The 61,989-nt window shown below is 30.9% G+C and overlaps 1 protein-coding gene across 4 annotated transcripts; it reads right to left on the bottom strand.

Moving 5' to 3' along the window:
* Nucleotides 1-7,278: 7,278 nt before the first annotated feature.
* LOC134275924 (paired box protein Pax-6-like) lies at nucleotides 7,279-32,526 on the bottom strand. 4 transcript variants are annotated; one of them, XM_062758201.1, is made up of 12 exons: nucleotides 32,148-32,526; nucleotides 27,021-27,150; nucleotides 25,206-25,280; nucleotides 18,320-18,666; nucleotides 15,428-15,475; nucleotides 14,922-15,135; nucleotides 9,709-9,852; nucleotides 9,513-9,595; nucleotides 9,207-9,373; nucleotides 8,844-8,950; nucleotides 8,519-8,641; nucleotides 7,279-8,297 (listed from the first exon to the last, which is right to left on the bottom strand). In XM_062758201.1, exons 2-12 carry the CDS (start codon nucleotides 27,058-27,060, stop codon nucleotides 8,182-8,184), a joined length of 1,464 nt encoding a protein of 487 aa, XP_062614185.1. In that variant the 5' UTR covers nucleotides 27,061-27,150; nucleotides 32,148-32,526; the 3' UTR covers nucleotides 7,279-8,181. The 4 variants fall into 4 exon arrangements, with proteins under 4 accessions (XP_062614185.1, XP_062614184.1, XP_062614186.1 ...); XM_062758200.1 differs by lacking the exon at nucleotides 32,148-32,526 and having other exon boundaries at nucleotides 27,021-27,689; XM_062758203.1 differs by lacking the exon at nucleotides 32,148-32,526 and having other exon boundaries at nucleotides 8,193-8,297; nucleotides 8,490-8,641; nucleotides 27,021-27,688.
* Nucleotides 32,527-61,989: the final 29,463 nt, after the last annotated feature.

Raw genomic sequence — 61,989 nt, 5'->3', positions numbered from 1 at the left:
GGAACTCCATGAAAAAGCAAACATAGTCGGTATGAGAACTTGATTGACAAACGGAGATGGCTATGGCTTTAACCAGCCAAAGACATTACCAAAGTAGCACTTTGATGGACACCAGAGGGGAAGGGGAAAGCTGGTCGGTCAAAGAAAACCTAGCGACGAACTGTTGAAAGAGAAATGAGAGACCACAAGCTAACTGTTGGAGAAATGGAGAGAAATGCTCAAGATAGAGGGAAGTGGAGAAGTCTAGTCCTTGCCCTTTGTGCCACGGGAATAACAAGGACTAGGTAAGTAGGTAGGTAAAAGTGTAAGCAAGGTATGTTTTACAAGTTTTTTTTTCTAATAAAGTATGTTTTCAGATATTTTACCGAGTTTATGAAATCGATTCTGTTTCGTTTACATCTTGATTTTTTTTCCATGCAACCCTAAGCATTTTGAAACTGATACTGTTTCTCAATTTATCATCCGTGAGAGTTAGATTTAATTTCTTGTTTATTTATATAGGAATCCGCATTTTTAACCGAATATGGGATTTGTTATGTAAAAAGTTAAATTTCAATTGTACAAATGTAAGGTTAATTTATGAGGTCGGTTATACTTGCAATATTCACATCCAATGCGTGTTGTTTGCAGAAAAGAAAAGGAACATACAAAACCAAGAGAGGTTAAGCACTAGTATTAGTTTTGCATATTTACCGTGTAAATTATTACTGTAACAGCAATCTGTTTATTGGTCATGAAAAAAAAACTTATTAAATAAATTAACAAAGGAATCCAAGAATTTTAATACACAAGCATAAAACCACTAATAATGGAGAAAATAAGGTCCAACCCTATTTTAAAAAAGTTAAATAGCAATCAATTTTGACATGTTTAAACCATTTACTTTACTTTCCATTTATCAATTCCACAAACAAGGTTGGAGTGTCCCTGATATTATGGTATTGTAGTCTAGAACAAAAGACATGTTATGACAAGCGAGACCAAGCCCATGTCATAGGGTACCAGGGTAGTAGATTGAGTTATATGGTCAGTGAACTTTTGTTTATGCTTTCCTGGTCTCTGGTGGCATATTTCTCTAGTTCGTCACCCACCCAGGCAGAAGTAAGCCAATCCTACCAAGGACATCAACACAATAGTGGACTACTTTACCCTCGCAATGATACTTGTTAGAAGATCGAATTTCTACGTAGACTATTTTTGCCATTTTATGAGTGTCATTTTTGTAAACTTACTAGATTTACATAAGTTTTCTTCCTAGGATGGTTCGTATTTATAGAATTATGGTAGGTTCACACGCCATGACATGGACGGGTGACCTTTTGTAGGGGATTTATGTTTTTTTTGATAGTATTATCTTCCACAAAAGGATGATCAAGGCGATGGGTACGAAGATTTATCTCTGCTAGACAGAAGGATGAAAATCAGCATTGAACTTTAATGATTTTATCTACAGTCTCCTGAATTTAATTGGTGTTTTGCTTGACTTTTTGACATTCGTACATCCTACATACCCACAAATGAGAGCATATTTGTATAAAATATTTTTTGGTTGTTAATTTCATTTTTTATACAGAAATTAGCTTTTTAAAACATATATTTTAATAAATCTGCTTAATTATACAGGCATTAAACTTTAGAAAATAGATTTTAAAATATAGTATTTTTCGTTAAATATTATTTTGTACTCTTTATGAGAATGTTTTTGTCACATAACATGTATTTCCATGTTAAAAGCTTACTTGTTTGAGCAAACACATAACTTCAATATTTGATATAATATGTTTTCCGCAGACTATTTTGAAAAGCAAAAGCAGTACTTAATGGAATAGAAATATGTTTAAATTGATAATTATTTTTCTTTAATTATAGCTTGTTATTATAGATATTTTAAAATGTTTGGAATATTAAGAAAACTCGCTGAATTTTATGCATTTCTTTGTTGTTTTGTTTAGTGTACAATGTTTATCACGACAAACCCAAAACATCCTTGTTTCCTTCAAATTTTAGTTCATTTATAAGATTAATTGTGCACATTAAAAAGTCTAAGTTAGATATTTATTATTAATTAACAACGATTAGGGATTTTATATATAGAATTTGTTTACAACAAAGAAGACCAGACTGTGAAAAACATTAGCTTAAGAGAAAAACATGTACGAGGGGCGTTCAATAAATAGTGTCATCAGCTCGGTGACATACAAAATAGAAATCATATGACATTAAGCTTGACTTTCTCTAATCATTGAATCTTTAATGAATTTATAACAGTTTATGTGACCACTTTTCATCGCATAATTTCATTTTGGGAAGCTGGAAAACAAGGGCTACTCGAGACACTGCATTAAAAATGAATGGTCAAGAATCAGCAAACTAGAGCAAAATTGAACGCTTCATTAAAGGTTCTGTAAAACTTGTTAATTTACCAAATATATATTAACTGAAATATGTAAAATTTGCAGCAACTTATGTCTGTTTCATACACACACGAACAGGTAGATTTCAATTAACAAAAATTAAATAATGGGCATCAAAAATGGATACCGTTCTTGTCAACAAGGACATACAACAAACAGTTTATATGAGCGATAATTCAACAAATTATCACTGATTATGTTTTTTTGACTTTAAGATACATAGCAAATTTGATAGACATCATTTAGGGGATGTTCACACTGTTTTAAAGATACATTTCATGGTAAAAAAGTTAAATACTCAAAGGTCACCCTATATTTTTAAAAATGAGTAAAAACGAGGGCGTGTAGAAAATCTAAACAATTATTTAAAAAAAAAAACAAAAATTGTTCTAATCCTCGTTTTTCTGAAATTCAAAAAGATCATGAAACTTGAATCCATTTTGCGTTAACCCCTCAAAACAAATTTAGAATAAGATGTACTTGACAAAACTGCAAAGGCCCGAGAAGAGCAAAAATTTGCAAGGACACACAAATAGTTTTATACGCTATTTTCTTAAATATTATCGGTCTTTTTGTTCAAAGTCATATATAGGGAGACAGTTCAATTTCTGGAGGAGTCTAGTAAGCAAAATATTCGCCCAAAAATTGAAAGGTGTATTAGAGAAAGGAAACAGAATGAGGAATTCACTACATTAAATTTCTTCATGACAGCGTCCAAACCCACAGGCCATGAAGATTAAAGTTGTTTTGGGATGAACAGAAAGTTAATGTTTTGTCACATCAACAATATTCGCCAGATCTTTCAACCTTTGTCTTGCTTCATTTCCCAAACTTAGGAAAACACCTTTCAGAAAGAAGACAAGTACAGCAAATTATAGGATCTGCCATTTTCCAGTATGCGAAGGGTCATACTCAAAACTGTGTTCTAAAAACAATTAGAAATTGAATAAAAATGTTACGGACATGTGTTTTAATTAAAAGAGAATAATCTAGTTAAGTCGTGGAGACAAAATCATAGAAAAGCGTTTTTTGTTTCTTTCCGAGCCCCGATGACATTATTTATTGAACGCCCCTCGTATTCATTTCTTTTACTAGTTCTTATCGATGATGCATGATTCTTTAACTTAAACAAATAAATATTTAATTTAAAAAAAAGCAAATGATTTTCTGAAAAAATCTTTTTGGAATCATATGATAGAAAATATGAATTCATTTGAACATTATGTTTAACACAAAAGGACCAGAAGCAAGTTCTAGAAACTTACAATTCTTCTAGTTAATTGTCATTATAATAACATAGTATATTATATTAGCAAGTGACATAAATAAATTTAAATGTTTATTGAATCTTACAGATTCATTAATGAATTTATGAACTGCTGAAAAAATAAAGCCGTTCATAAAATAAGTCAAGGTTTTATTATCCCCTAGCAATATATATGTGTCTTTTAGAATCTTTTCTTCCAGTCTAAAAAGTTTGTCAAAAAGATTATTTCTTGCGTTTATAAAGAAAAAAATTGTTTTCCAGATTTTTTTAAATATTAAAAAATCCTTATTAATAACCCTTTTACAAGTAAATGTGCCATTTAAACTGAGGGTATAAAAATGAAATATATACAGGTATCATGAACAGCTCAAAGACATGAATTTTAACTAAGAAAAAATGTATGTTTATGGTATACGATAGTTTACAGTATGTGCTATTTCTTTGCATTTTAAAATGCATTTAGAAAATTTCTGTTGATATCTAATAGAAGAACATAATAAAATTTTTTAAATAGCTCCAAGAAAAATGATAACAATACATTGACTGACAGGTATTTTCAATACATTTCTTTCACCGATGAAAAAATGCATCCAGAAATTAAATTGACCATGGAAATCTGTTTCTCTTTGTTATTATACGTAATACTGAATATATTAGCAATTTTTCCTATAAAAAAAAATCAATTGGTAAAATGAATTACTTAATATTTATTATTGTATCAATTGAAATAAGTGATATTTTCTTCGAATTTCTAAAAAATAACTTTGAATTTTTTGAAGTCCATAAGAAAAAAAACTGACTTTACACAACAAAATTAAAATCTTTATAATCTGTTTTCAAGCCGTGCAAATTTTAAAGATGTTATCATCTTGACTTCTTAAATTCCAAAAGGTAAATAAACAGAAAGGTTAAGACAACAAAATAAAACTTTTAAAAAATTACATACAAAATGTATGTAAAAAAGATTATATATTTAATCACTCTAACTTACAACAACATTTGAAGATGAGCTTAAAAACGTGACATAATTAGAAATTATAAATCTTCTGTATGCTCAATTCATATAAATTTTAATGAAAATAGTGACTTTAGGTCCAATGGACAGGGTGCAGTATTGTTTTATATTTATTTTGGTTACATTATATAACTTGCAATGTTTATAATGCACATTTACACTATGATAAACAATTACTTATTTAATCAATGTTGATTAAAGGTGAAGATAACAAACATACAGTGATCGATCTAAAAAGTAAACATATAACACTACAATTTTGTAAAGAGGACATAAAAACGGACCCAAGAAAAACCCAGAGGTGGGATCAGGTGCCCATGATGAGTAAGCTTCTCTATTGAGTTGTCATTCCTGCCTAGAGCCCTATGGATTGATTAGGAAGACGGGACTTTTCGTGATAAATTCGGTGTAATAACAAAGGTCTAACAATTCGTGTAGAGCGAGTCAGCCAAAATATGACCCTATATTATAGGTTATATTTGCTAAAAAGGTGATTATAACGACCACATTAAATGACTTTTACAACGTAAGTTAAAACACTTAAAGTTGTCTTAAATGATTTTGAAAAAGTCTTTGTGAGAAAGAATTTTCAGTCTTCATAAAAGATATATGCTTTCAAAATTCTTTATTATCTTATTATCTAGCTATTACCGTGGTAGGGCTAAATCGTTTTGAAATTAATCAGAATTGCTTACATGCATGAAAATGGGTGTTGTGTTTTGTTTAGACTAAAATTTCCTTTGCAAAAATCAATTTTAAAAAGAGCATTTTTTGGGACTGAAGGATATTTATAATTTATTTTAAAGTGATTTATAAATTATTATTTGCTGTACTCATGGAATGAATATGGCAGAAATTTAAAAATGTTTATGTCAGAAGGGTTTTGAAAACATGCATATACACAAAAATCAAACTAGCTCTAGATCTGGACTTAAGATTTTATTACATGTAATTTTAATGATATATCTCTATAATGGATTGTATTAAATAAATTTTGTTGCGAAGAAGTGTGAAATTATTCATAAATCATTTGGTATTTTCATGTATTGAAAATTTACTTTTTATTCTTTCTTTATGTATGAAAACATTGCAACACCTAATTTACTAACCATTAAAAAAACTTTGACATAAATGTAATACTGATAACATTTTTTATGAATAATTGTGAATTTCATTGCTTAAATGATTTTCATGTAAAATCCCTTACGACCTGTTAGACAGTGTTCAGTGTAGATATGTCTTGCTGCAAGGAGTGGGTAAAAAACTGTAGAAAACTAATGCTTCAAAAGTCATATTTATTCAGTTGGTTAAAATAAAATGAAACAATTTTCCAACTAACATGTTTTTCAATGGTCCCCATTCCCATCTTTTCAACATTATCTGCTTTACCCAATGTTCTAAAAGAAATTATATATCACAAGAACAAGCATTGTTATTTAATGTCAGTGCTTAGTCGGGCATACATGCAAGTAGCGTATCATAATATACATTAATCATATATTTTGTCGGGTTATCGTATGCCCGACAATCTTTTGTCGGAGGGGTTGTTTGGTTTGCTGAAGTTTTATAACAGATACTAGTACACATCCATTACCAATCAGCATTACTTTTATTTAAATTTTAAATTTTTAAGTTTATCATTACTAAGGCCAAGATTTTATTCCTTCCGTATTATCTTATATCGTGCTTTTCCAACATACTCAATACCTATAATCTTTTCATGAGTTGGAAAAACATGCGAGATTTCACATTTTCCCAATGATAGCTTTCTTTTATTGTTTTTTTTCTCCATGAAAACGGGATTCCTCTAAAAATACAAAACAATGTCATACCTTATGAGAATTAATTCTAGTAAGTTCCATTTTCCATTAATTTTTTAGAAGATGTAACATTCTGAAATGACTAAACTTTGAATGCTTTTTGGAGGAATAGCTTTTGGTTGGGGTATTCAGTGCATGTTGCGTACCAAGTTGGTCATTGCGTCCATATTTCACAATAATTACACATCTTGGTTATTTAACCATGAGAGCGTGGTCTGATCAAAGTCATGCGTTTGGGTAAAAGCCTGATATTTAGAAATCTTGCTGAGGCGGTTCATGAATGATAAAAATTGCTTTCATTCTTTGGCAAAATTGCCTGCAAAATCCCCATGATAAATATTTAAAACGTACAATGTATATAATAAATTTAAAATTGGCAGTTAAAAGTTATAAAGGTCTTATTGCGATATTGAAGCATTGCATTATATTTTGCAATTTGACTACATTCTAGAGATTCTTCAAAGTTCAAGATGCCAATAACTTTCATCATTACGCATTGTTTTAAAAACAATTTCAGTGTACTGATCAAAATATGACTGGCTTTTAAAATTTATTGTTTTTCAAAAAATTTCAGCAAATGACGATCATGATTTATACGTTATTTTACTTTAACAAATTGACGAAACTGTTTTACGTCGTTGCAAAACTATATTTTGGCGTAATTTTAGCGAAGACAAGTTTTACTTTCAATAGATACAGTTATTATCATATGCTTGGATAAATTTAATAACTTTCGATAAGGAAAACAAAGAAACAAGTGAATACTTTTGGAAATAAACTTTATTGCTAATTAGAATAAATCCATTTGCCTGAAAGTATAATGCAACCTTTCTGTTGCAAATGAACACTAATATGCAAATAAGCGAGGTATGTCTTGGTATAAAACTTTTGTTTAACAAAGAATCTCAAACATATCTGAGTTTCACGTAACAAAATCTCTGTTTTGAACAGGAAACTAAAAAAAATCTATTTTATAAAGCTTTGCCTTTGCATCTTTCACACTGAAAGAAAATTAATCTTTTACAAATTTTCACAAATTGTTCGTTTTCACATTTGTCATATACACAAAGAAAGATACAAAACATATATTTGCGGTAGGTAATGCAAACAAAAAATCGGTAGCAATAATAATCTTTCTTTCTTCATTTCAATAAGTTAAACAAGAAGACAAAATGCATTTTATGACATTACTTAAAAATAAAAAAAAAGATCAAGAGAAAAAAATGAAGCCATACAACATTATTTTCTTTCATGAACAAGTACACATAATGGTTACATAAGGATATACATACATTTTACAAATATATAGAGCATTTGTAAAAAGAGGAGATAAATTAACCACGATTACGATATGAAGGAATGTCGGATGTGGTAACGATGTCTTTGTGCGGTAGCTGTGGATTTCAGAGGCTGCGACATTGAGCACTGACTAGTCACCTAACTATATGGGGATTTCCTGAGCACTAACTTTACTGGCAAACAAGAAAACATGGTGTTTCCTACTCTCCCAGATTGTTACTTCTACTGCTTCAAAAAGCAAGTAAGTTCAACCATTTCCTTTTGCAAATTCATCAAGCCATTTATCAGTATCACGTAAGAGCTTTTGCCATGTTGATTTGATCGTCAAGTTTAGACACCATATTTGATGAATCTCTAATCGTGACGTCATTGCAGTCCTCGCCAGTACTGTGACGCCATCGCACCCATGTGATGCGCGCTCATATCTGGTGGCCCCCCACCTGGTACTTGAATAGGAACCGACACACCTGGAGAAATCAGTCCTGGAAATTAATGAGATTTTTTTAATGAAAAATAAAAATTACCAACAGAAGGTAATGTCTTTCTTTTTCTTTTATTCCATTTTTTGCGAAAGTGAGGCAATGAATTGCTTCAAAATAAGTAAAACAAAAGAAAGCAAAGACATCTGATTAATAAGATAATGTTTAAACAATTTTACATGCAAAGACAATCACCTAGTAGGAGGAGAAATAGATCTGCTCACCAGTAGAGGCCGCTGATGCGTGGTTATTATGGGTCATGTGACCTTGCATGCCTGCTGCGGGGTTACAAGATGGACGGGAATAGTTGCTTAGTGATAATGGATCATAACTTCGAGGTGCGTATTCTGCAAAGAGCACAATAAAAAAAAAATCGTTGAGACAATCAAAGATTATCCGTGCAAAGTGAGACAACTCCTGAAATTTTATATACATGTATTGTACAAACGTTTTTCATAATGTGAATTGAAAATATTTTTGAGATCTAGCAGAAAAAGTATTTCATTTTATCGATTCAAGCAGAGATTGATACTTATTGAGCGCCCTTACCTGGGATCATACATGAGTATGAGGTTGCGTTGTTTGACTGTAAACATGCTGGGTTGGTTGGGATGTTATTGCTGGACAAAGAATAGGAAGGCATGGTCGGCATTGAGCTGCAAAAAAAAAACGTCAAACATTCATAATTAATTACAAATATAACACTAACTTTAAACAATAATTCTTTTAACTTGATGGGCGTCATTTTCATTTTATTCAGCTGAATTCGAAACATTTCACATGATACATGTATATATTCTTCACATTCACCTGTAAAAAGTTCCAATTTTCATCATTGAATTGCCTTTCCCTCACCCTGTCCTAAAAGTGTCCAGTAAGATTTTGAAATTTCGAAGCGTTCGATGTAATTACCTGTAAGAGTCGGCCATTGTTCCTATTTGTTGGTGGATTGTGGGATACATTCCGTTTGAGAAGCCTCCATTGATTGGCAGTCGGGTAGCTCCATTTGCTACATCCCTTCTCTGGTTCCGTAACTTCTCTTCTCGTCGCCATTTTGCTCTTCTATTTGAAAACCATACCTGTCAAAAAATAAAACAATTATCCCAGATGATGTTCTTTTTCAATAATAAAATTGTTTTTACATTGAACAGTATAAATTACTCTCCCATAAGTGATTTGGGCAATATTTTATCTATACAAAAATTTGGTTTGAATTACCTGTATACGTGCTTCTGGGAGATCAATTTTTTGTGACAGCCTTTCTCTTGCAAACACATCTGGATAATGAGTCCGCTCAAATTCTGAAATTTTTTGAAAGAATTTAACTAATAAAAAAAAAAAGAGTTGCAAAGAATATCTTTTTAAACTGTCTATTTATTCTTAGTACAAATATTTTATTGTCCTTTTTTCATACCTTTTTCTAGAGCTTCGATTTGTGCTGCTGAGAATGAAGTTCGGTTCCGCTGGAGTTTGCGCTTGAGACGCATTCTAAGTTGCTCGTCTGTTTCATTGTTTTGTCCTTCACTTTGGTTGCTTTCCGATCCCGAACCATCATTATCTGAAACGATTAAAAATTGAAAAATTGTCATTCATTTCAAAATGTTTATTCTGTCAATAGCTAACCTTTACAAGAAAAGTTCATTTGTAATCGGTTGTGTAATCTTAGATAGTAATCAAAAAATTAACTTTAAAGATTGAATTATAAGTTGTCGATTTTATTTTATTTTCAAACTTCTCTTTTATTTTCTCTACGTGCTCGATTCGTGGCTGCACTTGCACTATAGCTTTAACACGCAAGAAACAATGATCAACATGGGTGCTTGGGGGGGTAGCAACACATGTATCAACGTAATTTCAACTATCTGCTTTATCAGATAATAAACAGCTCTGCTTATTAAAGTATTTCAAAAATAATTTTAACAGTGTGTCATAATTAAGTCCATATTGTTCTTATCGCGAAATCTCGAACGTCACGATATGTTGGTAGTCGCATCTGCATTGTCATCTGTTCATGTCGGCCATATTATTTTTTTCATATTCACGTGACCTAACATGGGGCTTAAAGTGATCAAATTAATTACACGGCATTGTGCTTATTTGTTTTCCATTTGCAGTTACATAACCTGACAGCTCTTTCAGGGTAATTTAGACGTATTAACTCTAAATATGGATCGACAATTCATCATTGAATTTTGCATTTTTTTATGTCATTCAGGTTTCTTATTACAGTTTTATGTAGAACATTGTGCATTGTTACGGGGTTAAATGTGTAGGAGATCATTATCACTCTCTACCTGCCCGAGATCGATTTTCATATCGCCATAAAACCATTTATTTCATACACAACATGGGGATTTTTTGTGAGAATGATCTTTTCACTCTCAGGAACTCTCTTGCAAGGGAGATACGAAAGAAATCAAAATTATATTTTCATCTGAGGCTGAAAGGAAAACATTCCCTGTATAAGATCAAAGAGTATGACTCCCATTAATAATTTATAATTGACCATTGAGGTGATTCGAGGGTGCTAAATAAGTTTGATTGCGGTCCACTAATCTGTTCAACTTTGTAAAGAAACCACAATAGGTCATAGAATATTTTCTTTGACCCCCTAGGTTCTCGTGCAACTCCGGAAGTGGAAGTCCAACTGTGCAAGAGCATCATTTCGCTGCTTAAGTAGTTTCACATTCAATAAAAAAATATTTAGGCTATCGTTCCTGGAATGTCCTAGATTATATTGAAGTCCAAGTCGTAATGTGACTTGCGTTGACTTTTTCATCTATAGATAGTATGCTTGGTATTCGGTCTTGCATATTTTTAATTTAAAAAGTTGACATCCGGATATATTTCTGCATGACCGACACCACTCCTTTCTGTAAAGTTATATAATGCATGAGAATGGGGTCTATTCTTGTATATGATATCTATTTTCATATTATGACCAGATAAAGTTGGCTCTCTATTCTCATTTCTGAATAAAAATTCCTTTCATAGTGTAAATCTTGTAGAGTTGTTTTACGTTTTTGCACTGAATGTCCGATACGTAAAATTACAGTGAATCGACTCTCGTTCCACTCCCTAAATACAAGGCGCTCCGCGATGTTGGCTAGCAAATTGTACGACCCAAACAACTGCAACTAGTTTGCCTGGGAATCATCGCCCAAACAGAGAAAGTCGAGTCCGGATTTAAATTCCATGGCAAGCATCGACGCAACCACGTTTTGTTATTGACGAGCAATGGATAGCTATTATTATCCGTAATTATCCAGTTGTAGAATTTTATCAATATCAGAGAAATTGCAATGTTCATGAAATAACATCCACCATTCGCACACGCGAACAACTGTTCCTCTTTCTTTGTTCGTCGTGTTTTGAACAGTTTTGAGTTAAATTCTTCATGTCGCGTAATTACTAACACGTGACATCAATTCGAATCAAACACTCACTTGTTTAATCAACATTGTGTAATATTCTCTATTTTTTCTATTTATTATTTTTTTTTAGTGCATTGTAAAGGCAGATGTGGAATTCCTTAAACTGACCCGGCCTGATCCTGCGTTCTAACCCTTGATCTTCGGATACTGATATGAGGGTCATATCTGCTTTAATCATCACAGGTATATTGTTATTTTTAAATTGTAATAATAACGAGAATTCTTGGCCAATCTGTTGACTGGCGAGTCCCTTCGGGCGACCACTAGGAAACGAGTAGAGACGGACATTTCTTTGTTGACCGTGACGACGCAGACGATGACCGCAACAAGCGCGATCACGTGACACATTTCATCAGCCCGCTCTGGGAGATTTTTTGATTTTGATAAAATGTCTCGAGGGAACTTTTTCACCAAACATAACATATGTCACAATTTCGGCGCCTACACTTTACTTAAAAATGTTTAATTAGAATAAGTTGATTTTTGTGCTGATGAACAGTTTTAATCTTAAAGTTGATAAAATTGTTAGTAAAATAAAATGAAGATAGTAATTTTAGAAATATTCATACTTCGTACGACCATTGGTATAAAGATCTAATGAAACCAGTATGAAGTTTTCTTTTCTCCTTTCAAGATTTGTTGTTTTTTTTTTTTATCGGAATCGAAATTTCATTTTAATCTTGAAATTTAAAGCATGCCACAAAATTAAAATTATTTTTCGCTACTGTTATAATTCGAAACATTAACGAAAAATAGCGACCCTGTATTTCTGATGATAAACTTTACTTTTGTTATTGTTTTGATATTTTTCACGATAAATAATTATCTATAAAGAGTTGCATATTGTTCGAAATTTAGCGATTTGTGAAAGTAAATCGTAAGTACAAGGGAACTCATTCGGTCAAGATTTTATAACAACAAAGCAACACGGATGTCAAAAATCCCGTTTCATTCAGCACACTATCGCATTAGAGGGCTTAATCCCATAATCAAACAGCATAATCACATTTGTATTTTCGCGAAATATTTATCTGCTAATATTAATATCATTTTAGTAAATTATACTTTACACGTCGATCGCCTAATCGCTACACTTGACACCTAGTTTGTGTATTTGGCCGAAGTCTTTGATTCAAAATTATAATAAAATGCTTCATTTAGAAAAAATAAAAACATCTCGAAGGGAATTTGGGATCGACTTTGATACTCGGGGTGTAGGTATTAATGCGCAGCGTCTATCGCTACCAGAACACTGGCGCCTGGTGGAGCGAACTTTTTTCATTGAAGAACTAATATTTTATCGTCCGATTTAGAAACACAACATAAATATTATTCATACGCTAGAGGGACATGTCAGTGTTTTCATTGTAAATCACCCATATATTTGTACCCAGTTGCATGTTTTCATATAACACAAGCGCACGCTTATCTCACACATTTTTTACGTCGAACTGCTTTCTCTTTTAACAAAAATTTGACCAATCCCTAAAGATTGGAAAAAATCCCTATTTCTGACAGGAAAAAAAAGTAAAAAACATTGAATTTCTCAAAGATCTGCCTTTTTCTCATCAATTCCGTCAGAACTTTGTGGTATTTAAAATCTGGATATTTGTAAAGCATATTTATTTTTCATAGGATTAGCTTTAATCCTTGAATAAGCCACCAGACTGACTGACGACTAGGTTCTATTCGTCGCTCGTGTATGAAACCTCCCCCCTTAAATACAGGACGGACAAACCAAGAGAAGTATTTTTCCTCCCGCGGATTATAACCAATGCTTTTTTTCTTCTAACGGAAGAGTGAATGAGGTGACACGTATTGCAATAAAACTACCAACCTTAATCCCACGTGAACAGTCAATTAACTTTGCTACTCTTTTTAACACTTGAATGTGTAAGACTTTCTAATGACATATTTTCTACCTTTCATGTCGACAAGTAAACAAATCAAGTTTTTTCCAGTATTTTCAACGCATAATCAAACATTTGATAACCTTTGTTTTAAAGTAAAAATACTAAAATATAAAATTTACTTTAAAAAAAGATTTTCTTAATTAAAAAATGTACATATAACAGTGATGTAATTTTTTTTACAATAATAATAAATATATTCAATAAGGGAAAGATTTTAATTAATCGCTCTATCTCAAACATGAACGTCTTCTAACAAGACATTTCTCGTTAAAGCAAATCCACTCTTGATACTTTGTTTCGTATAAAAATAGGACGTCTTATAATCAATTACAAGTAATCACAACCAAGCAAGGTGATTATTGGTTCCATTTTTATCCGTTTTTAAAAATCTACAACATTTGTGATTCTTCCATTCACCGATTTCTATTATCCAATTACGGGTCTCTTGAAAAGACCCCGGATTGAATCCGCTAAAATAAAGCGGCGCGTTCAGTTCAGCAGTAGGGCTTCCACATTTGTACATTTTCTCCCTTTCTCCTCTATTCTTTGAAGTTGATTTACTCGCCGTTGCACTTTGATACATTAATATTAATTTATCCGCCTGGCCGCATCTATATTGTTGATTCGATGTGAACGGCTGTATGAATATGAAAAATGAAAAGCGGCATCGACAACGCGATTTTTAATCTAACGTAGGCTAATACAGACGCCTGTTATGATTTTTACACTATCCTCATTGATTTCGACACCTAACGTGTCCGCATGCTTTTACTATGATTGTGGAAAAATACATTTTTGCCTTGTTGGATATTTTTCTCACGTTTTACCATCAATACAATTTGCAATTTTTACAACATTACTATGGAAGCAGCACATTACTATGTGAAGTAATAAACAATTCCGCGTTTGCTGTCAGATTTTTTTTTTTCCTTTATAGAAAATATTTATTTTTACTTATGAAAAAAAAATTATACGGAAAATTTCTCGACAGTAGTTGATGTTCATTAAGTTATTCAGGTAACAGGAATGTCATTGTTTAATTTAACAAAAAAATATTTTGATATTCTGGTTAAATGGATTACACTTCACACGCTTTTAATCTTCTACATAATTAATTTCGTAATTATAACTTACTTGCGAAACATTCATTTTCTTTTAGACAGAAACCTATTAATATTTTTTAGAAAATTTTGTTAAACATGTCCTGTATTTCAAGGGGGAAATGCATTTTCTATAGTAGAAAACCCAAAGACTTAAAAAAAAAATGATTTAATGCTTACTTTTCTTATCCATCCCGAGGGGTGGGGCGGGTTGATGGGTTGTATAGGCGGAGGGAGGGAGACCTGGCACCCCCATGTTCGTGGCATACCAGGGGTTAGTTCGGGGCCAATTCTGACCGTTCAATAGGCCTAACTTGTCGTACATTGCACCCTGTCCCATGACTTTCTGATTCTCGCTGGCAAGATTTCGTAGCACACGGTTAATGGAAGAAACCTGCAAAATATTAATCACAAACTTTAAAAATAACTATAGATTTGCAATAAACTGTGAATTAAAAGTTACCAAAAAATGATCGTATATCTATTCAGCAGATTTTGAAAATGTCTGCCACACATGATAAATGAAGTATTGTATTGGTGCTATGCAAGTCCTAAAGTATATATTTTTAGTCTACAATTATAGGACTTTGAATATTAAAAAATTCAATTAATATATGTATTCCATTTTTATTTTATATTTTTTTTTTTTACCATTTGTTTGGTAGCTAAATAAATAGTAAAATCACCTGGTCTTCTTTTGCAAGATTTCGAAGCACCAGGTTGACGGAGGAAATCTGAAATACAGGAACAACATTTTCAGACACGGTTCACCTTAACCACTAACCCTCAATTTAAAATCAAATTTATTAAATAAATCAAGAATTTAAAATTACAGAATCTTTTAGAATTATAACTTTTTGAATTCCAGCCAATACATTTAATTATATGTGCTATTATTTCAAAGAGGTGAAAATTAATCAAAACCAAAAATAAATTCAGATTACTCGGTGCAGAGCAAGACAATGTGTTCCAGTATTTCAGTAGGAGGAAAAAAGTAGAGATATTTCAGAGATAAACATAAAACTGGAATTAAAATTCAAAGGACTTAAAATACCTGGAAAGAAAAATTATTGTTCTGTACGAATTGATGTCCAATTTGAATTCTTTAAAATTCAATACTTTGTGTACTTGAAAAGTGTATCGTGTAAATAATTACAGAATTTAAGATCGTTTTAAATCAAAAGATACTGTCTTTCTGATAGACAATACCAATGAATATCAAATGATTAGGATCTTGCATTTTACTTAGTATTTTATAAGTTATCATTTCAAACTTTTGTAATCATAGATTTTTAGTGTTATCATATTCAGCCAAACTTTTCATATAATTTTGGAGATCATATTGCAGAGAATGTATCTATATTTGTTTGCGCTGATTTTGCTTGTCCTGTTTGTTCAAATTTTTGTTGAAATTCAAAACCACAAACTTCAGGAAAAAAGGACACAAGTCCAGTTTCCATGGGAATGGGTTGCACATGCGCCCTATTATTGTTCTGTAATTAATCATTATCCCGGCAGGGGCACTCTATGAAATCTTATGAGATCATAACAGAACTCGTGTTTTCCGACGGTTCACGACCGATTTTTAGAGAACTTAGGACGGAAACACAAAATCAAAATGCAAATCAGATGACTCGCGCGATTACTGGTACGGTTTGTGCAACCATGCAGACGTGATTGGATTTGGGGGCCTAAAATCAAGACAGATGTGATAAAATTAATTATCGATAAAATTTGGGGACCCACTTAAATATATGTTTATTATATACAAGAAATCAATTTTCAAATTGGATCTTTTTTTTTTTTTTTGAAAAATTACTATAGTAATTCTACATGAATTTTCAAAAAAATGACACGGACTTTAAGACTTGCTTTATGTCGTTAAAGAAACGGTCTTATGTGATTTGTTATTTGGCTTTGTGGTTAGGGGTATTAAATCTCAATGTATCAAAATTAAAAAAAGTAACACTATACATTGCTAAATGTAACTCAATAAACTGTTTACTCAAGCTGTTGAACTCAATAAAAGGGAAAAATATCGATGTATGAAGTAGTCAATTTCTCCTTTTACTGGACATCATAATTCCAAGAGTAGGCAAACTAAGCAATTGTTAGGGGAATGTCTCAGTGTTTACTCAAAATATTTACAGTGTCATTAAACAAGACGTTGAGACCTCATCCCGACCGACGCAGAAGGGGGAACGAGATTCAATGCAGCTCTTGTAAAAACCCACTATTACCCGGGGGGTGCAAATGATGAAGGCATATGGTCATTACCGGGAATAAGGGTGGATACTCGACCTAAAGCACTTTCAACAAGGTATTGTCTGATGCTCAAAGACCGAGAGACGTTCCCAAGCTCGCTCAAGTGCTCGATGTCTCGCGAGACTTAAAAGAAGGCGGGCGGTGATTGGCGGAGACGAATTATCAGAAGCTTCTATACGAGATTTCTTTAGAAATTAAAGTTTTCTACTGAATATTAACAACTAAATGAATAGAATATTGGAAATATATGAAAATGTCAATTTTGTAGGAAAAAGATTAACATTATTCGGACCTAACGCTCGATTTGGTTTGGTACTTCAATCTTTACATTAAGGTGCCCAAAAATAGAGGATTTTGCTGGCACAGAAAAGAAAATGATGGCTCAAATTAATCAAGCGTCTTTTTTTTCAATATCCCGTCTTTCGCCTGCTTAATTAACAATTCAGTTTGATTAATTTTGGTTAAAAAATTCAACAACTTTTGTTATAAAATAAAATCTCTGTTTTCATTCAAGAACATTAGCACTTAAAGCTAAGTCCTCAAAGCATAGTCCAATACCAACTGCAAAGTTCAACACCCTGTTTTTATCCCATTTAGGACAAAACCTATGTATTTTTATCTCATCTTATAATTCTTGAATTTACTTACTCAAATGAATAAAATGATGCATATTTAACGTCTCTATTGTTAAAGTTATTAACGTTGCGGATTTTTTTCCTTAGCATTTTTAAAACTTTTAAAATATGGTATCGCTTGATAAATTGATTTTAAAATAGGATAATTTCCTTTGGATACAATATCCATTAATCCTCCCCTCTTCGGGAGGAAAAGCCAGCGATCAGGTTCGTCTCTTTGATATTTAGAAAACATCGAAAGCAACCAGATGGGCTTTAGAAAACAAATGTTTGCGAACAGACATCTATTTAGGTAAGCTGCGGGATGCGTTTTAAAACCCTTAACAAATCAAACACACCCGCGGATTCTCCCCACAACCCGCTAGAGAATAAAAACATGGTCTTTGTGATCGTTTCACTGATTTCCGAATCGTTTCATTGCAAGTTGAAAAGTATTTTAGAGGCAGGAGTTGGATATATTTTATATGAATCCAAGCGTTGGGCATTTTAAATCTAGGTTTAAATCCTAGATAGAACCAAATTTTCATTTTTTTAATTATAAAACTATATTTTTGTTATTGAAGAAAAGAAATATGCATGACAGTACATTATTAAAAGTGAATTCCCAGATTTCCAAGAAAATAAGGGAATCAGGGTGTTTGGTTGTGTTTCTTTCTGATTTTGTTTTCTGATACATACACTTGGAATATTATCCTGATTACAGCAGCCCTCTGACAAAAGTCGATCACGTATTTCCCAAGCAAATATAGAAGGGCACTCTCTTTTGTAGTGAGCGATTTTTCCAACCACTTCCGGTGTGGCGACCCGCGGTTTGCTTCCACCAATGGCACGTGGTCGAATGGAACCCGTCTCATAGTAACGTCCTAGAATTTTGCTCACACAACCGTTGGATACCTGCAGGATGCGAGAAATGTCACATGGTCTAGCACCACTATGGGCAAGTTCTACAATTCTTTGCCTCGTGGAATCGGGCAGGGGACGGCCATTTACAAAGACACCGCCTAACTGGTTGACTCCACTGTGTCCTACAAAACCCAAAATATTGCTTCAGAAAAAAAATCAAAGCATGGCAAGCCAAAGGAAATTAGTATATATTCTTCAATGTGATTTTCTAAAAATACTAGTTGAAACGTTGAAAAATAAAACTTCAGCTATTTTCCGCATGTAAAGGAAATTATACGGAATTGTTCCGAGAAAATCGATAATTTGACAATATTATATTAACTTCATAGTTCGTTCAAAGCTCCATTCGACACAGATAAAATCACGTGACAAAATAAACAGAGTGTTCACTGTTTAAGTATACTGAACTTTTGCCATTTTTCTTCATCATTGCATGACTACTCCGAATCATTCTGGTAATTACACAAGTTGTGTTTTGTTTCCATGTGCGATGCAAGATATTTGATACTGATATCAAGAAATATTTTTTAAAAATAAGCTTAATCTCAGCAACAAGTTCCAGTACGACAATTTATTTAAAGGCTCAATAAAGAAATCACTTTTAAATAATTTACTTTTTACAAAAAAAGATTATCTAAATATTTCTATATTTTTATAATAACAGCTCCTATAATATATTTTTAAAAAGATACTACTACAAATTTGATTTTGTTCTTAATTATGTGAACAAATTATTAATATTGCTTTCATATAATTAAATATTTCAATTAAAAATATCGACAATGTTCAATCTTATCAGATGCACTACCCTTTTCCTCGTAGGATAGCCAAGGATAGGTAATGATGTCATTTGTAACGCAATCTAGAAACAAAATACGAAACATATATATTTTTGACTTCTTGTGTTGTACTTTAATATTATTACTAAACAATAAACAATGCAACTGCACTTAAAAGTATATATACAGATTTAGCACACCCCTGAAGCTATCAGGTGCAGATCTGAATTTCCGGTGTATTTGATTCTTTGTAAGCAATTACCAAACATGCAACAATGACATATTAGAAAATTAAGGTGCCTGTCGATTTGTGAACAAAAATATGTTATAAGATTTACAAATGAAATACTTTAGAAGTCAAACAGATAATCAAGTTTAAATGTTGTTTATAACAAATATTTTTAAGTTGAAAAGGGTTGAGTTTGGGTATCTTCGTTCACCCAACAAAACAACTACAGTCAAACATTCAACCTCAAAGGTCACTAGGCATACATAATAAGGCATTGTACTAAACAACTACTGTTGTAAACAGATAATAAGATAATTGTCAAAGGTTTATCTTTTTAAAATTGTAATCCCTTCAAATTTATCCAGTTGTATTATAGTTCCTCATATAAGAAACCATGTGTAAATTATAGGGTTACGATTTTTACGAGATTTTTAAGATGAGGTCGCTAGGTTCTAAGCACGCCTTCCATCAATTTGGACGTAGTAAAACTCCAAAGATATGAAATAATTCAGCAGAAGGTAGAATATTTTACAATTGAAAAGAAATTTATAAAATGTTACATAAAACTACAACCGAAAATTGATAGTGTCATTTCGTGGATGATATTCTTTAATTTACCATGGTGAAAATACCCACCCTTCTAATTTAATGAATGACCACACGTGCAGATTTCACTTGACAAAAATACAATTTTATGTACATTTGTCAAGACAAAAAAAACCGAAAAATTATGAATTCATGTCTTAACTGTCAAAACTTTCACAGTTTACAAGCGTTTTATGGCGAAGTGCTTAGAACTAGAATAGTTTAGCTGTCAACAGTGATTGTGTATGAACGAGCAGATTTTAAATGTCTCCGAGATGCAACCCAAGTGTTCTTTGGATTTATGAGGCATGTTAAAACAATCCAAGTCATGTTGTGTCCCTTCTACAGTCTAACGAGCCCCTCTTCTCACACGTCGGCGCTTTATCACTGTTTATTTTCATAGCTAGGGTCACCTCGATGAATCTTGCTTGACTTAACGCAAATTAATGGCTTGGAAAAAATCTTATTTTTGTCTTCCCGATATCAAAGAAAATTGTCATTTTAGGTTTTCTAATTAAACACAATATTAATGGTTTCTTCATATGGTCATTTTAAAATGCATATATTTCAAGACTTATCAAAATGATTCATTTTCCTTATGCTTTTTAAGAAAATCACACGCTTCCCATTTCTCTAATTAATTACAAATTATCACACATTTTGCAGACCAAAGAAATTTTAAACTGCAGTTCCAAAGCATTTTTTTGTTTTTACAATTTTCAAATGCATCTCTTTTGACAAAATGACCCGGCCCTATGCGAGGAACCTTTAAGTTTAGTAGTAACTGTTCCTCCACCAGACGCATGGGTTTAGCAAGTGGGGGTCAAGAGCCTTTTTGGTAAGACATAAAATTTAAGGTCTTGGGCTTTTTATTAGTTTTTCCTTAATTTCTACTACAGTTTTGATATCATAAAAAAGAAGATCTCTTTCAAGACGAAACGTTAAGGGCAAATTAGTGCATATTATAAAACAAAAACTTGGGGACAAATTTAGTCCATGTTTTACGGGGAACTTTATTCCGTATTAAACAGATAAATACACTGAAGCTTGCATTTAGACTGCAAGTAAATTAAATTTCCAACCCACATAACGACTTCTAATTTAAACTGAAGCTTTGCTCTAATTTTTTTTTTTCAGAATGCAACGGAAGAAGGTTCAGTAAGTGAATCCCTAAATTTTCTGACTTCGATGTCAATCTTAGAATATTTCTCAGAACTTGACAAGTATATTACCCGTGTGTTCAATTTACATCAACGGTAATTAAGAGAATGGGAGAAATTTTCATAGCAAAATCAAAGAAAATCTTAAAGGAACATTATCGAGTCATTGCATTGACTCGGCGTAATTAAGCGATCGAAAATATGAAAAAGTCCGGAGATAATGGATAAATGTCGGAGAATTATGAATTCCAGATAAACAGACAGCTTGAGAGACGACATGCCACGCCGACGAGACCACCGTAGCGATGAAATGGACCAGCAGTGATAACCCCAGTAACCCCAGACCAAGGCCCGTCACCACGGCCATTACTAGATGACGTTGCCGCAGGGAATGATGGGATACGGCAAGACAGGGCCAAATAAATTGTTTCCGTTCAGCTGCGCAACTTGCCATCCTAAATCAGAGGGCAGCATGGTTTTATTTTGAACACTGCTGGTGTTGGGGCGTAAAACCGTTGACATGTTTGTTGCTTAAATTTATTCTCAGGTAACTAGAAAGGTGCGATTTTAGCGTTATATCATCACAGTATATGTTTTAGGTGGTGCAAAAAGGTTCAGATTTAATGGCGTTGAATATGTAATAAAATGTCTGTTTTTTCACACTGTATATGGGCTAAAATATAAAAAGAAGGGAAACGGCTTACCAAAAGGAAACCAGAGATTATATCCAGGTGCCTCTCTGTGAACTATATATTTATGGCCATGTGACAGGTCTAGCTTGCTTTTCATTTTTTCAAACTCTACGAACTTCATCTATGATTCTTTATTCTTTTATCAAATATTATCGTAACAATTTTAGAAAATATGCAATTATGTTCATGACAACGAACCAAAGGACTTTGAACAGCCACCAGAGGGAAAAAGACATTTTCATAGAACGTGTATGTTCACCTAGCTGGTGATTCAGAATAACTTTTTTTTCATGACTACCAACATAATTGATTCATATCACTAGTTCCAATGAGAAAAAATAAAGAACTTCGAACAAGGGAAGAAATTTTTGACAAATAACGTAATTGTTTTTCATAGCTTTGTTTCGAGAATGCCTCACACCGCACATGACATGTGAAAATCATAAGAAAGCTTACTAACTCCCTGTAGTTATCGAGTTTCAGTCTTTCTTTGTCCCTAGCATTCGTGCCCACATTTGCAGTGCAGTTACAATGCATACCAATCAAATGTAAATGGCACGCAAAACGCGTAATAGGGGTTAGTGGAACAATGCCATAGCCTACCTTAAAACTCGGTCATCTGTTTTGGTTATCTAAAGTAACCTATTTATTGTTTCATCAATTTAAATGGATTTTTATGCTATGTAATAAAGAATTCTTATGGCTGTTACTCAATTTCTTCTTCTCCCTTCAATAATCATTGCCAAACATTCCAAGGTCTTAAAATACTATAATTATGATTGACTTACGGCTAGCAATTCGAAACCATTTAGCAAAATGTGTTTGGATAACTCATTTTAAATGCAAAAATTGAACAATGAGTAGCACAGTTTGATGCAGAAATGTTCTAATACACGGGCATAGCTATGCGTTTTTATAAGAAGAAATCGGATAGCAGTAATCAAATCCACCCAGACCAGGAACTTCCATTGATATCCCCGTCTGTAACAAGTTTGCTGCAAGGGAAATTTAACGAAAGCTAATAAGCGTCTTACCGACAAGGTGTCATGCAATCTTCATCACTTCGATGCTTCTCTTTACTTATTTTTAATGGCCACCCCTATTTCAATCACGGCTAATTTACACCAGATTTATAATATTTCTTTGCTAAGTGTGTTTATATTTCTTTAAAAAACTGTTGTCATTCTTGCAAAAAGAGTAAGATAATACAGGCCATTAGACTTTTGAAAATCATTTAAAGAGTCATATGTACAAGATACTTTGGGAGCCAGCAAGAGTTTTGATGACCACCAAGAGAGATTTTTTAAACCAGAATTACATCCTACATCGTTGATCAGGTTTTAAATTGGAGAAACGACGATGAATTCTTGATACAGTGGTCTTTGATCGAAGACCGAGTACAGATGTGCATTGGAAAACAATTTCAACACATTATCCAAAACAAGAGATCGAATGATATAAAGCCAGGAGAGGGATTAAAAAGCGAGATTTCAAGAATATCTTCCACGCAGGAAACGTCATTGAAAAACAGCAAACAAAACCATTAGACAAACTGGAAACATGCGTCTTTGCAATCACGAGGGAAATCAAAGAAAATACCGGGTGATTAAAGAGACGTTCAAGTTCTTGGTACCAGCTACGTAAAGTTGTAAATTATACTTGTGACTTAATTATTAATTTTGAAAATCTAGACTAATCTATGTGAAAATTTCAGCGTTCCTTAAAAACCATCCTCAAACAAGCACGTTTATATATACATTGTAATATCATGACTAAAATTTTCTTTTCATTGTGTTTTTGTTCTCTCTTATCGCAGTTTTTTAGTACAAGTATGCATTCATGATCGTTTTTATTTTGGGAGTTTTGCAGATTTTTTTCTTCTTCAGATTTACACATTTTACCCCCGATTTCGATATGATGTAGTTGACATCATTTAAAGATAAGCATACATTAGTAATAAATGAAAGTGAACTTTATAATTCAATAATTGTTAAGAATATATATCTGATACACTGATCTGATCAATACTTGTCATTTGCAAATGTACCAAAAGCTTTTTTTTGTTTTTTTCCCCTTTATTATACATGTATATCTGCAAGGTTCTATTTGTTATCTTTTATAATTTTTTATTGTGTGCATTTCTTAAACATAATGACCAGTATAGCCTCGAAAGGAACTTTTAGAAGAAAAATCGAAATGATTTTATTGGTTACCCTATTTCAACATACATATAAAACATTTACCTTAGTAAAAATTGACAATTTTCTTTTGTTTTGGAACAATCTGCAAAACACTTTTGAAACATTCAACCAAGAATGTAAAATTAAACGTGGAGAACGTGTGATCGTTTATTTATATATACAATAAGCTTTCCGATTCTTAATGGATTCATGCTAACAAGAAAAAATCTTTCCTTTATAAACCACTATCATAATTTTTTTCAAGGAGTAGAAAATACATTTTGAAACATTTTTAAGGGCAATTTTTGAAGGAAAAAATTTAAAAGAGCAGAAAAAATATTACATAGGTTAAGAATAAATAATAAAAGGAAATGGATGTCTGTACTGACATATATTTTTGGACCTATTTTGGTTGTAAAATAGGCAAATATCAAATTTCTAAAATATTGAGAAATTTTTAAAATCTAGAAATTCATCTTCTTAATTTTTTGCTATTATAAGTTTACACAACTTTTTTTCATTATATGGGACATTCTTGTAAAATTTTGAATGGAAATTAAAAATTTATTAGGTAAAACTTGTATTAATAACATTAAATATATAAATGATTTTGTTCTATTTTCATGGTTTTTGAAAAATAAACTTTGTATACTTCGTCCTGAAAAATACTTTCAGTAACAGTGATAGAAACCATTGTTTTGTGTATATCTTGGTTTATCAATAGAATATTCTAAATGTTCTGCTCGCACTGTCTCCATTACTAGCTTAGAAGGCTCCAAAAGTCGGATATAAATTACTGTAATTACTACAGTTGATGAGAAAAATTGACTGAAAGAGGAATCAGAGATGTATCTCTATCGTAAAAAAGACGATATGTCTGTTCATCTGAAGCAGTTCTTTTATTTATTTTGCAAAAATAAAGAAATGCTGCTTCATTTTGGATCCAAATCCCATTGAGAGAAGTATTGATGAATATATACTCTATATTTGGAGGTTTTGAATGTTTTTTTTTATTTTTTGATTAAGATATGCCTACCTCGTTTTTGTCTTGATTTTCTAGAATTTGGACTATCCACATCCGGGCTTCCAACAGAATTACTATTGTCGTCGTCTGAAAAAAGAGGTTCAAATATTTAAGAAACGTTTCAAAAATGGATTTAAATTTATTTTAAGTGCAAAGGAGTTGTCCCCTCTTCCTTTAAAAAACAGTTATTTAAATCAAACTCTTAGGTGCAAATTAAAGATTATGCAGAAAAAAATATATGAGAAAAATATCAAAGAAATTCGGTAAGCTAATTAATTAAAATGTCTGGATTTGAAAACCATTAACATGAAAATTTCCGGCAGATCTGCGTTTCGTATTGAAGATGTAATATTATATACAAATCTACTACATAGTAAGTTCCTTTGAACAGACAAACGAGCTAGTCATTAAAAACGGTGTCTCGAGAAACATGAAAACGCTTATGAAATCCTGATTTGACAAATACTGTCCATTTTATCATTTTTCTGAATGTCAGGTCTTCGTTTATTTTTAACCTTTGCTTCATCTTGCTTGTGTGTCAGGAGTAAACAAGAAATTGGACTTGTTCGGGGGGAATGCAGTGCTTTTCGTTTTTGTTTCATGTACAATGCCAGAATGAAGTTTTTAGCATCGCAGATGTCATCCCTGTCATACCAGTACATGTTTTTTTGCCATCACTTGATAATATAAAATATCTACAGGACATCAAGACTTGGAAAAAAAAATCTTTAAATAGCTGCAATCGTTTTGCAGTAAGCACATAGCTCTTATTTCTGTCTATTTATCATAACTATTGGTTATGGTAACCAGATATAATTAAATCAATTCGAGTGATTAACTCCATTTTACATGCCTAGATAGCTTTCACAGTTTTTGTTTGCAAATTTCTGTACGTAAATCGAAGATGAAAACATAAACAAAACTGAGAGAAAAAGATGCTGAAGGACTAAAACGGCCGAAAATTCTTTGTTCGGATTAGGGAAACTAAGAATCAAATAAAACATGGTTTATAGGACTAAAGCGACGCTACAGAGCAGGATTGAGACTAAGTCCCGAGCTTTATGTGTAATTATATAGGCCTTAGTTGTAGAAATAATCAAAATGCAAAAGAAATAAACACTATGAACGACGAAATCCTCTGGCTGACAGACCCATGCATTTGTTCTCGAAAGTCGGACTTAACGGACAAGAGAGATAGAGGGGTCCCGGAGACCAAGAACAAATTGTCGGATCATCTCTGATTGTATCGCTTAGATTTATCGTCTTGCTTCTTCTACAGGATGAAGTTTTACTGTTCACAGATATTTGATGCTCATTATGCTTTCATGACATCTCATATAAAAGGCTAAAGGCAACATCTTGATTCACGGCATTACAGCTCATAAAAATCTTGCTTTGATAATATTTGTTAAAGAAATTATTTACGTTGCTCATTATTTTTTTTGAATATTAAAATTGAATTTTTTTCATGATATTATTTCTTGAAGAAATTGTGTATATCGAGGATTTTTATGCAACGTTTAAAATATTTTCAAAAAATTATAACTATTCCATAAATAATTCTCCAATGATTTATTCTTAGAGGTTTTTTTAAACAACTCTATTTATTTAAGGTTTAATTCAAAATTCTCCTCCACTGAGTATAGAGCAATTATATATTTTTATTTTCATCAGTTCTGTAAATATTGTCAGAATTCAAATGACAGAAAATAAAACAATATCTTTAAACTGTAAACAAAAGAAAGATAAAAATAACTTCACCTCATGCCGCATATTGATTGAAAAAAAGTATCTTATCATTTTATAGATTCTTATTATGTAACCTACCTTTCGACGGCATCGTTTCTTCCTTGAGCGAGGATGTCATACGTTTTCCCTGTTACATTCGTCTTGAAAACACTGTGATCCCGGAAAAGCAAAATTGTCTAAATCCTGTTTTCCCCACAAGCCTTTCTGACTGAAACAACAGAACATGAACCTCAGTTGCAAAACTAATCCCTCATGCAGTTATCATTTGCCAGGATCCTATTCTGCTTTGCTAAAAACTAAGTTAAGAACTTAAAGATTTGTTGACATTTTTGTTAAGTTTTTAAATTTTTCGGTCAACAGAAACTAGTCCATGTAATTGTCTTTCGGTAATGTAGATCCTATAGTGTTATAGAGGGCACCAAAGTGGAAGGACCCAATCTGGGGAAAAACTAAATCACGGAGTCTAATCAGGCATTTAGACAGACCCAGCGCCTGGAAAATGCCTCCGTGCACATGTATCAAAGAAGGATGCAAACAATTGGTTCCAGATCGCACACCTCTATGAAAAAAGTCCGTAACGGTTAATTTGTTCCACTACACAATATACACACCAATTAACCCGTAGTAACTACAATGATCCCAAATTTTCTAGACACCCTAAGATATTTCAATCGTTCTAAATCATATCATACAGTTGAGCGGTGACCGTCAGTTTATATGTATATCCCAATAAGCCCTCATTTGGATATTTTAATGGTTTTGAACGAGCGAGTTAAAAGGCCGAACAGCACCCACTGAATCGCGGCATCTGATTGGTCATCGACTTGTCACTGGCGCGGAACAGTCAATCAAACTGTTTTTTACTTAGTAAGGCCGAACCAAAAAGCTCCAATGAGTAAATATGTTTTCCTGTTCGTGTTTTGTGATTGTATTTTGTTTCAAAGGCCATTTCGTGTTAGTAATCATAAATCACCCAACCTTTTCTCTATACACTGTGAATTGTTATTGAAGATTGTATATAATAGGCAGAGAGGAAAACTTCTGACTTTATAGAGATCTGGGGGCTTGCATTGGTAATCTTAACTTCACTTCTATGCAGTGTTCGGTGTTAAATTGCAGGAATATGCCGTAATAAGGGTCTTGTCAATACTGTTTTCCTTCGGTATATGAATCGGGTATAGCTTACACATGATGCAGCCTGGCATGAAATTGCATTTAACATGTTTAATGAACATACACCAGTAACAAACGCATTTGTGACCCTATAAAACGTTATAGAGAACAATTACAAGTAGCTTGCAATTGCTTACTGTATCAAATCTTGCGTTATAATTAATCTCATTTAAAACGCTTACATTCATAAATTCAGATATTCCATGAAATGTCGAGTTGGCTTAAGGATTTATTTACAAAACGAATCAAATTTTTGTTTATATTGGAGGTTAATGTTACAGTGGGCAAAAACAACTGTTGGGCTTTATTATGAAAGTGGAATAACTTAAATCTTCTCAGATAAATTGCTATTTCATTGATATCCGGTGAATGCTTTGTATATAAATACTGTACGTCTCCGTTCCCCCCTGCGCAAGGAAAAATAACAAATTCAAACCAAGGACATGGGTATAAAGGGGAGAAAGAAAAGTGAATTTCTTTAGACTAATCTTCGTAGATGCCACAATAGTTCACTGTAAGTTTTTTGTCAATTAGACAAGCACTTGAAGATAAAACCTACTTTAATCCATGCTTCTGAGGGGTGATATATGAAAAGATTTTACCTCCAAGTCAATGCTCTGAATGGCTCACAATTTTTCTGTCATTTTTCTTCCTCAGTGTATATATGTCAGGGAAACATGGTTTTTGCCTTCCAACACAAATTCTTTCCCCTCGTGTCAGTTTTACAAATGGACTTGAAATACTTTTTTCTCTTTGCACTTAATAATAAAGAGAAAATGTTCGCAAAGATTAATTAATAAATTTGCCGTCAAGTTTGAATTCCTATACTTAACACTTTCCAACGGAAGGTTTTTATATCAACTCGAAAAGTATTTTATCACAATTATATTTGCTGTGATGACAAAATTGAAAAATTATAATTAATGTTTTATTTTCATATTGTTCACTGATTAACAGCTTTCTTATTTTTTAGAGATGGCAATCGTTTAACCTTCGATAGTTATTTAATAAATCTGCTACACAAATTTTGTCAAATTAGTTCAACTTTTGAATCTTTGTAGATCTATTACAAAATAAACGATATCATCATCATTTACATGCATATCTGGCTGGATCACGTAAAAACCCGCGATATTTGACACGAGGAACGCGAAAAGATACAGCAAAAGCGACAAAAGGTTACATATGCCCGCGGGATGACCATGATCTAATGGGATTACGTCATATGAAGATACGTATCGTCCTGTCCGGTCATAGCAATGCAGTACCAGTGAATTTTGCCAAAAAGACCAAGTGTGTCTTAATTAGAAAAACACGGGTACCATTGTGATTTGTTTATTTTGGAGGAAACGACTGACACGTCTATCCGCAACAACTGAGAGAAAACTATGATAAACGATTTTGACATTCCGAGCCCGAGGCATAGAAACATCCAATGAAGTTCTCTGTATTATTTGAACGCAGTTCGTTTTTTGTGTCGATTTCAATTCATTTTATATCAACTGTCGCGGCATTCATGTCTTCATTCCAATGCACAGGAAGCAGAACAAATTTAAAATGTTGATTAATTTAAGAAACCCCTCCAGCTCTCGGATTGCGTCTTGGTTTTTTCTTCTTTTCTCGGCAAATTATCTCGATTTCATTGACGCAACTTTCGTCTCAAAATCGTATTGATCCCAGAAACTGTATTCAAAAGGTCTGCTACTTTTATAGAGTGACAAGCTCTTAATTTATATTTACATGGTAATTGAACATTATACCCATTAAGGAGGAGAAGCACTCGCACACAAATACTTATTGATTTAACGTATATTGTTAATTTCATTAAAATTCTAAAGGGAATTTGAGCAGATTTTCGCGTCAAGTGCTTTAATCTCCTATAAGCTGCTTATCTCAGATAGTATGTTGTTCTCAAATAAGTAATTCCTTAAATAAGAATATACCTTAGTCTGGAGGCAATGAAATGGTAATAAAAGGTAAAAGGAAACGGAAACGAATCTGTGTAGAGGCATTTTCCAAGGTATATCATCCCATCGGACCCTCCCGGGCATTTACGTTATCTCTAACTACATCACATACATACAAGGAATCTCTAGGTTTATCATTTTTGAAAGAAATGATATCTGTAATATGTGTTACATGAAAAAAAACTTGAATTCAATTACACATTTTAAAAATTAAAGCTATTTCATTTTTTTACAATAAACTTGTGTTTGTTTATCAAATTTTGAGATAATTGCTAGTAATGTTAAGCAAGAAATATACCTGTTCATTTTTCGGATAACTATTTAGAATTCTTTCTTTTAAATTCCATATTGTACATATAGCTCGAGTTCTTTAAAAAATTAATATGCATTTTATGATCTTATTTAAATTAAAACTAAAGTAAACTATCGAGGGTCAGATTTTGACAATTTTACATTGACTCTTTAAGGTTAGAACGCCACTTCACAACCCAAAGTTGATTTTAATCCGCCTTAAGAGGTAGTCCATCATTATCACTGTCTGATTAGATCTTTATTAGTGGACATTTGTCGATTTCATGCCTGGTAAATCTCATACACTTTTACCTGTGCCCAAGCTTCTCGGATTAAGGCACATGAAACAGAAAGCTGGGATCCCTGGGGTTTCCCTGATCATCAGATAAGGGTCGGGACGATGTGTATTGCCCGGTGAGCTGTTCGATATTTATCAGGACATATTTTACTTATTGCTCGCTTAAGCTCGATTTGTCATCATTTTCCACTTCATTATTTTGTGTAATTATTTTGAATTAGTCTATATTCATTTGAAAAAAATTGCATGTAATGGTGTAATTGATAATATAGTGAAGGAAATATACTTTTTTTTAATTACTGGATCTCCTGTATAGTTTATTTTTATTTACTTTTACATTTATTATTGTAAATTTAATAAGAAAACAGAAAAACATATAACATTTCATCTGTTTGTTCTTTTATTTTCCTGAAATTAAGTAGAAGAAATGTAAATAAACTGTTTTTGTTTTGAAATAAATAAACTTTGAAAAAATAAAACACACTAATTTTTTATATAAAGTATAAAAATTCATGAATAATTGCATTTACATATGGTATATGTTCATATCTTTAAAATCAATTCGAAGTCGTAAATTTCTTTTTTCAAAATATTCAGAAATCGTTTTTATTTCGAAAAAAAAAAATATTTAAAATTACCAACTTATATTTAAGATAGATTCCCCATGGCTTTACATATAATTTAAAATAAGGAATTTTTAAAAATATAAAGGAATGATAGTTTTAAAAAAATTTATAAACAAATAGTGTTTGAAATTAATAATAAAAACAGTTGACGTACACGTACATTGAAAAATGTCATGTGCAAAATAAAATACAATTATTCCGCGAGTTTATATATTGTATTTTGCTTAGAAAATATGTTTTATATTTAAGAAAATATATATTTATTAAATTCAAGAATTAAATGTCAGTACACTGAATAAAATTTTTGTTACATTTTGTAGAAAATATAATTTTAACACATAGATTTCTTTCATGAAAAAAAATACTGGCATGGAAAAATTGTTTCATAACACAGAAAATATTTTGTAAAAAAAAAAAATAATTAAACAAAAAACAAAACAAAGATATTTTCGTCCAGTGAGTGTCTGTATTCATGTCCTGGACACCAGGAGCATTAACAGCAAAAAAGGAGGGTAATTAGTAAATGTCTGACCTTGGTCCGATTCAACCTAACCCCAATCAGTTAATGTCGGAAAAGCCTCCGAAACCTTAGCACCATTATACAGTAAAAGTCGAGAAATCTGTGTCCTGCTCAGAAAATATTTTTACGAGAAAACATTAATTTAAGAAAGCGGTAGGTACTTTTTTCTTATTCGTGTGATTCATTTTTTACGCACCTGGCTAACTCACTTCAGAAGAAATATTAATTACAAATTTATGCAAATCATGGGTCATGATATTTCTTCGCTAAGTGGCCGTTGCTAATAGCCCAACATGTCGAATTAATTTGTAAGAAAAATGCAAGACATACCTGGAAATAATTTGACCTGGGCAGTGGTCGTATTTTTGTTTTTCCAAATGAGTACCCCGCCTGACCAATGCAGCGAGGAAATTCGGATATCCGCTGTGATTTGATTTGCTTGTGTTCAGTCCGCTGCACTGATGCAATTGGCGCGGACAACTTCGCACGTGCGGTCTTTCTTGACGTATCAACCTGTAATCCAAATGTCAGACCAAAGCTTTCGTCCGGAAAATCAAGAAATGTTTATCTAATTATTATATAAACTTGGCCAATTTCACTAAAACAACATTTTCCCACTGTGTGCAAATGAAAGAAGTGTAAATTGTAGGAGCAGTTTTATGCTGGGATACACAGTATCGAGTATGACCATGTCCGAGTTTTCCGGGACGATTGCTTTTCCACTATTTTGTCTATTATAAACGCCTGATTAAAAACTTGCACCTCTGGAAAAAGTTTCTCCTTTAAACCATGAAGTTCCATAAGCTCAGCGAATACCCACAGAAGGGGGCGGAGCTAAGTTTTAAACCACACTATGGATTAATGTCCAACTTTGCTTTGCGGCGAAATTTCATAGGGACCTAAAAAAGCAGTTTGTATTACCTAAATCTACAGTTGATGAATTGATATATTCCATCTTTTAAAGATACAATAAATCTGTTTTCTTGAAAAAGAAAATAATTATACAATGCAGGAATTTCTATTGATTGGAGAGCTGTCATAATTTCAGCCAATGACGAACGAAGATTAGACCATGAACGGTAAATGAAAATAGGATCGGATTTCATGTAGCGATATTCCGTAGTATTTATAAGGGTTTGTAAATTACGTTGATTATTTCTATTAATCTGTTACAAAGTAAGATTTTATATAGAAAATTGCTTACGAAAATAAAACCTGGATCAATAATTTATTTTAGGATATTATCTCTAGAAATAAGTTTACCTGTGATTAAAATCTTATTTTATGTAAAATGAAATGAATCTTATGTGAAGGAATAGAAATGTAATTTTGATCTATTTACGGGTTTATGGTGCTCTTAAACTTAAAAACAATTTGATTTTCTACGATTCAATTTTGTTTAATGTAGATATTATTAATTAAGAATGAAACATTGAAAACATTTTCACATCTGCTTTTTATTATCTAACAATACATCATGGCTAAACGAGGCGCCAAAGTCAATATGAAGGGGCAATAACTCGATCCTCTTAAGGAGTTATCTCACCATCCACAATGCCCCGAAAGGCTTAATCCCCTAGAGCAAACAACAAACATTCAAGCACTCTTGACAGCATTAACAAAATTAAATCGCTACCAACTACTCCAAATAATGACCAAATCACCCTTAGACTACTGGTCAGTGTTTTTATTCTTTGATGATACCATTCCGGAACAGCAGAAGTCGGTTTTCTTTTTGTACACGCCCTGTCCGCAGTGGTCAGTTTGGGTAGCGGGCGATATTGATCAGGGTCATTTTTCTTTGTCGCCGTAAAGCATGTGATTAGGGCAGCTATCAATCTCTGTAACCAGCAGGTAATTTCGTCTAATTTGTCCCCAATAGAGGGAGTCTGATCACCAATCAACCAGTAATTGGATAGCGACGTTTTCGCGGGTTTTTCTCTGAGTTTAATAGAGAGATAAACATGTCCGAGAGATTGAATAAAAACACTCTGAAATTCGAAATGGAGAATGAAGAAACAGAGAATTTTAAGGATTTACTAATGAATAATTTATCTTTTTTGCGATATTATTAATGATTTATGAAATAACAGAAGTATTGCAAACTTTATGAAAGATAAAATGTACATGTATATTAAAAATATGTAAAAATGCATTGATATCTATTCGTTCAGAATACTATACAATGTCTTTTTAAAGTCTCTGTCCATTTTATTTACACAATCTTTTCAAATGTAAAACATAAGTCATAAAGTCAAATAAAATTGCTTTTTAACTTTCAGACAATTTGCCCGGAAGACTGATAATTTTTTTTTTTATATTTTAAGTATATTATTTTAAAAATATGTCCACTTATTGGGGTTACATAAAAAATATAAGAACTAGCTCTCCTGTAATATTCGCACGATTATGCATGGAAAAATATTGTCAATTTGAAAATTACAAATAATGTAATGTTAATGAATTTTCCTTTCTAGTCAAACAAGCATAATACCTATTATGACATATGAACATTTTAAATTTTTTTGTTCCTGGAGGCAGATGTTGACTCAACTCAGAGACAGTTAAATATGCATATTTTCACAACCAAGGGATCATTTACCTCTTAAATTGTTAGTTTATTAATGGCCACAAGGCTGAAATAGTTCATTAATACTAAATGGTTTATAATTTGTATAACTGGGCTTCTCAGACTTTAAATCTTTTGTTAATTTAACGGATTATATCAATTGATGTTTTCTTAGACAATATCTGAAATAATGTATTTGCATCTATATAAAGAAAAATGTATCAAAATTACATCTCTGTTTCTTTTTAGATTTGACCACAATAACTAATTGGTAGATTGTTTAAAGAGGTACATTTACATGTATTATATCTTAATCCTGTACCGTAAAGACAGTTAAGTTTTCATGAAAGATATTGCCTTTTTTTCTAATTGACTATATTTCCTTTACCTAATAAACATATGTATTTCAAAGGATAACTTAAAAAAAATAAAATCAAAGAATAAATTTCACAAATATCATTTGAAAGAAAAGAAAATAGTGTACTTAAACGTAGACACAATATATATGCATTTGAGTATTCAGTACATAGTTTTGCAGTTCAAAACTGAAAAATCGAACATACAGATTATTTATATTTTATATAAATTTCAATTATGAATAAATAAAGAAGTAAATCAATGTTAAATAAGTAAGTAAATAAATAAATAAAAAATAAATTAATTCATTGATAATTTGATTTATTAATTAATAAAAATAAATAAATAAATAATAACAAGTTAATTTTATATAGTCTGTTTATTTCATCATTTTAAATTAAAACCAAAAAAAATCCCATTTTTATAAAGATATTTTCCCCACCTGTTTAGTCTCGATATTTTTCAAGCTTTTTACAATAACATTCTTAAATTTCTTTAATAATTTCTCATATTTATTAACGCCAATCTTTAACAAAGATATTTTGAAAGATGGAAATGGATATTTGAATAATCTGGTTTTGTAACTGTTAAAGAATATCTTGAAAGATACCAAACACTTGCTGAGAAAATCCGAAAAATCCAATGAATCTCCAGACACCATTTTATATTATTACACAATAATCTACAACATAGCGTGTGATAAGTCTCCACTAATTGTGTTTAAGACTTCGAATAAATATGAATTTTCGAAGCTGAAGTTACGTTAATCCCTTTTCTGTTAATAGAAAACGGTGAAATAGATCGCCTTGCTTCACACCTACACCGTGTCATAATCCAGAGAAAAATCTCTTTACTACTTTGAAGAAAGCGCGGCAATATACTTCATATAAATGTAAAGATATCTTCTTACTCTGCAACGCCCAATATTTGTATGGGTATTTCTAAGGAATAACGCTTTGGTCAAAATGTTAATTCATTTCAAACATGGTTACACTCGTTTTCCATTTATACAGGTGAATTATTTTTATTAAATGAAAAATAGTATTTGTATAGTGCGCAACAACATTTCTTCCATATTACTAATAGACATAATTAAATTTGTGACCTGGAATCGATTGAAAAAAGAAATAGTCATACACTCTTTTTGATGTAGGGATTAAAAAATCATATAAATGTCAGTCTTTTAAATGAGTTTCACTAAGTCATAAAATGCAAAATCCTCAGTACATGTACATATTGTTTACAAATAATAATATACTATAACAATTTTTTTGTATATGTTCCTCTCTGTAGGAATTTTGAAATTGCCATTAATTTCTAACGTTTGTAACATTATTTTTTCATGAGTAGAATTAATTTTCTAATCATTTGTACACATATATCATTAATAAATGAATTATTTATTATCTTATTCAACATAAAGTAAACAAATGGTTCAAAATATTAACAAGTTTCCAAAATGCATGCACATGCATGTCTTTTTATAATTTTAATATAATTATGAGAGAAAAACCTCTTCAAAACTAGTATATTTAATCTGTATTTTATAAAAAGCAAAGACTATTTTAAAAATACCATATTTTTATACATTTTTATTCACTTGAAAATTAAAAGTAACAAATAAATTTTAATCAACATTTTTTGAATAATTTTTGAAAGAATATAATTTTTTGGTTCAGAATTTTTTCTCTTAGTTAAACTTAGACATGGTACTTTGTTAAAAAGACGATATTTGGAAGTTTACAGAATTAAAAGATCTTTATTTTTATTTATTTCTTTTTATTAACTAGTATTTTTTTGGATTCATAAATAAATTAAATATAAGTGGGAACAGTATATTTTAAAAAATTGAAAATGAACATTATGGAATGCAATATCAATATTATTGGACTGTATATGTCACACCTCAAAGGACGTCATGAATTTCCGGTGTAAGTAAAATATGTCCTGCAATTTTATATGGAAAGACTGGCAAGTGGATGTTAAAACAATTCAAAAGCAACATATATTAAGCTTTTGGACCATCTGACAAAAAAAGTGTTGCTTTGGTAAGAATTTTTGTCTTCAAGTCCAACAAATCTTTTTATTGCCATTATGTTTCGTCCATAATTGTGAAACTGTGATTTTTAAAACTAAAAATCACATCACTGCTCTTTATTACAATTTTTTTAACAGAAAACAACATACTTATAAAAACAATTAAAATACAATTTAGTATGCTTAAAAAAGAATACCATACACAGATATATGAATTTATAGTTGAATGACGTTATGTTCCAAAAACACTGTTGCTCAAATATAACTTTAATTAATTATTCTACTATGATCTGAATTGTAAATCTGGAAATGTGCTTTTCCAAATATAAACATACAATCAAATCTTCATTTAAAACTCGAAATATTTTGTTCTCTTGAATGTCTTAATATCATTTACTTGAATATAAATTTTTTTAGTAATCACAGGTTTTACCGCATATTTTACAGTATATATATTTATATACACATATAACAAGACTCATGACATTGCTATTATGATACATGTTTTGATTTGTTAGGGTACCATGGTTCCAGGATCATGAATTTTAGACTTACCTGTTCGTCAAATTCAATCATTTTTATAAGATACTTACTACTTGTAAACTTGTCTGTTAACTAGAACATTCTGACGATTGAAAGATGAATTTATTTTAGATTGTTCGACTTACAAATCATTACAAGCCAATGTTAAAGGCACAAAAATTTATAACATTATTTCATATTATTACATTAAGATTACTTCGATATGCTTTTACAAATTTTATTTTTTGTGTGCAGCTGTTTTTGGGTAGCTTCAAACGGAAGTGGGATTAAAGATTGTCTGATATTTTATACTTAGTTTTCTTTCTAACCGCCTTCCATATTTTTGTCTCAGTCCTTCTTTTAACAGACCTATATAACATCTTAACTTCCTATTTTAACTATATAAAATTATTATTTCCAAGAACTTTTAGACGATTTGAAAATTGAAATTTAGCAAATTTGCCAAAATAAAGTAATGACATAAGTCTTGAAACTTTTTTTTCATGATTTTAAAACTTTATAAATGTTTCAAAATGTTTCCAAGCTAAATTGTACCTATTGAAAAACTAGATTTGAAGGCATGGAAATAGAAAAGATAATGAGATTTTCTTGAGCATAAAACTGTGGAGGAACTGAAAATAACAAAAAACCATTCCAAAACCCAACGTCGTAATATACGTCGGTAACGTTGTTGTCGTGTGGCACTAGGCTTCCTTTGTACTTTTTTTTAATTTATTGAATTTTTACATATTTTTGAATGATACTTTCAGGTACAAATTAAATTTGATTTAAAGGAACTTAAAGTTTTGTTGATGGCTTCCATTATCAAGATTTTTATTGCACTTGTGTCATTGCCTCGGTCAATTTATTGACGTATTTTTTTTTCGTATTATATACATTTTATTCTGTAATGTATTGATTTTATGTGAACATTTTAATACATTTTCGTTTATATACAGGATTCTGTATGGCGAAAAATGGTTGAGTGATGGTTGGAAGAGTAAAGTAACTAAAATTTAGATACCCGATAAGTTTGAACTAGTATTTTATATTTCACATTTGTCAAAGTATCCATTCCGTGAAATAATATTATTGTCTTTACTATTTCACAATATTTTCCTTCTACAACCTTCAGTGGGTACCGCTAAGACGTTTTATCTCCAAAACATAATATGCAAAGCAAATCTGCTTTTACAATATAGTAGCATAAAATAGATGTTCTAAAGACCCGTGTTTGCTCTGCTCCTGATTCGTATTGCTTAATGGGCTTTTGAGCTTGTATTCTGTTCTTTATCTTCATGTATTTTTCAGAGAAACAATATACATGTACATTTACTTATAATTGAAATATATAATGCACAAACTGGCCTGAAAGAAAAGAAAACTTTAATATAACTGCACTTTTCATTAAAAAAAATTTTTTTTTGATAACTTCCTATTATTTAAAAAAATCAGGACAATTTTTGCCTTTTTGTCATATCAAGACAGAAGTCAAACACAATTTCTAAGTTCTAATCACTTCACTTTTTTCTAACAATTAAAAAACCCTAGGCCTATTTTTTGAATCAATTTTTTATGCTCCATGAAGAATACTATTTAATTAGGAATAATTCTGATTCAAAGTTAGTCCTCATCTTTAAATGTTGACAATCTCACAAAAACTTCAAGCTTTAATAAAGGCATCATCCCTCTAGTGCCATCCTGCTTCCCCTGTGACTTAAACCGATTTTACTTTTATTATTTTTTATTAGAATCCTTAACCTCAATGCCAAAACTACTCACCCAGTATTAAATTATCAACATGAGATAAACCATACATGTACCCATCCTCAACACATTCTGGCAGTAACTCAAGCCCCAGAAATGTTTTTTTTTTTTGTCTGGGTAAAAAGTCTTAGGTTGGTACCTGATCCCACCTCCGATGTTTTGGAGGTCCGCTTTCGCTCTGCTCCTATTTTGTATTGTTTTGTGGACTTTAGAGCTTGAATACTGTTCGTTACTCCATATATTTTGTTCAACAATATTTTTAAAAATGCCTTTCTTCGAGCCTTTGGTTAAAGTACCAACGATTTAAAAAAAAAATCCTTACTCTCTGCAAAAAGATAATATTCCATTTACCACCTGAGCCTCTGACCAAGAGCTAGCCCTGTGAATAACAGAACAAGCATTTTCAACTTCCAATTCAGTTTTTTTTTTATTCTGACAATACCCAAAGTCAAAATGAATCCGAGACTTCTATGTGATAAAACCTTAAGTTTTGTCATAAACGTTTTAATTACAACCGTCTCATGCTATTAAAAATATTTTAAAAACCAAAAATGACCAGACGTTTCCTGACGTGATGATAACAGTAACTCGGATTAAACGTCTTATTCTTTGATTGTTTTCCTGGAAAGTATCTTCTAACGTTGCCTCACGTATGTACATGTCTGCATCAATATTATACATTGACAAGAAACCTAAAGCATATGGGGACCTACATCAATTGCTATGGAAAAGAATCTAGAGGTAATTTATTCATTATTAACAAAAGAAATTAATTTCCTTAAACACCTGCAAGATAACTGTTCCGCTAAAGTTTTGACTTTATAGAAGATTTATTTTACAAGATCTAGAAAACCTTGTATGGGAAGAGGTGAGGTAAAGATATACTAAGAAGATGCTCATATGTTCAGTGATCAACTATAAATTTCATTTATTATTAACATTTTGAAAAATATTTTTATTTTCCTTGAATAGTTTTCTGGACAAAACATTGTTTTATTGCAAAGTATTTTTTTAAAATACATGTATATAGAATTCGTTAAAAATTTGAAGAAAAACATTTGCAAATGAAGCTTTTAAAATTTGATTTTTTTTTTTCGTAAATTTTTCATTTTGATCAACCTTCATTAAATTGGACACGACGGTTTGTAAGGAAATGAAAAAAGTAAAGCAACTGAAGCATTCAAAATTTAATAAATTTAATAGTTCACACCTCGAATCTTCTTATCCAGACATCCTTTCTTTTCCAGATTATCATTAAAAGATAGTTTCAATAAATCTCCCATATCGCTGTCGCCATGCTTGACTTTGATATAAAAATTTGGAAGCTAAATCTGACTAAATTATTCCATTTGTACATATTTCTCACATTCTTTTACTATTTGGACTTCAGCATATAGAGCAACATCTCCTCTCCTACAAACAAAGGACAGATTATAGGCTCAATGCGCATGTACTCGTGTAATGCCAGGTCGTCTGCTTTTCAAGTGCTTTCATTTAGCTCGTCGCCATTTCAAAAAGAACTGAGGCGTCGCTTAGGCATCTCTTTCCCACTCTGATGCAAAATATGAGTGATTTTGCCATTTCTTTAAGGGCGGATAACAATGGCATTAAGATACATTATAAAGTTTAAAATGGATAAAAATACACTCAAAACCGAAGACAGATGCTTTCCAATGAGACACTATTAATTTTATTGATAAAGACGTTGAAATAATCAGCTTTTTATGTGGTATTCAATGAATGAAAATACCGCATTATGGATATGCCCCTTTAATAACGAAATTTTAGTAACATTGTAAACTAAACGGATTATTTTCAAGATTTTAAACTGCTTTGATAAGTGCTGAGTATGTTAGTCCTTAGTTGTACTTTTCTAAAACATAGCAAACATAGTTTAATTTTGGATAACAGCTTGATATTTCTGAATTTGCAGTGAAAAATTTAACAAAATACTGGATTAGCATTTGCCATCCTTTTTAGATTATAGTATTTGTCACCTTTTTTAGAATCCAAACAAGATTTTTAAAACTTTATCTTTAATGTTTTATCCCATATACAATCCATATCACAATTTTTTCATTACAAATTGAACTTTGTGGGAGTATTATGCTCAAACTTTCTCCATATCCTTGAATGATCATGTTTTGCTTCCTCTTATAGTGTTAGAACATTTTTTTGCAATAAGGACCTGAAAATCAAGAAGGAGTACCATCATACTTGTTAACTATTTCTGTCTTTTAATTAGATGAGCATCGTTCAGCCTAACAGTTGACATTACAGCGCATGCTATCAGTGTTGTTATTTAATTGTTCTTAAGCATTGGTTCACCGGAACAATGCCTATCATTATATTGCATGAAAGGGACGGCGGTTCGGACGACGGCAAATTCTCCGGATTGCTATGAGAGCACAAACTCGGTTTGCCTTGACTCACAGATGTCAGTGCAGGATTGCTGTTAATTTAGACCTTTTATGGACAGTGTTTACACATTAGAACGAAGCTAGTTCGAAATGAAGACTTGAATACTTGACAGCTGTACATCTTCACTAGATGTTATTACTTCTTAAATCATCCAATATTGGACGCTGGCATTTAGAGGCACGAAATGACAAAACAGTTATTGACATGTCCAGGACTCCCAATCCTATTTGTAAACAGAGGATCTCGAATACTACATTAAGTTTCATGAAATATTGAAGAACCTCTGGCTTTATGGTTAGCTAATGAAAAAGACTTTTTATGATAAAAGATCAATGGACATGACAAAATGATAATTAATCTTATATCTATGTATTCGAAGAAATTCTTTAAATAGACACATTTTATATATCAAGGCACAAAATGTCTTTCAGGTTAAGGTTGTATTCAACAATGTGAAGAAATAAAAAATATACGTGCAAAGAAATTTATGTTCATAATATATTTTAAAATAAAAATATGTTGTATAATACATGTATATACTTCCAAAATGTTGAATATATCACAGATAAATATAAATTTTAACTTCTAAACTTTGGTAAATAATGAATTAAGGTGGTAAGATGTCACCTGCAAGAAAATCATGAAAAAAATCTTTTTCTTTGAGGGGAGGTTTAATTGAAATGCTTTCCCCTTGTGCTTAGTTACATGGACATTTCACTCATGCTTTGGCAATTACAATCCAACTTATATCTAGCATCTAAGTACCTACAGTGTGTCACTGCACTTACATCACAATAAAAGGGAGTTCTCATTAGCATTTTCTTTTCAGGTTACGTCCATATTTTCCATGTGAACCTTACGTTATTGAAGAACCCGAAGAGCAATAAAGTTGCCTTCTTTTAAAATCTTTTAATATCTTATTTCGGATGTTCTTAATACATTTAATCTTCAACCCCTTGAGCTTAAACATTGAAAATTTTATTCAAATGGGTTTAAGGCTATAGGGTTGTGTAATGCTCATGAAATTTCTGACTATGGAAAAAGACACTGTCGAATTTTAATAAAAAGACGCTGTTTAAACATTTTATTTCTTCTGGATGAAGAAAATAGCAGAACACATCTCATATATATTTAATAAAAACAATCTGCGTTTTTGTTTTATTACACACTACTGTACCAGTACAAGAAATATCTTCCTCTGCAAAAAATAATTGCTATTTCATCGCTGCTTTCTCAGCAAATGCTATCTTTCATATGAATTCAGGTCTCCTAATGTTCTAACTTTATATGGAATTTGTAACTAAATCATGGGTTTCACAGCTAAAAACAATCGTTTAACATGATATATCATCAATAAGGTACGATCATTAGTTACCAAATGATGAGTCAATTCGGACTGATGTAGTACTTAAGCCTATTAACCGAGGAGTTTGTAGATGGCTCCTGAAAATTTATCTCCAGCGTTATTACATGACCCCACCATACAGCATCTTATGGCTATTCTCGACTTCTTAATTAAATCTGAACAAGTGCGACTTGTCGAGGGGTATTGGAATATAACCAATTAATCTGGCGATGATGGGGACTTTGGTTCGGTCTTCGCAATAACAACCAGCAATGCCTCGTGGCGTTTCCCTGGTACAGCATACAGCGTGTAGACAAATAGAAGATGGATGATGAAAATTTTGGAGAGTTGTTCTGTCTTGTGCTGAGGATACTGGACTGGCTTGATATTAAATAATAGCCGGAGGTTTGCCATCCAAGAGATATAATCAGCAGGAAGCAATGAAGCGTGGCGATGGACGTGCATTTGTACTGGCTTCCAGTATCAATGAGCTTTCATTACATTCCAGATTTTACGCCTTATTTGGCAGAATTCCAAAATTAAATCCTTCTTCACTTGCCGGAAAATTCGAGTTCTGCCTTGTGAAATATAGATTCTATACTTTCGAACAATTGAATTTTAGTCCGTTAATCAGTCTTGATGCCGGAGAAAATTCGTTCTTCCAAGACCTAAATGAAGGGTTGATGAGAGAAATAAACCAATTTCTCTTTCGTAAGAGTTTTAGCCATTCTCTGCTGAAAAGGGCTTGAATATATCAAAGCTTAAGAAATGCAAAAATATCAGAAAACATGTTTATGCCCGCATCAAATGTATTTGAAATTTTATTTGCTTCTATTTGTAAGACTGTATTTGACTGGGATTTAAATGAGAAAAAATATATTATGTTGTTTATATTTAAGTATCGACTTACATTGATATCATATGTTGCTTTTTTTGAATTTTTATTAAACCTGAAAAAAACTGGTCAAATGTGATAAATAATAATTTTACTGAATTTTTCCTCATTATTTTTAACATAGAATCTTTTAATAACTAGTTAAGAATAAATGATTTTAAAAATTAAAATAATAAAAGCAATTTTTTACTAATTCATTTAAAGAAAATATGACTGAATGAAAATAGAAATGTATACATGTATGAGTGACCTCTTCTGTGATATACAAATATGGACATTTCTCTATTAACTAAATTGTTTAATTCAAAAGGTATGATCATAAAATCTTAAACTATACAAGAACTGTCAGCCTCAGGAAAATAATCTACAGCTGTACATGCACTGTGATAGTAGTTTCGGTTGCAAACATATAATTAGAAGTTGCAATCATTCAATAAAAATCAATTATTGGCATTTTTACTCAGTATTCCTTTCTTTTCTTTATTCTTTATATTAATGTTTATAACTTTTTAAATTTAATTATATTTAATCAAAGAAGAACATAACTCAATTTAAAAGTTATTTTTAAGACAAATATATTCATGAATTGAACATATAATTTTAACATTACCCTCACAAAAACTCAAAATAATGACAATAGTGTGAAATGTTCAGTCAAAATTATTTACCTTAGTTTTAAATGAAACTTGCTGTTTCATAAAATAAATTTCTTTTGGTCTGACTTGTAGCAATCACGTTTTTACATAAATTGTAGGTTAAATAAATCCCTACTGACAATAAGGGTGATAAAGTGCAGCATATATCACAAAGTCTACAAAAAAACAAGAAAAATAATAAGGTAGGATAAAAAAAATACCATTGGAAATTGGGACAACAATCTTTTAAGTTGAAAAAAGAAGAAAATCACATTTCAAAAACAAGAAGACATTGTTTGAAGAACCTTTCATTATCTACTGGTAATTAGAAAAAGAGAAATGTTAAATTTTAGAGAAAATTTCTAGAAAAAATTATATGCAAATTCAATGTCAATATATTTATGTATTTTTAAAAGCTAAACTGTCATCAAGAAAAAATATGCTTTTTCATTATGATTAGAAAAATGGAAAAAAAAATTCTTAATTTTGATATAGCACTTAACTCAAAATCAAATTCAAAATATCACCAGTACCTTTGTGTATAGTTTCATCCTGTTTATATTATGAATGTATGTGTCCAAAAAACATGTTACTATCTATTACAAACATTTATTTATCGAATATCTCCAAAAAGGGTGTTTCTATACTTTTAAAAATATATTTCTATCTATTTATGAACGTGTATCTTTGTATAGTTTCTATGTCTTCAAAAAGTGTGTTTCTATCTTTTTATAAAACCTATATCTTCGTATGTCTTCCAAAAGTGTGTTTCTATTTTTTTTTTAATAATCATATATCTTTGTATGTCTCTAAAAACTTTTGTTTCTATCATTTTGCTCATTTTATAAACATACATCTTTGTATATCTTCAAAAAGTGTATTTCTATCTTTTTATAAGCATATATCTTTGCATGTTTCCAAAAATGTGTTTCTATATTTTATAAGCATTTATCTTTGTATATCTTCAAAAGTGTGTTCCTATCTGTTTAAAAAATAAGTATTTTTGCAGGTCTCTGAAAAATATGTTTCTATCTATTTATGAACATGTATCTTTGTATTTTTCAAAAATACGTTTCTATCATTTTATAAGCAGGTATTTTTGTATGTCTTCAAAAAGTGTGTTTCTATCTTTTAAAAAAAACATGTATGTGGCTTTGTATATGTATATCTCCTGAAAGTTTGTATGATGTATGCTTTTTTTTGGATACGTTATTACATTTGAATTGACAGAGAGCTAAAGATATCAGCAAATTGGTCAAAATATTTACTTTATCACGTGCTAAGAATTGCATTTAATAAACAAGACTTTACCTTCTAGACTTTGATTTCTGTCTTCTATCTGTGTGTTGTTTTTAGTGATTAATTTTTGTTTTATTTTTCTTTTGTTATTGTTTTTTTTTCTTGTACGGTCTCCACAACAAGAAGAAGAATACATATGCTGTTTCTAAGAGCGTGGCCTTTGTTTTGCAAGTTTCAAGAGGGCATATAACGTAAAAAAAAATAAGCGTCATTTGTAATTCCTTCATATTTTCTTTTAAAATCTTTTCACTTTATGGTTATTTGAATGAAATATTCAGTACCCTGAGTTTCAAAAACAGTTTGTTACAAATATATTTTATTTGATAGGAGACAGTTTCAACTGTGTGTACATTTTTACGTTTCTTCAAATTATTTCTAATACCCCCCCCCCCCCAAAAAAAAAGTTAAAATAAATACAATGTATTTTTGGTTATTCTCTGCGAACAGAGTTTAAATTAATTTATCCGTTTTATCATTGCTTTCATTTTAAGAAACACAGTAACGTCAAAGTATGTTTTTATTTTATTTCGATTTGCGTTTGCTTTTAAATCGAAATGGAAATTCCGTTTTTTAACATTAAGTAACATATATTCTGCGTTACATAACAATATGCGTTTTATTATTTAAAGTTCATGGTTTTAATGTCTGAAACTATTTTCACTAAACTTTATTTAGAATTGAAATATTTTTAGTCGCCATAAACTATTTCAACTTTTAATTATTCTTTCAAGGCCTTAAATATCTGCTAAATTAATTTCCGTAAGAAATAAAATGCAGCAACTGTTAATGTTGATAGCGAAATAATTCTCTGGATACACAATGAAATCGTTAACTTTTCTAAGTAAAATGTTTAGGAAAAGTATCGCTTTACCGTTTTTATCAAATAATTTATTAATCATTTTGCCGACCTTTTACGTGTATTAATTACATGTATGGAGTCCCCTTGGGAAGAAGTAGCATAAATAAAATAAGCACGACAATAACAACATTGGAACATGTAAAGGGATGAATATTTTGATAAACTGCTTTTGTCGTCAGAGTAAATAATTAAAAAAATAATAGTATTTTTCTTTACGACATATTTTTGTTCAAGTAAAGCGTAAAATAAATATTGACAAGGAGGTAGTTATACGGGTGAGTTTTATTATGCGCCTTAACTTACAATGTTGAAAATTCCCCAGATAAAACATTTATAATTAGCTATTTATGTTTTATGTCTTTCATAATTCTAGCTTTTTTATAAGTGAAATTCAGAAAAATTCAAAATAGTTATCTATCATATTTTTTGCAAAGAAATAAGAGATAGTTATGGATATATAGACTTTTTTAGCAAAATGAATTTAGATTTACAGAAACAAAAGAAATGGCAATAGTTTCATTGAAGATAAAGTTGAGGGTATTGAAGATTGAAATATTTTAATTTTTTGTAAATATATGTATATAGGTATCTTTGATTTTTTAAATCGCATTATACATACATTTATTATAGTTGACATACCTTATCAATCGTTCCCTAATCATGTGAACGCATTTTGTGCAGTTACAGGCGTCAATATTGTTGCATGCCTTTGCATCGTCATATCTAATGCAGTGCCTATGCACCAATCGATTTACATAACTCTGTAGCATCACTGAGGCTCTCTTAAGGGTTTTCAACTGAATCAAATTTGACTATTTACTAAAGTATTTTAGAAAAGTAGTATTTCTTCCGGCAAACCCTTGTTAAAATACACCTCTACTTGTTCATGCAACATTTACATGTTTTGTTAAAATTTGTGTAATGGCAGGATTTTGGGGCATTGTAATGCGTAAGATTCCCTAATGCACCCCGATCTAAATTAAGAGATAATTGCACAGAATGCATCAGTTGGTAAATATGTTTTAAGAGTTTGAACTCAATGGTAGTGCGACGTCATAGATTACAATACAATAACACTGACATTACTCGGCTAATGGCTGTTTACCATGAATGGACGTCTTCTGGGAGTTCCAATTTAAGCTTCTCTGCGCATGCTTTAACCTTGAAAACAGAACTGTTTTACAACCATCATGGCGACATTATTGGTAATGTGAATAAGCATGTTTTTATTTTTTGCATAAAAAATTAAGTTCACATAATTGTGGTGTCAAAAGATTTGAATAGTTAAATGATCTTTTTTATATTTTCTTATTTCTTCACAATTGATATATCAAGTGTAAAATAATTCAAACAAATAAAAGAAAAAAGCTGTTATGTGGATATTTTTATTTTTTATTTTATGTACATGCATTTATAGAAGACCTTTTACCTGTGAATCAAATTAAATCATTCATAATGATTTAAAAAACATACTTTCTTTTGTTATTATCTGATATCATTGCATTTTGGAAATGGTTTTTTTTGTTTTCTTTATTATAAAACAATTCGTTCAGAAGGGGAAATATCATTAACTCAAAATACATAAACGGTGATTAATTTTTTTAGTAATATATATAATCATATGAATAAGACAAAATATTAATTAACCAAAAGTTGAAAATTGTGGGTTTTTCTAGAGAAAGAATTTTTTTAAAAAAATAGTTCCTGTCTTATGAATTTTGTGCCATGAAAAACTACAGAATATAGTTTGTTTTTCTTTCTTCCTCAAATAATTTTTGAAAACTTTAATTCAAGTATTGTTTGAATGACAATTTTTTTTAACTTTATCTATGTTTTGAAAATAATGAATTTTAATAATAATAATAAAATCAAAAATTGCTATATTCATTCATTGTCTTTTATTTTGATTCCAGTGTACGAATAAGGAGTTTCAAGTGTTTGTGGTTTTTTTTTTCAACAGGAACTTTGTTAAGTAAAATAAGAATAATTTTTTTTATTGAAATATACATATACATTCAAAGCCTTTTTTTATTTTAATATAACCTCTTTATAAAAATACTCAAAAACATTTTGTAAATTCATTTATCATTTCCTTTCAAAACTCTGTGTAATTTTTTTTTTTACATTCTATTAATTTTTAAATTGACCACAAAATATACATACAATGCATGCTGGAAAAAGTAGGAATACGAATGTAAAATATATATGATGTTAAATATATATGATGTTTCATATGTTCTTGTACGTGACGAGCATACTGGCGTTGATTGTTTCTATTTTAGATCTTCAATAACTCAGCAATAAATCATCTGGTTAACGAGAGATAACGGCATTAACAATTAATTAATATTGGTGTTTCTATTCAATATCCCTCAATTTAAAATGTCAGAACAAGACCCTTGTCACAAAGAATTTGACATTGCATAGAAAGAACCATTGGGTTATTCTGCGTACAATGTATTCATATTCCCCGCATAGTTAAATTCCATTGCTGTAAAAATCGGTCAATTTCAAACACTATACCACTTTATCAAGTCCTAGTAGTAATTAGATCATGATTTGTATAGGGAAAATGGGCGTGGTCTTCTATTTGGTGTTTGTTATTCAAATTTTCAGAACAATATCTTTTATGGAATATGTCAAGGAGCAAAGCAATTTAGTGCCGACAAATCTCTCATGTGCAACTTGCGTAACAGGAGCAAGGATTGGTCTATGGGTACGTAACTGTGAGTTCAGAGAGAATATAAATGTCGCCCTGTGTTTTGAACATGTTGACACACGCGTCAGTTATTTTGTCATGCTAATTTTTATCTGACCCAACTAAATTATTGATGATCTTTAGAATATTGAAAACTTTGAAATGCACCTAATATTGAATTCGACAAGTGTCATACTTCTGGCATTATCATCGACCTCTTGAATTCTGGCATTATGTATTTTTCTTCAAAACAAAAGCGATTTTTTTTTTCAAATAACTAAATGAAAAGGTACTCACCTCTATTATGAATATAAAAAAGACACTTTAACATCGTAAAGTAGCTAAAAGTGTTATCATTAATTTTAATTGTTTTGTTTCATAGAAACATTTTCAGTTATTAAATAAGGAAGTTAATAAACATTAACTGAGGAGGAAGACTGGAATCATAATTTTTTTTTTTTTTTTTTTTTTTTTAGATATTAAGCATTTTCTGGAAACACAATCATGTAGGCTTCAAGCCTGTTTCTCTTATTATACACCAAAATGATGCTTTACAGAATAGAAAGTGTATTTTGTCTTTCCTCAGAACAATCATCCAAATATTTGAAAATTCGTATAAATCCGAAATGCTAAATTCAAATTTATAGTTTAAATTTAGAGGAAACGACAAAGTAAATCTGTTTGCTTACAGTTCTTTATTGACTGTTTATGAAAGCATCAGAAATGATCCATCGGAATCAAACGTTAAACATTTGAAAGGTAAACTCTGGAATGGTAAACTATGTGTATCATAAGTCTGCATTTGATGTGCAGTAAAATACCACTCAGCATGACTCAATGTTTCACTTAAAGAAAGCAACTTGATCTTTCTAAATATGTTGGAAAGTCTGTTCAGTTGAAAAATAATAAGTTCAACATTAAAAAATCTAAAAATGTACAAATGTTTTAAGATTCGATGATAAACAAGTTTTGAGGGCTTAAAATACTTTTATGAAAACTAAATACACCTTTACAAGGATGTATATTTGCAGTTCAAGAAAAATGCAAGTCATATTTCTAAGACTCTTCTAAGACCAGTAAAGCCCCTAATGAATGCCAGACATCGTCTATTGAAATCAACACACAAATGCTATTTCTCCAACAGCAGCAACAAGAGCGAAGAAGAAGGCATTTTTTAAACAATTTCCTTGCAAACAATTCAAAGTATTTTAGGGTTTAGACGCCTTGTAATCTTAATGAGTTAGAGCTATCAGTTTCCCTTAAAACCAAACAATTATAACTGTCTTCATATGCCTGATAATGACACTCATTTTAGGATTTAACATGTTTATAACAGCGATAAAGAAAACGCAGAAGTCACTAAGATCGTCAAGATCCCAGCATGCAGTCCGGTGTCTGTAGGGCGGATGTCTGCAACTGAAGGTAAACTCCAGGCGATGACGGGTACATTGACGGGAGGTATTGTTAGGTCTGGACATCTTACAGGCTCGTTGATGTTATTCGGATGGACACAACGCTAATTTGCCACTCGATCTATCATATCTTAATTTCAAATCTACAGTTCAAATTTGTAGGACAGGACAAGGTAAATAGCTGTTTGCTCACATGTCTTGATCTTTGATGTTTCGCCTTTTGCTGGTGGTAACAAAGAAGATATTTCAAATTTAAGACCTTTCATTGTATAACAGGTGTTTTTATGATATTCCAATAAACTGTGCTACCTTGACCATATTTTATTCTTTAAAGTTCTTTTTTTTCATTCTCTCCAGTTTTCGGATAAAAGAGGACATACAAACAAATGCATACAAACACGTACGTTTTTTCCTGTGCAAAATATATATACACAGAAATGACAGTCGAGGATCAATATAACCAAGTATACAAAATATAGATAAGAAAAAAGTCAACATAAAACACAAATACCTGTTGAAGATTCAAGAGGCAGGGTTTTGGGGAAAAAAAATCATAATAAAAGATTTTTGCATTACTTCATTTTGTTTGTAAGTTCATTTAACCCGAAAAATAATTTTACAGAAAGATTTTGAAATATTCTTTTAGAACTTTGCATTGTTTTTTAAATAATATTTTTTTGTTATAGGAGTATTATAACATTCCATAACACAATGAAATTCATCTCCAATACTTCTACAGTCATAAAAAGATACATGTTCATAAATATCTTCTAATACCGTTCCACCTTACTAATTTTAGTTAGAAGACGATGTATATAGTAAGTGTATTTCTTACTAAATTTCGTTAAAAATACATGAAGGTGAGCTACATGCATATATCTACCGTAAAGAAATCTTTAATTAATGGTTTGAAACCGATTATAAGTAAATGTTATTATAGAATTGAAATTTTAAAAAGCAATAAATTTACAATATATATATACAATAAGTACAATATATATTTGGAAGAAGACAAAACTCCATTTACAAAACATGAATATTAAAAAATCATTTAAAGTCTAGTACTCACTTGATCTGATATTAAATTAAAACAGTATCACCTCTTGGTTCATAAAAATAAAATTATTTCACACACTTACAAATAGATTCGTCTGAAAGTCAATTGATACTAGACAGTTTCTAACAGCTCCCATTTATACATTGAAACTTTGAGTGCTGAAACCCACCGTATTCAGAGCACCTTAAAATAAAAAGAAAAATACAAAACTGAAAAGTTGTAATTGAAGACACATACATGTATAGAAGTATAGAAGACAAACATGGAGCCTAAGAATCTGAATAGAATGCAAGGGTTAAAATGCTGTCTTCCGAAAGATTTGTAGGTTTTCAAAGACAGTTCTTTTTCTGTTGGGTGTCCAGGAGTTTCGATGATTTCCAGTAAATGGCAACGGTAAACCTATGACCTATGTGTCAGGTATTGTTAAATGAACGGGATTGGTGTGCTTCATATAAATGTACATGAGATCTGTTTGCCCACTGTGCAGTTGAAGAAGATTTTATACAACAACAATATATATGGCTTATAATCAGACAAGTATTTCAAATGTTGATTTTCTAAGTAGTGCAAGGACATTTTCGATAATATTTTTCATATACAATATGAAAAGTATATAAAGAAAGCTTTAGCCAGGATGTTGAACCTATGACCATGAAGAAAAAACAAGCTTTTCTAAAATTAAGGCCGATTACACATAATGATTATGCAGTTTACTCTGTCTACGAGGGAAGAAAAGAAAAAAAAGCTACTTTTTCACCTTTTGATCAACTAGTTTTATGGAACTGAACTCATAACAAAACAAAGAACACACAGCTGATGACGGCTAAGGTATCCTTGAAACATTGCAAAATGTCTGCTAGAAGACTTGTAACTCCATTGCGAGAAAAACTTCGAAACAAAAAGTTATTGCTCCAAATTCTTAAATTTGATTCTAAGAAAATTTGGTGAAGTTTGTTTCACAGTGGAGGCTAAATATTTCGAAGTCTATAAACAATTCACAGCTTACGACAAAAATACACTTAAAATCAGATGATATGAATAAAATTTTATCAAAAATCATGAAAATAACAACTTAAATCATGTTGAGCAAATTTAATCCACAAACGATTTCAATTTGTATTCAAGTTTTATTAAAGTTTAAAATGATGGTATTTAGTATGACAAAATGTTGCAAAGCTTTATATGAGTGGTTTCAAACAGGTAGAATTAATAACATCAAGGAAAGTTTACCATGTATGTTAATGTATATGATTTTTATTATTTGTATCATTTTCAGTCAAAAAAGATTGAAAAATTAATGTAAATCCATGCATCTATTTTTTGTTTGTATCATATGTCCTTAAGCACAATATATGTTATTTGAACAAGAAAAATAAATGCAAGGAGGGTTAGCCAATAATTGTTGCATAATTTTATTATTTCATTTTAAGTAAATTATTAAGCTTTTACCCTACATTTAATCTCAGAAAATAAATACTATGAAAAATTATTTACTTAACAGTCTCTACTTTTCTTAATGCATTTGATAATTGCAATCTTGCAATCACTAACATAGAACATAAAGATGCCATGAATAAAATTTCACGAGAACGATTTCCGTTCTAAATATAGCTCAATCTGTCAATTTTCCAGAATTTTAGGTTTGGATTGCCTTTGTCACAAGATACTGTGTTTTTACAAGTCCATTTCATTCTATCACTTTTAACACTGTCCTCGAGAAAGGATATCAAGATGTAGCAATGAAAGCTTGATTTAAGGACCATAGCACTGAAGCGACTATAACTCATTTACTCGGCCCACTGACCATCAAATGAAGCGAGGTCCTGTAATGACCAGAGATCCGAGCCTTGGCCGGCCAAATGATCTAAAATGACAGGACTGGACCTCTCCTAGTAGCAATTAACACCTGTCGTCTGCTTTCACTTCTTGATCGTCTGCTTGATCAACTTAAATTGAATGTATTAATCCGCGACAAGCGTGGTCATCACATTAAGGGATTTTTCAATAATCTGCTTACAAATTTGTTAGGACTATAAAATTCGGATACTTTTACCATTGAAAAGGACCATGTTCATTTCCGAAAGTCATTCGGAGATGATAATGCGCAATAAGTCGGTTTAAAGCACCATATGCCAGCATTAGTTTCCCTCCCTAGTTCCGCAAGGTGAATGAAATGGTTAACAAAATCAGACTGAAGACATTTATACAATAAATACAGATGTAGTTTTTAATCTAAACGATTGAAAAATGCATGTCAAATAAAAGTTGAAATCAGACCTAAAGTTAAACATTCCAATATTTTTTTAGGTAAATGCTGAATTCGAACGCATCTGTTGGATCTGTAAACTGATGCTTAAAAACTTACAAAGCTTGCTGCAAGTATCAAAATATATCACCTGTCTTGATTGGGTCTATTGCAGAAGTCCAAATGCTCATGCATTCAATTGGCATGATGAAACATATGGAGATAACGAACAGTATTCAAGATCAAAAGTCCATAAAACAGTACAAAATTGGAGCTGAGCAAACACGGACCTCCAAAACATAAGAGGTGGGATCAGGTGCCATGGAGGAATGATCACATCAAAATGTGATTGATAAATCGATTTATACATATTTCTTCCTGTTTGATTTTGGTATGAGATCATTTGAAAATGGATGAAATTTTGCAACGCACGTTGATTATCACTTTAACAAATGGAAACAGTTTATCATCGATCATTGTAACATATATTTTCTGTTGTATTTTGATCGCAAAAATAATGTTAGTATCCCTTATCTTTACTTCTATCTTAAATTGGAAATATTTTTTATCCGAACTTATGAAAAAAAAAAGCATTTTTACATGTGTATTTCTCATATTGATTTCATAAAATATTCTTCTTTTTCCTGAATTTTATATTTCTATGAAAATATCATCAGGAGCTATTCGTAAAATTCATAATTGATTTCAATAAAATATTCTTTATTAAAAAGGATCAAAGACGTTACTCCTTTTAATACTATAAAGAGATTATCGCGGACATTATATGCCCCGACAAGTGGGCAAGATTCCCTTTCTTAAAGGGTACCAGAAATGAAAGTTCTATTCACCTAAATATCCGACAGCAGCCTTAGAGGCGCCTGTATTCTCAAACCGTGGACACTTCGCTAATTTTGACACAGAAAATCCGATTCAATATTGGTTTTTGTCCTTTTGATTTGACTTAAGCGAACAGGTTTCTTTTTAAAGGAATATGTCTACTTTTCTTTTCATTTCATACATTTCTTTTTGATGAAAATTTATGAATTTGAAAATGAAAGAAAAATAATTTCATATTCATGTCATCAAATTCGATGTTGATAAGGTCATTTATTCTTATATTTTTGACACTGCATTTTGCGCAAAAAATGTTTGAAAACAATTTGATAATAAATCATAATTATTCTTATTTTCGTTGACCAAAATGTTTAATTACAATTATTACGAAAAGTTCGAGTCATATTTCTTACACAACTCAAAAGAATAAGACTTTTTGAATGACTTAGATGTTATTATAAATATAGACAGATAACCGAAATTGACGAGCTACAATCTATCAAAGTCGTGCATTTAATATCTCACTGTTTTACTATGCAGTGAAATCTCGGATGTGGAGTCTTGATACCTCCACACCTTGGATATCTCGACATTTTAAAACAGTTCTGCAGATGTCTAGATGACGAAATTTTACTGCATTTAGTATTTATACGTGTATCGTGGTTATTGTATAATGTTTGTGAAGTCAAAATTTCCAGGAATGAATTTTGTACTTTACTTTGAAATTATCTATTTTGAGTTCAATGCCAACTATATTGGAACTTTTTTTATTCAAATGCCAGGTGTTTGCTTGATAAATCTTAAACCTTAAATTTCTCGTAAACTTACTTAACCCAACGAAAAGAACGATTAAAAGACCATGAATGCTGCACCCTCATAGACATTCTGTAACATTACAACTGAAAGCTCAAAAGGAAAGAGAAAGCATATTCATTAGAAATGTTGGCATGAAGAGCGAAATGTCCACTCCAGATTTTGATGGCACCTATTAAGGTGAGACTGGAAATTTGAGTTTTATGTTTATTTATTTCAAGGTGTTTGCCTGAGCACTGGATTTATGTGGTCGTTTAATGTAAAGGGTGACATGGGCGGATCCAGTCATCATGATAAATGGAAAAAGAATTCTCTTGATTCTTCAGGAGTTGATTGTTAGTATTTTTATTTGTCTGTATCTTGGTCAATTGAAATGGCAATTTATTTTAGACTCACCACTCGCCTCTTCCTGCATCAGTTAAGTGGGTATAAATGTATTCATTGTCACAGAAAAAAAAACATTGATGATGAAATGAACAATATCGTGAGTTCAAAATTTATCTTTTCTGAAAGATATTGGTTTTGGAAATAAGACAATAACCTTTAACGCTTGGGTATTACACAAACATCCCTTAAATGAAATTAAACTGGAAAATAACAGGATACGTCTCTTAAACATTGCATGCTGATGGAGAATTTAATGAGTGTTGTAAAAGTTGTACTCATTTATAGGTTCAAGCACTAGATGGACCAAGAAAGATTTGGTGTACCGTGAAAATTGCCATTTTTCTCCAAATAACACACCTATGATTTGGACTCTTTCAAAACATGCTTCTTACGTTCTTCCCCCTTCTGAATTAATAAACGGCAAGAATTGATCAACTTTCTGCCCAAGGTTGTGTTTGCTTCATTAGCGTAATCTGGACGAAAGGGATCAAAGAGGCATCGGAATCGGGATTCCAAATATTAGTTGTTCCGTGTTGGATATAGTGTTTGATTTTCATCAAGCGAAATGAAACGGGTGAAGAAGATTTTAGAACAGGAAATTGATTTTCGAATGGAATAATCCTCTTCAAGTTACATTTAATTATTATTCCATGCATAAAAGTTATAAATTTATCAAAAATATGTATACTTTCCAAAGTTCAAAAAATTCTTGATGAAAAAAAGAAAACGATGTATGAATTTTAAGAGATATCTAGAATAGATATCTATTGGAATTTGGTGTTATTTTATGTCCCTAATAATTTTTTTTAGAATAAGACAAATAAAATGATCTAATAATATCATTTTAACTTTTAAACATTTAAAAAAAAGTCAACAAAGTTACATGATTCATTCAAAGGTAATAGAGAAAATATATTGATAATGTACTCTGCGTACCCCATTTATATAGCGTAATATATAAATCTTTGAATGTAAGTGATTTTTAATTTTACGTGCATTTTTTCAAGGTTGAGGTCGCCATCGACAAACATTAAAGAGTACGGTACTAAACTGGAAAATTTTGCTCACAAATAATAAGCATGCAGTTTCATTATTATCTACAGAAACTTCTTTTTTCATATATGCATAATGTGATATACTGTATATAAATTATCATCTGGTAATTAGAATTAAGCCATTGACTGGAATAAGGCAAAAAATTACATTCAAGTACTTTTTTTATTTTGAATTTTGTTTGGCTTTTCTGAAGAGCATATATGAAAATGCATAAATCTAGATAGATATATATATAAAATCTTACTGTAATTTTTGTAAATAAAACTTAAATCACTTCTTAATTTCTATTTTTATATTAAAATATGACAACAGACAAGGAATGGGAAAAAATTATGATCTTTATATGCAATCTTGAAAAAAAAAATATACTGAGAACAAAAGTATTGGATTAAATTGATAAATAAAAGAGATTCACTGTACTACTTACAAGTACATGTACATGTATACGGATTTCATAAATACAGCCTCAGAAAAAGTTTACTATTATTCAACAAAAAGTATATTATTACGATTAAATGTATCAGAAAGAAGTTACGTAGAAGAATACATAGGATAACAAATCAAAGCTGCAAAAAATCAAGAATTCAAATACACAATTTCAACGTTGATTAGAACTGCATAAAGCTTTTTCTCGCATTTATACTGAACCTATAAACATTTGTATAAACTTAAGCTGATTCTTACACCAAAAATAGCGACGATTCAAATTTTTGGAGCCAGAGATGGCGACATTTCAGGCGGGGAATTTATCGCCAGAAGTGAGATTTAGTCCGCTTTAATCCAAGGCTTCCAAACATTTGGTCTAAAGACAATGAGCTGGTTATGATGGGGTTTGGGTCGTACCACAAAACGTGCAGGCAAAGGGACCTGGATTTTCACACCTTTTCGCGTCTGTGTGTCTCCAATCTAGACTCTGTACAATAGCAGAAGTTGGTACTTAGAATAAGTAGCGCCCATGGTCAAGAAATTCAGCCATGTAGATAATTCCTATGTCAGACACTTGGGCAGGAAAATAAGATTAATCACCCGTGGTGTGTTTACATACATGTTAAGTGTAATTACAATTTTAGCTGAATAAGATAATCGTTTTACTGTTGGTCGTTATTACGGAGTAGCACCCCTGCACACTTATTTGATATCCTTATTTAACTTTTCAAATCCTTTTTCTACTCCATATTGAAATTTAAATCAATCAGAATGGATATGTTATATTGGATTAAATATGAAAATTTAAATATTAAGTGCTTTAAGATTAGAATAATTGTTATGATTATCGATAAGTTGTTCTGTCAAGCAGACTAATAAAAATATTGACACAAACCGTCATAATACGGAAAATGTTTTGGTTTCTACTTTATTTGAAGAATTTTTCAACTCTCCTTATTCAATTAAAGTTTATAGAAATATTGATAAAATGGAATGTCCATTGCTTACTCAGTAATAGTGAATTCATATTGAGTGTTTTCAAAAAACTGATTTTATATCAATTTTTGTCTTATATTCTTTTGGATTTGGTCTTTTGGAGCATTTACCGACGTACCTTATGGAAATAAAAATTTCTTTCGTAATTTTTTTTCGCCTTATATATAATGGTGTTGACCTCTTATGTGAATTCCTTATTTGATTCAATATCCTTGTCAGCAATGCTATAATAGAAACATTCTATGGGGTGCATTTTGACTGACATAATTATACTAATAAAAAAATAAAGATAACAAACAGAAACCAGTATTTAAAAAAGTAACTTCTTCTATTTGAATCTTTGAACAGGGCATAAAAAAACAGACCGCCGGAAATTCTTCAGATGGGATCAGGTGCCTATGAGGAGTAAGCATCCCCTATTACGTTCACACCCATCGTTAATCTTATTTATTGATAAGGTAGATAGAACATCATGTAGTCAAATTTAGCATAAAAAAGACTTCACAGTTGTATGAAAAACGTCAGCCAAATTACGATCTGATGATACCTTAATATGCTTACAAGGCCATAATAACGGTCTCATAATGTAAAAATTACTGACTTTAAACGAGACTGTTGGAATCCTGAAACATGAGAATTATTTGTCAGAATCCTTTCTTGGCTTAATATATGATCGTACGGAGAAGGTGCTCTGAGTATCGAAGAGTTCTTAAACATTAACACCATGTGCGGAATATTATTACATGTTTTTCAATAAGGAGCTTTGAAGATGGAAAAGCTGGAGTCATTTCTTTTTTGTCATACAACTTTAGTTGCTAGTTTGTCCTTACTGTCAAAGTCAGAAAAACATACAAATATAAGAATCAGACAATGTGATTTATTAAATTCATGTTCACTGGGAAGTAACTATTGTTAACTGATATAAAATTCTAGGCCTTTATTTTTATATTGAATTTGATTAGGGAATATTCCATCTACCTGATCATTTTACTTGTTTCAGGGCGGGTGTGACGGCCGACAGCGGGTATTTGCTCCTTTAACACAACTGATCCTACCTTTTGTTTTATACCCTGTTTACTTGTATGTTGAGAGTTTGGACTGTGACTTTGATTACTATTTGTTAACTTCATATTATCGTTGTTGGTTATCTACATCTTTTTTCACTCTCTTGAGATTTCAAAATGGTTACTGTCATCAATCAAAAAACTGAGTAGATAAAGTGGTAAACTAGCTTTATGAGGCATCAAATTAATTACAACATAAACAAACGATTATTTATTGAATTTAAGAGTAGAAAGTTGATTCCTCGTCTTTTAAAATCCACAAAGCACGAGATGTCCTTCTATTGACTGGTTTGAACATTTTATTATTTCTTGTTTAATTATGAGATTGTAAAGTAGACTGTAACAATTATGTGAATAAAATGGTTTTAGATTATTGAATTGTTCTTCTTCTTATAAATTAGTAAAAAGCATGTTTGCAAATCTCTCCCCCAAAAATAAATCTTATATATTACAAAGGTTATTATTCCTCTTTCAGAAATGCCATTGTAGCACAAAAAGTATGTGTGTTCATCAATACATGCAGCGGTATTTATCTTCGAATTTTTTTCTCAGAGGAAATAAGAAAATGCATGTCTATTATTTTACAAAATTTTAATTGACGAAAAACTTACATTCTTACAGTTTTTCGACGGTTTTATTCAATTTTTAATGTTATGCCTGACAATTTGCTTTTAATGTTTCAAAATAAAACAAAATACAACATACTACATAGTTACCTTAATGAAGAAGTTAAACATACCCGCATAATTTACATGTAATCCTAATTGTCTTTCTATTTTTACTTTTCTTTTCTTTGGCAACAAATATGCTCATCTTTAAATCTTTTTCTATCTTTTTACAAAAATGTAGACTTACTTGTTTTGATTATTCCATTTTCCAATGGATTTAAGAAATATCCGATCCGACATAAAAAGAAAATAAAAAACCTTTGGAAATTATATAAGTAAAGAGTTAAACTGTAATAAAGAATAAGAGTTTTCTATACATTAAACTTTATAAACTGTTTTAAAAATAAAAATTTATTAAATGATGTTCTTATTAAACCGTGCTTTATTTTTGAATGTGTAGTTAGAAAGTTTCTATCATTAAGTAAGCACAAAGTTTTATGTCTAGCAGATGAATTTTAGATACTTTTCTGCAACTTCGTCCTTTGACTAAATTAATATTGTTTAACGAGAATATAAAGTTTTGTGTCTTTGATTAAGTACCTCCAAGCTGAAAATTTTCTGCTCAAATTCAAATGTGAATCGTAACATTTGATATGCAGAAAGTTTTCATTAATTGTAAACTACGTGAACTGTGCGTTTTCTGCATGAGTTTTATTTTTCAATATCTAAAGCAAACTTTTTGACCTTGATTATCTGAGAATAACGTTTTTACGGAGCCAATCTGCAACATTATTGCCAGGAAGTTGTGTTTGCAGTAATTAGTCCTTTCTTTGCCTGATTTATTTTTTCCTACGCCTACACAGCGCAACATTGAAAAGCACTGTTTGACCGCAAACGTGATGCAGAAGTAGGTCAACATGTAAACAACGTCATCCGATACGAAAGAAATGTGACTACTTGAAATCAAATAAATATTTTTGAAAGAGAGACGAAAAAACATTAAAACATTAAAACATAAAAAAAAACACATGAACTTGGATTTTTCATGACTTGTATCAAGACCCAAGTACGTGCACTATATATGTTTATCATAATTATTATTAATGTCGACAATCTTCTTAATATTGCAGTTTATAATAAATTACGATTGTTTCTTAACATCATCGTTTACATAATTTAAAAATTGATTAGACTTATTTCACAAAAACACGTCAAAAACTGTTTTCAATTATATTATACCAACTCTGATGTTTTAGAGGTCCGTGTTTGCTCTTCTTCAATATTGTATTTTTCTTTTGTACTTTTGAGCTTGAATACTGTTCATTTTCTCCATATATTTTATTTTCTTTCTGAAATATATACATACTTATTATTTCCAATTCTAAAAAGTAACATGATAACTTTTTATTTCAAAACTGAGATACGTTTAACTTTTTATTATATAATTACCTACTTCTTAATAAATTTAAAATGTTTGTTTTTCTGTAAAATCATTTCATAACACATTAATTTTTTGTTTAATGTTATAAAGTTTTATTTATCATTTGCGTCGTTTTTATTAAGTTCTGTATCATTGTTTTTGTTTTTATTGTTCTAGTAAGAAAAAAATTAACAATATTGTTACCAACACCAAAGCACGGGTTGTTTCGTTCAGAAATCTGATAATTCAAATTAAACAGAAAATGATTACCTTTTGTTACTCACTGTTTTCTCAAATGAATGGATGTATAAGATTACAAATCACAAATCATTATACCTAGTAAACAAGCATGATATATTGCATGGCATATTTAAAATATTCTGATATCTGTACATTGCCTGATCTTTATACATATAGATGAAAACCAAAAATGTACAAACAAAAAGCCTT

The sequence above is a fragment of the Saccostrea cucullata genome, unplaced genomic scaffold, assembly GCF_032062105.1.
Source record: "Saccostrea cucullata isolate Sc308-1 unplaced genomic scaffold, CSIRO_AGI_Scuc_v1 ctg139, whole genome shotgun sequence".
Taxonomy (NCBI): domain Eukaryota; kingdom Metazoa; phylum Mollusca; class Bivalvia; order Ostreida; family Ostreidae; genus Saccostrea; species Saccostrea cuccullata.
The sequence above is the reverse complement of the archived record's forward strand: the minus strand, read 5'-3'. Positions and strand labels throughout refer to the sequence as shown.

Bases quoted from the DNA above. Each gene is read 5' to 3' on its own strand.
- LOC134275924 (XM_062758201.1), bottom strand. From the start codon at position 27,060: ATGACATCCTCGCTCAAGGAAGAAACGATGCCGTCGAAAG. The intron at 9,374-9,512 runs GTAATTCAAACC...ATTTTTTGACAG, and splicing joins TCCCAGAAGCACGTATACAG to GTATGGTTTTCAAATAGAAG. The intron at 8,298-8,518 runs GTGAGCAGATCT...ATTAATTTCCAG, and splicing joins CGCATCAGCGGCCTCTACTG to GACTGATTTCTCCAGGTGTG.